Below are 72,089 nucleotides of genomic sequence, written 5' to 3' on the forward strand. Positions count from 1 at the left end.
TAGAGGCAACGGGTACGGGTGCGAAGCAAAGGAGCTAGGCAACGGCACACAGAGAGAGCAGGGGGGCAGCGGGTGCAAGTGCAGAGCAGGGCCACGAGCGAGAGAGAGTGGGCGCGCAAGGGCAACGGGTGCGGGTGCAGACTAGGGCAACGAGCGAGAGAGAACGGGAGAGCGGGGGGCAACAGGTGCGGGTGCAAAGCAGGGCAACAAGAGAGGGCAGAGAGAGAGAGAGAGAGAGAGAGAGAGAGAGACGTTGATCTTACATTGTTTGGCATCAAGCTTGCACGTTTGCTAATAAAGACTATTGTGCTCTGACTCTATATTAGAATAATTTTACCATCAAAATGTGGCAACTAATGTTATGAAACATTGCATTTAAAGCGTGCATGGTTTACAATTGTTAATTCATTTTTGTAAATTTTTACAAAGAAGTGGTTTATAGGGATGGATTTTGGAAAATGGCCCTCATTCCAAGCCTTCAATTATTTTTTTTAGAAATTGTGGTTTGATTTGTTCTTTTAATGCACTCGTGGTTGATCATGGTACATTAACTCGTTATCAAATTGAAGAGAGCACAAAGCAGAAGTGACTGCCACCACTCTACCTCCAATGACAATGTGATCTCACACTTCTGCTCAATATTATTTCAATATTAGCTAGAGGAAAACTAAAAGCAGCAAGTTAGAATTCCCTAATAAACTTCAAAAGGCCTCCAATAGTACAGGAGTAGATCCTTTCAAGCTATGTGAAAGGGAGCAATCAACTTTGAATACAAGCGGGTGAAAGCATGAATGGGTGGTACACGCTCAAGGGTGGGAAGCTGTTTTTCACTAGCTATTTTCTCAAAAGTGGCATTCAAGCCGCAAGCGTATGCAATAGGGTTTGACATTATGTGTGCAAGCTCCATTTCCTTGAAGAAGTTGACAGCTCTCTAGAGCATTGAGACCATCCATAGCATAACTTGCTACAGGGCCATTTCAGGGTAAATCACCTTGAATGATTATACAAATTGAGAACATGCCGATAGCCTTGCATTCGAGTTGCATGTGCTTGCAACCTTTCAATACTTCCCTACTATGACATTGTTCCACATGTCCCATAGACCGGTTAAGTCCCATAGAGCGGTTAAGTCCACAGCAACACATAGGGTAACGCCAAGTTGTCTAGCTGTGGCTACAAACCCAAAGTTTGTGTGTATTTCAACCAAGGCACTGGCAGCGAGCAGCTCAAAATGTTATCATGTCTCTTCATGAATGACTTGCCCCACATCCATTGCACCTATGCCAACAAGCTTTTTAGCCTGCATCCATAAGCAACAAAGCTTGTCCAAAATACCTGCGAGGTGCATTTCCTTGAAATAGTTGAAAGCCCTCATACCAAGATCATTCATCACATAAGTCGATATGAGAGTACCCCAGGGTATAATTTTCGCTCACAACGCCAGTAATGCACTGCCCAGGGCAGTGCCAACAAATCGAAGTTCCTGATTTTTTCTTTTAAAATCTAAAACATAAAAAAAAACACTTTTTACTCATTAAAAATGTCTTAAATACAAAGGTAGATTAGCCGCTTTATAACATGCCAATTCATAGGCTACTGCTGTAAGTCTTAAGGTCAGTTTATAGAGGCCCAAATTGAGTTCTTAGAGGCCTATTCAAGAATTTGTGTTCCCTCTATGACAACAAAGATGCTGAGCTGTGTGCAGTTTCTAAATCCATAAACCGCTACTCACATAGATCCTTTGAGAGAGACTTGAGACAAATTACTGAAGCAACAAACATGTAGCCCATTCTGTTCCTTTCTAGAATAGGCAGCAAACTATTTTACAACCAGCCCTTGTATGATTGCTCACCTCCAATCAGTTGGCTTCTCTCTATGAAATCACCAAGAATCCTAGTGATAAGATAGCACACGACGGCAATAGAAAGAGGCAGAACAAAAAACTCCCTAAAGGCTTGCCTTGGTGGTGAAATCCATAAGCTCCTTAACCTTATCATTGGTCGCCCACTTCATAACATCTGCTGCAGCAGCTTCAAGCTTCTTTGGATCCTCTGGCGATTCCGCAAAAGGAGCGTTTAGGTCAACTAGCATGTCCGTAATCGACCTTTTCAGTACCCCATGATCTTGAATAACATGGAGTTGAAACTCATTGCCTGTGACAATTACCATCTTTGCAGCTTCAAGCTTCTTAGGATCCTCCGCTGATTCCGCGAGGGCATCCACTTGCATGCTGTCAATTTGATCCCCTTGACCCTCAACCACCCTGCTAAGCCACTCAATCAGAGCAGCTTTGGCGCCACCAACAGAAAGACCCCTTAAATCGAGAACCCACTCTGACCCTGTCACTTCAGGTTTAGTACTCTGCGCATACACCTCCCTCGCAGAGCTTAATAACCTTGTAGCCAGCGTCTTAAAGCCTCTTCTCCAGAAGCACTCCATGAAAGCATTATACACAGCCCTTGCATGCTCAATATCCTCTAACTTCTTCAAGTATGGAAGCACATTCTCTTCAAATGTCGATTCCACGCTGCTGATATTATCTGAATGCGCAAGAAACAATGATGTAAGAAGCTTGCAGATTTCCAGATTGCTCTTTTCTATAGCCTTGGATAAAGGAGTCGGCTTGTCTCCAAGAATGCTGAAGGACCGAATCAACGCAGCACAAGACTCTGCATCTAAGGGAAGTTCTCCTGCTTCCATCTCGGCAAGTATAAGAGCTGCACGATGATACCAATGCCCGTCCACAAAGAGTCTTAAGATGGGCCCCCATGCCTCTGGTGTCATCTCATGATATTTCCGCATTTGGTTCACTATCTGCAAGTCACATAGGGTCAGTTGACGAGTCATATCAGTAATAAGACCAGAGCAATGATGCATATTGACTTTACCTTGCGCCCTTCCCTTGTCCAGTCAGCCTTTGCATAGCCACGAATCAAAGTTACATATATGTGCAATTTTGTCTTCACACCTTGCCTACCCATCATTCTGTAAAGCTGTGCTGCTTTAGTAAGCTGCCCTGCGTTGACCAAGGCAGCGATGATTGAGCTGTAGCTAACAGCATCAGGTCTGTAGTTATTGCTTTGAATGTCTTCAAAAGCTTGCATTGCTTCTTCATGACAGCCTTGCTTTCCATAACCATGTATAAGATTGTTGAAAGCCACTAACGTCGGCCTTTCCTTACCAAGTTTCTGCTAGAGTAACAACAAAATCACTCCATTCCCTTGTCACAAACGGCCTAATGTATCTAGGAGTCACTTTTGCAAGCAAGGTATTCAACTAACATGTTTGCTAAGGATTTATATAAAAAATTATAGCATATCAACCTGGATTTCTACGGCACGTGTTTGGGATCTTGTCGATGTAATCTGCTAAAGATTTCTGTAATATATTATGACATGTCAACCCAGCCTTTTATTGATTGTATTTGTGGCACCTTACTCGTTGATCTAAAGATGCAATTTATATTAAAGTGAGTAAATGTCATTAATGTATGCTTGATAACCAGTTCTAACTAAGTAAGATGAGCTAATTTCTTCATTTTAAAAAAACAAGAGAGCATATGTATTGTAGCATAGAGAAATTTTAAACTGTTGGCCTTTACGGTCTTATATCCAAATCTATAGGAGAAAGTCTGCAGTAACTTTTAGCAGTTCTGACTATCAATCATGAGGAGAACACTTTTAATTGCATCCATTAAATTGTAAATGGAAGAGTTGTAGATAGCCTATTGAGGTTATAACTGTTGTACATAAGATGTGTGATGATCAGCTCATTCTCTCAAGTTTAGGGTGTTATCTCAATCCTTATGACTTTTATACATCGGTGATTCACTAGTACTTGATGTCAGTTTTTGACAAGCTTAGACGTGAGTTCTCTACAGTTGCTCTGTGCACAATATATGCAACCGATGATTGCACATCACCTCTAATTTGGTACGTGCGATGTGGTATTGCTGACATGAAAGTGCTGATATGGCATTACCACATGGCAACCAGCATGCACAAACAGCTAGACAGCACCAAAAGACAAAGATCACAGATAGAAAGGTAAAAAACTGTCATTAAAATGGAGATGACAAGTGAAAAATCAAATTTTGATTGGTGCCTGCGATCGTCAACAGAGACACGATCCTCAAGCTTTTTGAGCCTATATAAAGAGATCCTCAAGCTTTTTGAGCCTATATAAAGACGTCCAGTGCCTCGGTCGTAAACAGTTTCTAAGAGTCTCTGTCATGGCAGGCACTGCAGTCAAAATTGTGCTTGCACTTGCACACTTCTTGTGCTTGTGGAGACAATAGGTAAATACAGCAAGGGGCATTGGTTTCTACTCTCAGTGTATATGCATGAAAAAGTACACATATGCATGTGGTGTGTGTGCATGCGATTTTGGATCTATTCTTTGCATGTGCAGAAGAGCCGGAGTGGGTTGAGGGGGGGGCAGGGGGGGGAAGGGGTTGTTATATAGTGAGTTTGATGTTGGGAAAGGCCCAAAAACAAAAAAAAACAACTAAAAGCGTGAGCGTTACCGTAGTGTATAATGAGAGACACTCCTTTGCTTTATCCATCAAGCCTGCTTTGCAGTAAGCATAGATCAGCTCATCATAGACATTCATATTAGGTGACAAGCCCAAGTTCGCCATCATTTCTATGAGTTCGAGAATTCTCTCATAGTTACCAGCCAGCTTCTGGCAGTTCATCACTTTGAATATAGCCTGAGGGACACAAACATGGCAGACAATACATTCACATTATTAGTCTTACGATCCTGTATACAAAAATCAGAGATATATAGATCCGTTTGTTCAAATATTTAAACAACTAACATTATTTGGGGGGGGGGAGGGGGGAGAGATTGTGAGGTCTCTGACCCCGACCAAAAAGAGCACCATTGTACCATGGACTAAACATAATGGAAAAAGTTACTATTTTTAGCAGTTTTCCAAATTCTGTCAGTGCCATGATGTTTAGAATGTTTTAAAGCTTCGAAATGTGAATTAAAATAATTTTTGTAAAAAAATTCCAAATATAGTAAGTTTTTGGTCACCCGACCCGTCCAATTTTGACCGTCTCGAAAAACTGCACCAGTACCCCAAATTTGAAAAAATGCATTTTCGGACCCCAGGGGCTGCTAAATATGGCAGGTACTCGGACCAATACGCCTTAGTTAGAGCTTAGTATAGCAATTTACGGCATTAAATTCCGACTCGTATGGGCCGTCAGTTACACTAGCTAACTGGACACTTGGTAGGCATGTAACTGGACTTGCCATGCATAAGTGGAGTAGCTCTCAGATGCAAATAGCAAGCCAAATCGATTTTCAACTTGGAGGAGCCTATTTAAAGGTGTGCTCACACACACACATGCTCACACACACCTTGGGGAGGTGCTGCAGGCACACAGTTTTTGAAGGAGAAGCAAGGAGGGAGGTGCTGCCGAATTCTCGTCTTGAGAACTCATTTGGATCAGAAAATCGATAGGATTTTCAACCCCTAATCACGGTAATCATGATTTGATTTATGCTCTTCTGTAATTCTCTCATTATTCTCTTAATTCCTTGTCTACTATGCTTAATCCTAGCTATAATTTCTAATAGCTGCTCTCTAAATCTCCATAGCTATACTCCATTATATAATCATCATCCAATTAGCTAATTTATGCAGCCATTCATCACTCTTAATCAATGATTAATACATGATTAAGAGAGGTTTCTCTCTCTAAGCAGCATAGTAATTAATTGACAAGCCGGTAATGATGTAGATTTGATGAAATTTATTCTTTTACCACACAATATTGTTGTAACTAAGTTAGATTCATTTTTTCTCATACATTAAGATGTGATTAAGGCAAAATTAATCCATCATTAAGCCACTAAGAAGAGAATTTTCTATCACCTATGCATGCAGTAACTCTGCATCTTTCTATTGCACTAGGAAAGTGATTGAGCTTGCTTAATTCATCTCTCTTGTAATTAAATTAGTAAAATTCTGAAATTCTTAATCATCTAAGCCAAGTGATTAACTTTAGAGCCGGTTCCCATAGGACAAGTAAAGTATTACCTATAAAATTACTAGGTCTCGAAGGAAAAATCTAACCCTCTTGCATAAGGAGGATTGTTCAATGATTTCAGTCTGCCATTTGGATTGTTATGATGCTCTCGGACTTTAGCTCTTTCCTTCAAGTTTATCATTTGAAGTAGTGAGTATAAAATGGCCCCGGTTAAGAGAACTCGCTTCGGTGGTGCCCACGACCATGAGGCGGAAACGAGCAACGTGAATGGGAAAGGAAAAGCTCCCATGGACGAACAAGCACCGGCCATCTCACGGGCCATTGACGAAGAAATGGAAGAGGTAGATCACAATTTTATTCGGGTTGTTTAAATTAACATTGCATACGTTTAGCTAAGAAAGAACATATCCCCAAACATGTTGGAGAAATCCGACAGAAACCTCGGCATTTGAATTCATTTGTACATTAAAGTCTAAAGTAGGAAAGAAATGATTGATGCATATACTATTTACAATAGGAAAAAATGTCTGCTAGGAAAAATTTAGATCGACATGTTCATTCTATTTCCAATGTTGAATTAGTCATGAACCCCCTCCTGATCACAGGGGGCAGAGTTCCTGGTTAAGGGCTCTCGAATCCACGTCTGCTAGTTAAGCGGTGGATACCCACGTCTGTTGGTTAAGCGGTGGGAATGTCCATGTCGTGCTTTCTATGCAGTGGACATACCTAGTTGTATGGGCAGCTAGGTGACAACGGGAGGAGTAAACTCTTGCTGAAGGGGGGGATGTTGTACCTCCAGAACATTGGAATTTTAATGAATAAGTTCTAGTAGAATTTTTACTAGAATACTGTCTTGGTGCCGCTTTGCAATACTGGTTGAAGGGCTGTCTTAACGAACATTGTGATTCGGAATCTAATCAAGGAATGTTTATGTTGAACAATTATTGTGATAGTAATTAGGACACACAAGGAAGTGTGAGTGTGGGGGTGGAAAGTGGGGGCTTGGCTCAGGTTGCCAATGCCTATGAGAAGAGTGGTCCCGATTGGTCGGGAACTCTCTGTCCCCGTAGTGTTTAAATCGAAACTAGTAATACTCATTGCCCCTAGAGCGGCGAAGTCTCAAGTGTACGTGCCTCTGAAACATGGGGAAAAAGGCACTTGAGGTTTCTCTCCTCTTGGAAGGTGGGTCTTAGGATCACTAGATAGGTTAAGCACGCTTTCTTTGCGAGGTGGAGCTAGATCTCATTGCTAGTAGGCTCGAACTCAACTCACTTTGTGATGAGAGATCGTCCGCTAGTTGAACCCTGAACCACTTTGTTTGCTTCCGCTATAGATCTAATGGCCACCGGTTCACCATCAGATCCGCCGTCTGATACGGCGAGGTGGGGACCTCACAGAGATGAAATGAAATGAACATACTATTAAGAGCTACAAAAGGCCAACATGAGTTGTGAGATGAAACTTTCAACAATCCTAAGTGAGATACAACTGTCTAGGACAAAAGAATAAAAGCTAACCTAAAAACTCGGAAAATGAAATGTATGATATGGGTGTGACAATGGGAATCAAACCCTAACAGTAGGTTTCAATACAAGAGATCAAACTGTAAAGGGGTAAAGAGGGTACATTACAAGGAAAGGGTAAGGGAGGGATCATCCCATGAACTGTTGCATGTGTCTCTACAAGATGGTATCTATCTCCTCACTAGTAAAGAAGCAAGGGGCCTCACCCAGTAACTGCTTATGATATCCTGAATCCTCCTCTGTAAGCAGCATCGGTTTAGTGTTCTCCCTAGGAGCCTCTTCCGTCTCGAGCATTGTAGACAAATGGCTCTATCCACGAGGATGTCCTATGTGGGAGCCCAAATTGTATCCTGCATGTCTTCCTCGGTCATGAAGAAATATACCATCTATCTCTGTAAAATCCCCAGTGCACAGGTGTAATCTATCCGAGTCTGCAAATCTCTAGCAAGTGTAAACCAAGGCACAATGTTGAAAACTTGACAATATGCCACCTTAACTTCACTGCTTGTCTAAACAGTTTCGGAGTCAGAGAGAAAGCTCTAGCCCCACTTTCCAATATTTGTGCTTGTAAACAAAAGACGCCCCATTCAAAGAGATTACTCTTTTGTGGGCTGGGGGAGGAAGTAGCAGCCATCTTCAATACTATTGTGGCAACAAAAATCTACCTTTCAGATTATGCGTGTGAATCAATGCTTAGAAATGTTACAGCGTTTTCAAAGCAAGGTCTTCTCTCTTTCTCCATGATATGGACGACACTTAGCAAGAAGACCAACATGGCAAACCAAGCTGAGGGAAATGCCTTCTTAAAGCTCTTGCAGAGATGCAAGCGACTCTTGCTTTGCTAAAAGTGCAAGAATTGCTCAGTTACATTGCCAAACACAAAAGGCTAAAACCCCTCAGCTCCCTTATGACCCTCCAACTGAAAATCCGGGAGGCCCAAGTGCTCCATTCGTACCTCTTCAAAAAAGTTTGAGAAGATACTCTGCAAAAGAAAAATAGTGAAATCCCTCCACGTCCTCACAGCAACAGAAACATTCTTCCGTTCTACTCTTCTCTTTGGTTTTCTGCTACCAACAGGAAGAGGAACTCTTAAGTACCAAAAAAGAACGCTTGGCAATACCATAAGAAGAAGAAGAAGACCTTTAAGGCCGGAAAAAAGGACGTAAACTTTGTTTACTTCGATGACAAAAACAAACAACAAAGCATTTGCTTTCATTCGTCAATTTGAAGTAGCCTTTGCAAAAAGGACTTCTTTAAGAGATCAAAGCTTCACCATGTTGGGACGCATCTTTAAGATACTGCTTGCAACTAGTGGCTTACTTTGATTTTGGAAAGACAAAAGCCAAAGCACCTCAAAGAGACTTTCTACTATGAACTGATTCTCTTTACCTCTCCTATGTTAAGCTACGAGCTCATAGCTTAACATAGGAGAGGTAAAGAGAATTCATATATATATATATATATATATATGTTGTCTTTCACCACCTGGTTAGTTAGCACCAACCAGCTCTAGTCATATGAGAGCCCATATGATTTCTCTTCCAAGCCAATCCCATCTAGATTGGACAACAATTTTAAGCGGCTATGGAAACCTCCAAGGACATCAACAACTATCAAGAGCACGAAAATGAAGAATTTGAGGAAGAGATCAAGATTGAAGCTACTTACCAAGAAGACACCAATGGCCTAGATGAGCCTCCTAACAGTGGAGATTGTTGGGTTAAAGGCCTAAATAACCCCTTTTTGTACATTTTTATACTTTGTCAACGTGGACACATATTTTTAAAGTCACTTATAATAAAAGTGGGAAAACCCAAAACTCAATTATTGAGTTTTTCCCAAAAAACGTGAGCTCTCTCTCTCTCCCCCTGATTCGATCTCTAGTGCTAGCTCTCTGCTGCTCTGTGCCTCCTGCTTCTTGCCCCAATGTTGCACTACATTGCGACGTGCACCTACCGATACCTTCTGCTTCGCGCTTTCAACTGGTATTAGAGCCTTAGGGTTTCAAAACAGCCCTGCGCAGTCTGCTCGACAGCAAGTTAAAATTGCTCTCACGCGATCAATTTTGCTTCCATCGCGAAGCCCCTTCCTTCTTAGGTCGAAAAGGTCACCAAAACATGTTGTTTTAAGGTCAAAGCAGATGACTTACAGGTTATAACAGGTCAAAAACAGCAATACGCAGTTGTACCAAAGTTGTGGGATCACATGTATTGATGTTTGTCGCGACAAATTGAGTGAAAAGCTGAGTACACTCAGTACACGTGCTTGAAATTGTACATTTCAGCTGAAATTTCAGATTTGGATAGTTTCATGTAAAGAAATTGTGGTCTATCGTATGCAAAGTCTTTTGTTTGCTCCTATTTGCTGAAATTTTCAACCTATTGCATCTCTCTTGTATACACACTTGTGGTTGAATTAAGATGGCTTCTTCCTCTTCCGTATCTGACACTACAAGTTTGATGGAAATCAAACGGTTCGATGGTCAAGGCTTCGATCTTTGGCAAGAACGCATGCAAGGTATCCTTTTCTTAAAGGATTGTAAAGATGCATTGGAACAGAATAAGCCACCAGGTTTGTCTGATGAAGAGTGGGCCAGGTTATATAAAAAGTCTATAGCCTACATCAAAATGGCTATCAATGATGACATTTTGACGGACATCAAGCGTTTGGACTCTGCTTATGCAATATGGCAAAAGCTAAAGTCCAATTATGAAAACACTACGCCTGTGAACCAGGTGCATTTGCGAAAGTTGGTGAATGTGCAGCCTAATGACTCGAAGTCAGCTTCTGAGCATTTGAGTGCTTTTACAGGTGTGTTGAGTCAGTTGCAGGTGGGCTTCAACAATTCAATGATAAGCTGAAAGCTATTTTCTTGCTTATGACATTGCCAGATACTTGGGAAACATTGATTGTCTCCTTGAGCAACAGTCCCACCCTCACGTATGACGGTGTGAGAGGGTCTATTCTCAATGAAGAGAATAGACGCAAGTCTAGTGGGGAAGGTGGCAGTTCTGCCTACAATGCAAGAGGTAGAAATAAAAGGCGTGATGCTTGCAACAAGACTCAAAATAGAAGTAAGAGCAAGACAAAGGATAAGGATATCACTTGTTATCGATGTGGCAGAAAGGGTCACAAGAAACCGGATTGCAGGTATTTCAAGAAAGAGCAGGAAAGGAAGAAGGAAACGCAAGAAAAGAAGAAGAAAGATGAGAAGAAAGGGGAAGAATCAGCAGGTGATTCCTCCCCGGATGCTGAAAATGAAAATGTATCCTCTAGTGTGGTCATTGAGGAGTTGTCAGACGTTGAGGAAAGCTTGGTTGCGGCTTCATGCCCGTCAGATTTGGTAATAGCTAATGCAGAAGACATGCTTGTATTGAAGAAAGATGTCTTGATGCATTGCTCAGTGCTAATGATGGCCTATCCCAGTCATGGATAGTGGATTCTGGTGCTTCATTCCATGTGACTCCATCTTTGGAGTGTTTTGCTACATATGCTGCAGGCAATTATGGCAAGGTGTACCTTGGTGATAATTTTTCTTGCAATATTGAGGGAATGGGTACTATGCGTTTGGCTCTTAACAATGGTCAAGAGCTTGTGTTGAATGATGTCAGGTTTGTACCAAGCATTAAGAAAAGTCTGCTATCCGTTGGCCAATTGGATGCACATGGTTATACGACCATTTTCACTAGGGGTTCATGGAAGTTGCGTAAGGGCTCTATGCTTGTTGCAAAAGGATCTATAAGAGGTACTTTGTACTATCTTCGATGCAAAGCTTTGCCTGGCAAGTTTCTTGCTGTTGCTGAAGTTGCTTCACACACGAAATTGTGGCATAAGAGAGTGTGACATGAAACATTTCGAGGTTTCGTGCGTTTCGGGGTTTCGAGGTTTCTGAAACGTTTCATTTCGGAGCTCAAAGAAAGCGCAACACAGGTTTCGTTTTATATGTATGTTTGTATAATTATACATTGATTATACCTAAAAATTCATTTGTAAAGACATGAAATACTAAAATCTATATGTGAGACTTGAGTCACGAGTGAACAAGGTAAGTAGGCAGCCAGCTGCAACAACATAGAGGTAAAGACGAGGGGGCCATGCTGACGTGTAAGGTTGAGAGAGAGAGAGAGAGAGAGAGAGAGAGAGAGAGACATTATTTGATGTGCGTGAGGGTCAAACAATCTATCAATTTTTTGAGGCGGCCTTTGTGCATACCTTAAAAAATCCCCGAACGGGTGGTTTGAGGTTAATTGGTCAAAAGGGGGCAAAAAAGAAAAAATCAACTCGTTTCGTACGTTTCGCCGAAATATTTCGGCCGTTTCGCCGTTTCGCCGTTTCAGAGGGCTGAAACGGGTTTTTATGTCACTATGTAAGAGACTTGGCCATATGAGCCAAAAGGGTATTGATGTGCTTTCCTCTCTGAAGAGGGTTGATGTAAAAAGCAAAAACTTAGATTTTTGTAGCGATTGTCTTTATGGAAAGCAAAAGAAATCTTCTTATTAATCTGGTGTCTCTCGCAAAGCTAATCCTCTTGATCTGATTCACTCCGATGTATGCACTATGCCTTTTAAGTCTTTTGGTGGTGCATTGTATTTTGTTGCATTCATTGATGACTGTACTAGGAAAGGATGGGTGCATTTGTTGAAAAATAAGACTGAGACTTTTAATGCTTTTAAGAAGTTTCATGCTTTTGTCACTATGCAAAAGAGTACTAAGCTTAAATGTCTCAGATCTCATAATGGAGGAGAGTATGTATCTACTGAATTTCAACGCTTTTGTGATGAAAATGGGATTAAAAGGGAGTTGATAGCCCCTTATAATCCGTCTTCTAATGGTGTGGCTGAGAGGTATAGTCGTACTTTAGGCGAGAGAGTGCGTTGCATTTTGTCCACCGCTAATCTTTCCCAAGAGTTTTGGGGGGAGGCGTTGAAAACTGCAGTTCATATTTGCAATCGCTCTCCTAATAGTACGCTGAAAAATGACATTCCAGAGGAGGTTTGGTCTGGCAAACCTGCCTCTTATGATCATTTGAGAGTGTTTTCAAATGTACGCAATGACTTGAGAACAAAGCTTGATATGAAGTCCATTAAGGAAGTCTTCCTAGGTTATGGGGAAGAAGGTGAAATGGGCTATAGAGTGTGGTTACCACAGTTTCGAAAGGTAATACGCAGCCGAGATGTATTCTTCAATGAGGCAAAATTGCTTAAGAATGCTACAAAATCTGATGCTGACAAGAAAACACTCGGATTTCAGCCTTTCGTGCCACCCATTGATGTTGAAAAAGAGCCTCATGATGCATTACCGCAAGCTGAAATTGATAATCAACCGGTTAACCTTGAGCCAGAAGAGGTAGGACATGATATTGATGCTCCTAATGAGGATGGACGGCCACCTAGATTGGCTGAAAATGATTTTCAGCAGCATGATAGAGCTGAAAATGAGTTGCCTTGTGATGTAGAACCGTTACCTGAGAATGTAATTCATTGGGTGCGCAGGTCAACTCGTTTGAAAAGGCAACCGCAGAGCTCTTTGCATCATGTAATGTTGACAGATGAGGGTGAACCTCTTACTTATAAAGAGGCTAAGTCATGTGAGTCGAGCAGTAAGTGGGAGCTTGCAATGCAAGAGGTAATGAAATCCTTGTATGCAAATGATACTTGGGATCTTGTGCACAGTGCCATTGCCTAAAAGGAGAAAGGCTCTTCCTAACAAATGGGTGTACAAGATTAAGATTGTGGATAAACAACCAAAGTGCAAAGCAAGATTGGTTGCAAAAGGATATGCACAGAAAGAAGAAATTGATTTTCAAGAAATCTTTTCCCCTGTTGTAAAGCTTACAACTTAATGTGTCCTTTTTGCTCTCGTTGCAGTGCTTGATTTGGAATTGAATCAAATGGATGTAAAGATAGCGTTTTTGCATGGTGACATTGAAGAGGACATATACATGAAACAACCTGAAGGCTTTGTAGTTCCTACACCTGAGGATCTTGTATGCAAACTCGAAAGGGCTCTTTACGGTTTGAGACAATCATCACGGCACTGGTATAAGAAGTTTGACACTTTTATGTTGTCTCAAGGCTTTAAGCACAGCCATGCAGATCATTGTTTGTATACAAAAAGGGATGACGATGGTAGTCCCATCATACTTGTTCTCTATGTTGATGACATGCTGCTTGCCGGGAAACATAAGACTAGTTTTGATGCTCTGAAACGTAAGCTAAATTCAGCATTTGCTATGAAGGATTTGGGTGATGCAGAGCATATTTTGGGCATGCGTATTAAAAGAGATAGAAAGCTGAAATTATTGTTTTTATCTCAAGAAAGGTACATTGCAAAAGTACTTGACAGATTTAATATGGCTGATGCTAAGCCTCTTGGAGTACATTTACCTCCATACACTAAGCTTAGCAAAGCAGATTGCCCAAAGGATGAGGTGGCATTGAAAGCAATGAAGGGAATCCCTTATGCATCAGCTTGTGGTTTTCTTATGTATACTATGGTTTGCCACTCGTCCCGACATTGCTTATGCAGTGGGAGTTGTTAGTCGATACATGTCGAATCCCGCCAAAGCGCATTGGGAAGCTGTCAAATGCATTCTGAGATATTTGAAAGGTACACAATCAAAGTGTATTTGTTATGGCAAAAGTGACTTAAAGTTGAAGGGATATTGTGATGCAGACATGGCAGGTGACATGGATACAGGAAATCTACCAGTGGATATGTATTTGCCATTGCTGGTGGTGCAGTCTCTTGGTGTTCTAGGTTGAAGAAAATTGTGGCATTGAGTACTACTGAGGCTGAATATATTTCAGCCACGGAGGCTTCAAAGGAGGCCATTTGGTTGGGCAGACTTGTAAAAGAACTTGGCATGCCTGCTCATATATCCGTGTTGGGTTGTGATAGCTAGAGTGTTGTCTATTTAGCCAAAAATGCCATGTTTCATGCGCGTACCAAACACATAGATGTGTGGTACCACTTCATACGACAGGTATTGGAGGATGGCCTAGTCACCTTGACTAAGGTCCATACACAGGATAACCCTACACATGTTCTCACCAAGAGTCTTGCTAAGGCTCAACATGAGCATTGCATCCAGCTGGTGGAAGTTGGTTAACTTAAAGGCGTCATTTATGCCTTAAGTGGGAGGTTGTTGGGCTAAAGGCCTAAATAACCCCTTTTTGTACATTTTTATACTTTGTCCAGGTTCACATTGAACCTTTTCCCCAAAAACGTGAGCTCTCTCTCTCTCCATGCTTCGATCTCTAGCGCTAGCTCTCTGCTGCTCTGTGCCTCCTGCTTCTTGCCCCAATCCTGCACTACATCGCGACGCGCACCTATCGGTACCTTCTGCTTCGGGCTTTCAGAGATGAGAAGCGGACTGCAATAGTCAACTTGTTGGATCACTTTCTTCAGTTTTCCATGCATCTCCAATATCTTAAGCACAAAGAGGAGAAGGCCATGAAGAATCTTCAAACAATGGAAGGATTTGGTGTGACCTTTGAGCCCTCAAATCAAAGCCACGCTCAAGAAGGCAAAGATTCCTAAAGAACCTGAATATCTTGGGAGTCAGCACCACATGGGAGTGAACACCAACTTTCTCGGATTCATGGGGGGAGTACCTACCTTCATTGGGATGGCGGGTCAAGGAAATCCATGCATGATGGGCATGCTATAGCCTATGGAAACACCTTATGACATAGAGAGACCATTTCTGCAGAGCTAAGAGGGAAGGATGTCGAGGAATGATTTGGTCTTGTATGCGAGACACCAAGTCAAGCACAAATTTCATGGGCAACGTGCAAAGTAGCTTCCATGAGTTGGTTGCCATACGCTCACAGGTGTGAGTGTGTCAAAGGCGCAAGCCAAGGGTAGATGCATCAAGATCTTGTTAAAGGTTCATGCAATTTACAATTCTAGAGCAGATCAAGGACTGATCTAGATGAGGAAAAATGGACACACAAGAACTCTTTTAGACAAAGAAGCTAAAATTGGTAAAAACAAAAGACGAATGATATTGGAGGCAAAGAAGGATCATGGCAGATCCAACTATTGGTCTTCAAAGACTTTATCAAATGGTTTCATAGAAGGAACCCGACAAATCATGGCTAATATTTGGAAGGGATAAGCACCTCCCCTTGTGAGGCCCTCTGGTGTGTCAAAAAAAAAAAAATCTTGTTACTAGGATTCAAATATTGAGTGGTGCATGTCACAAGACGAGCACCACGTGCCAATAGAAAAGAACAGACTAAACAGACTTTTAGCACTACAATAACAACCCAATTGAGAGAGAGAGAGAGAGAGAGAGAGAGAGAGAGACGGGGAGTGGCGAAGTTCCACCTCAAGAGAGCACTGGCCCCAAACGCTGACGTCCCTTTCGGTATTTCTTTATCATTACTAATTCGCAAAGTACAATAGCACCTCCTCTGCAATCTGCGCACTAAAGAGTGCCAGAGAGGGCCCCCAAGGCTCATATTTAAAGGCCCAAAGCCTAAAAGCATCAAATATAAAAAGCTGACCCCAAAAAAACACTTTCCTAAAATTTCAGGATTTTCCTAAAAATCCGCCGCCATGAGAATGAGAGTGTGTGTGAGTGTGTGAGAGAGGGTACATGGTCAAGAACACCCCCTCCTCGCTTGGGTCAACCCCTCCTTGTAGCTCATGCTTGAAGCTCATTGGCTCATGTCAAGCCTAGCAAATCACAAGCCTAGGTCATTTCAAGCAATAGGGGTAGCCTTTGGACAAGTGTCCTCCTTTCCCCTTTTAGAGAGAGTGCTTTAATAATGCTTAAACAATTAATTAAACAAACTAAATTCTCATTGGACCCCTTTAGAGGCTAACCAATAGGCTTTAAGCACCTTATGAGGGCAACATGGGGAGGAGCTTGACATGTGTACTTACTACCTCTTTTGTCTTAGGCTTGCCTTGAGTGAGTGTGTGTGTGTTCTCTCTCATGCACCTACTTGTAGGGATCGCTCCCCCTTATGTAGGGATCGAGGTTGACTTTGTAACACCTCACCCCTTAAGCACCTTAGTCATGAAGCCCCTCAAGCACCTTATTTGTAAATCATGATAAGCACCTCAAGCACCTTAGTCATAAAGCATGACAAGCACCTCAAGCACCTTAGTCAGGTTAAGCATGACAAGCACCTCAAGAACATGCCTAGCTTGTCTAAGGTCTAAAATACCATAAGGTCCTAGGTCTAAGGACTTTTAACACTAACCTTTGGAGGTATTTAATGAAGTTAACTCTAAGGTCTTTGAAGCTCCATTATCTGGTCATTACTCTTTGATAGACCATCTTCCTTTTGGACATGTTTCCTTCTCTCCCTTTCGTCCCATGCTGAGCTAGATCTAAAAGCACATGTCTATATTCTAACTCTTGTTCCCATTTACTTTTCCACATTAAATGATCAGTTCAATGTGAGAAAATCATTTGGGTTAGTTAGATATTAGATTTTATGACATCGTGGTTCTATTTTTGGTAGTTCATGGTTGTCTTTTATCATCGATGACTTAGTAGTTTTTGGTAGTTTTGGAAGTTTTTGATACTAGCTGGTAGTATAATGCCTTCAGGACTGCCTGCTATGTTTTGAGTACTAATTTGTGACTGCTTGTATTGTTGCTAGTTGGTAGGAGGCTGAGGGAATTACAAAACATACGTACAAATGCCACGTCATCATAAATTGTTGTGCAAAGTCTTCCGAGTATGTTCTGCTTTATTTTTAATGCCTTTATGTCACTTGGGCCCCATCGGACGAGGTTTCGTAAGTTGGTGGGAACTCTTCTTTAAACATAGGCCACTCATCAAGTCTTCTTAAGTCTGTAAAACTTCTTCTTCTTCTTCTTTTGTTGCTTCTTCTTAGGGTTTTGGCCCCTTGGCCGGGATCTGAAGGTTGGCTCCGTTATTCACTGACTTGACATGTCAGCAGTTTGTGACATCCCCCCTTCTTGAAAGAAAGTAATAGTCCACGATTACAACATATCTGCAGAACAACTCAAGTTAGCTCAATAATTTCCGAGGGTCATTCCGAGGGACAATCAGTTTGCTCTTTTTTTTGTTAAGGAGTTGGCTTCTCCTTTCGGCTCTATTGTTAAGGAGATGGCTTCTCCTTTCATCCCAATCGGATCTCTTGATATTCCAGCGTAGTAAAGTTAGCCACCACACCCAGACCGCACTGGTCTTCCACGGGTGTCTTGATGCATTAAAATTACATACCCAGGCAATCTCATCCAATTAGGAATATTCAGTAGTTGGCACATCACAATGCAACACAAATGCTCACATATGCACGTGACATAGAAACATAAAGTCGCCAATGAACACTCCTCCCATATAACCTAACAAGGTCCGGGCCGAGAGATATTCAACGACTCCCTCATCACTCCTCCCGCATAACCTAAAAAGGCCCAGGCCGGGAGATAGAGGCCTTTTACAACCAAACGTCTCCCAGACCACAGCCTCCGTCCTTTGGAGGTGCTCAGAGTAACCACTGCTCAGACTTCTTAATACTCCTCCCACATAACCATCAGGTCCGGGCCGGTGTCGATTTTACTCCTCTAACAGCTGATATTGTGGTCTGGTCGATTTTAGCAACCCCTTCCCCCGCGCACCCCGCGATAGCGTACAAAGATACATCAGAATTAGTGGACTTCCCCTAAGCTGGAAAGATCACATTTAATAGCAGACATATTAAAAGAACAACAACAATATTTTTTTTCAAGCATTCAATACTCCTCTTGCAAATAACCACAAATCGGCACCAAGACAGGTTCAAAACAGATCTATCCATTTCAAATCAATTCTAAACAAGATCACCAAATAAGTTCTCAAACAGAATTCAAATTTAAAAAGCAATCTCGACATCAGTCGAGCTCGCAAAGTCGACTGACTTTCCATCCTGAAACCTGCACCAAAAATTAGGGTTAGGTATAGGTTCCTTCCATGAGGTCATAGCCGCCGAAAGATATGCCAATCACACTGGACCTCCAAGGTTATCAGCTTGTGAAGAGACACCTGGTGAGAGATGTCCAAAAATCTCAAGTCGTAATCTGCTAGGGTTTCCGTGGCAAGCATTTCAGGATACCCCACTCTGTATAAGCTGCCAGAAACCATATAACTTCGCGCAAAAAATTTCCTTAAGAGTAAGCGGCTTGGTAGCTATAGACATCCATCACTGCATCTGAGAAAAACAACAGCTCGAAACAAATCTTGATCCTTCTATTGCAAGTTATCTTAATGGCTTATGCCCTGTAAGACATGAGCGGTGAAGACGGGAGCGCGCCCAATGCGCAATGAAGTAAGGGTGGGAGTGGCTAATAACTCCGAGGTCGGGACCCAAAGATACTTCAAATAAGATTCCAAAGACTTTGGAAGCGCCGGTTTTCTCTGTCTGCTCTTTTGTAGGACCGGTATGCTTTCAGAAAAGCACACGCTTGATGCTCTAATACCACACGAGCACCACATGCCGATAGAAAAGAACAGACTAAACAGACTTTTAGCACTTCAATAACAACCGAACTAAGAGAGAGCACGACACGAGACGGGGAGTGGCGAAGTTCCACCCCAAGGGAGCACTGGCCCCAAACGCTGGCGCCCCTTTCGATATTTCTTATTATTACTGATTCACAAAGTACAATAGCCGAGGAGCACCTCCTCTGCAATCTGCGCACTAAAGAGTGCCAGAGAGGGCCCCCAAGGCTCATATTTAAAGGCCCAAAGCCTAAAAGCATCAAATATGAAAGTTGACCCCAAAAAAACACTCGCACCTCCTCTGCAATCTGCGCACTAAAGAGTGCCAGAGAGGGCCCCCAAGGCTCATATTTAAAGGCACAAAGCCTAAAAGCATCAAATACGAAAGCTGAACCCAAAAAAACACTCGTCGTGAATTGTGGAACGTCCATACAAGTGCCACGTCGTCATAATTTGTTGTGCAAAGTCTTCTGAGTATGTTCTACTTTATTTTTAATGCCTTTATGTCACTTGGGCCCCATCAGACGGGGTCCTATCAGTTGGTGGGAACTGTTGTTTAAAATTAGGCCACTCGTCAAGACTTTGTAAGTTTGTAAAACTTTTTCTTCTTTTGCTGCTGCTTCTTCTTAGGGTTTTGGCCCCTTGACCGGGATCTAAAGGTTGGCTCTGTTCCTCAGTGGCTTGACACGTCAGCAATTTGTGACAGTGCACACAGTGATGTCTACAAGTACAGAGAAAGGTAAAAGGGTGGACATTTCTAAATTATTTGCAAAATTGTTTGCCCATTGCGATAAAGTACGCATCCTCATTAACCAAAACCACAAGAACACCGTGAGGAGCTGATCCAAGACTTGTTCAAGAGCTTGAATGATCCTGTTAAGGGTCAACAGGTTGCAGGAATGATCAGGCACGCTTTTTGTTCTCTAGCGATGGCCCATTGTTAACTAGATGATCATCTGATTCTTAGTTAAAGTTCCGCATTTAAACAATTTTGTGCAAAGGACTAAGATAATTCATAGTCACAGGGGACGCCCATTTTTGGGCTTCCCGTCCCCACTTGCCGTCCCGCCCTCTTTTTTACACTAAAAATCCATTTGAGTCCCGTCCCCCATTCCCCGTCGAGGTCCCTTGTGACTATGGAATCTGAGTCAGATTCCCCTAACCCTGTTGTGGGTGACACCCCTTTAGCAACTCGTAATGGTGGAGCTACTACTCAGCATGGACAGCCCGGCACTCCTATCCACCAAATCGACACATGTTACCCGTATCTATTTTTAAAGACATGGACATACAACAGCTAGGTGTGATTGTAGACATTGTAACCATCGCAGAGATGCAAATGGTGATGGTTCATCTGGGACTGGGACAGCTTTTACCCTTGCTCCTCCCACTGCCTTGGCCGAGTTATGAACAGCCGACATTGCCTTTAGCCACTTCATTTGCCCCTTTGCCCTACTCCTATGTCAGTTCCTTTGGACTTCGAGTGTTGCCACTTTCTTCTCAACCTAGGTACCCTTTCTCCTTTCATCTTTTTTTTTTTTTTTTTTTTTTTTTTTTAAAGGGGGGGGGGGGGGTGGGTTCACTTCTCAACCTATCTCCGCCTACTTCACCCTCAATCGATGGGTTATGATACACTCATCTTTGCAATGTCACCACGAAACGGTTTAGGGCCTAAACATTTCTGCTTCCCTCTTTCACGGCTTGTCTCATTTTTTGGCCAATATTTTCAACTTCCATGTTGACTTGATCAATGCACCCTCCACTATGATTATCTTCACTTGGAGTTTGACAACTCCTCATTTCTTGGCTTGGCACTCATTTAGGTCGTCCAGCTTTTGTTAGGACTTTGTTAGAACTGGCATTTTCATCCACAGCTTCTCAGCATCTGTTGTTGAGAGGGGGTCACTTGCACACAAGCCCTTGGTCGTCCTTTCACCCTCATGGTAGGAATTCTAGGCACATATAGGGTTTGAACAAGGCCTTTTTCCCATTTTATTATTTATTTCTAGTTTTGAGGATTTTCAGTATTGAATATTTCTAGAGGTCTTCCCCAACTCAAGCTTGGAAGACTAAATGAGCGCTGCCATGGTCCACTCTCTGGTCATCTTGTATCATTTTGCCTCCAAAATTTTGAGTTGTCGGCTTCATCTGTTTCTCGTGTTCTTGCGTTCGTGTTTGTGTTACTCTTCCGTTGCACGCTCTCACAATACACACCACTTAAAATGTAATTTCTATTTTTAAACATTCACTATATTCCTCATGTCATAGATTTTGAAGTCAATATGTGAGACAACTACCTATTAAAATTCGTATCAATATGATCTCTCACAAGCACAAAACAGACATGAGCTTTGTGTAAAGGGCTACATCATGGCTCCAAAAGCAAGGCATAATTGCCATTATGACGTTAACGAGGCATGACACGTTTGTAAGATAGAAAGGTGTTACACTATTAACTAGTCATAAATAGGAAGGTAGTTGATAAAGGATGACACACCTTTAAAGATAGGAAGGTGTTATGGGGCAAAATTCCACAATCTGAAGTCTGAGTGTTTGATAACGTAGCATTTCTAGCTAGATATATCCAAAAATTTCCCGAATTCACCTATAAATCACAGTCCTAAAGAAGCCTCATACCAAACCAACACATTAGGTAGGAAAAACCGATACAGCCTATGCACTAATAAGTTCAATCTTTACGATCCTGCAAGAATAATGTGCTCAATCAACAATTGCGAGTTGGAAATCAAGATGCATTTCAAAACTTTTGATCTTTATCCATAGCCCTAAACCACAAGCAGCCTTGAGGCATGACCTAATGGGCAAAGCTCTTCAAGCAGCAATCAACCTGAGCATCAATCAAAGAGCGCAATGAAGCAATCACTTCTACCAATCAAGCGGCATCAGGAATACAATCCTTAAATCACTGAGAGTCATCTAGTGGTCCATGGGCTCTTTGCAAGATGTCACTGTTTTAGCTGATCTGAACCTTCAGACTCGGTCCCTTCATACATCCAATGATGTGCAAATTTCTGCATAAGAGCCAGGTTGCAGTCAAGCGAGCCTTCCATGGAGCAGTTTTTCACTTGTTCTTAAAAGAAGAACAGAGCAACCAATTGGCATACCTATGGAGTGAAGGCGGGGCTAAATCTTTTTTAGGGTGAAAGCCCACAAATAAGACACCAAGGGCAAACGCCTGTATGTATCGATAGTAACAACATCAACTCAAGTGCCTTTTGTCCCCATCATTCTTGAGGGGCTAATAATGTGTCAAAATTCACCAAAAAACATCTAGAATTTGTCTTGTATGGATCTTTTCTTTGATAATTAACAGGGAGCAATGATAATTGAAAGATCACATTAACATCACAGCAGAAGAAACGTTCAACCCAACCAAAATAAAAGGAAACAAATTTCTACAAAATCAGCAGCAGACAAAACCCAGTAAATTCAGATCAATGATATCTAACATTAATCCACAATCATGCAAGCCTATACAAGGCTTCCTGCCTCGAACAGACAACAAAGGTTTCAAATCAAGAATGTAAAACACTCACATGAGAAGGAATAAGTTAGCATGCCTTCTGATCTGGGGTATGGCCTGTGGCCTGCATGGCTCGAAAAACCTCTTCCACACCATCAATGTCCTTGCTTTTCCAATAAGCTTTCAGCAGGTTTTTGAAAAAGCTTTCGCTCACGGGCAATCCCTTTTGCATCAAATCTCTCATAATATTGGTGGGCATAGTTAAATCAAGAGGGTCCTTCTTCATATACATAAATGCTATCTGTCATGTCAAACATGGAAACTCTCTCTCTCTCTCTCTCTCTCTCTCTCTCTCTCTCTCTCTCTGGCACCAAGGTGGTCTCCTACTGTGTAAAAGAGACCTCTTAAGGACCCATTTCTCAAAGGATGTACAAGACAAAGAGTACAGCGTGAGTGCTTGCCACTACTATGTGAATATCAAGGTGGCATGTATGAAGAGTGTAAAATAAACCATAGGGAGGTGTGTAGTGCCATGTGATATGCCCATGGTCCAGACTGAAAAGGATTGAAGATCTCGTCCTAAAACTGAGGAAAGAGTATCTAGGTCTCTCCGTTGTCCTAGAGGAGCTCGCTGAAGTATCCCACTAGCTATGGAGTATGTAGCACCTCAGCCCAAATAGTTGTCAAAGGAATCGATGTTGTCCCAGGGGAGCCTCTCTCTGCCAAGTCGTCGTGGAAGACATCATCTAGAAGGAACTTCATCCGAGACCATCTCACGGGGACGGGCACCACGTACCATCAAAAAAGAAAAAACTTAACAACTTTAAGCACTTCAAATAACAATTGAACTGAAAAAGATTGTCACAATTGTGAGTCAGAGTGACTATGTTGCAGTATTAAATCTACTCCTAGTTGCAGATACGCAAAGTGCCATGCCAAGGACAACCCCTACGCTTGGATGGTCACGACCCTTTGCTCAAGAGACATGCCTCTTCGCCAAAAGCCACACTCCTTCGACACTGGTCACACCCTTTCGCTCTACGGTTGCAACTCTTCGTCCAATGGTTGAAGCTCTTCGCTGAAAGGATGTGTCTTTCGTCTAAAGTCATGTCTCTTTACCATGAGACGTGTCTTTTCATTTATGTCTCTTCGTCTCCTATATAGGAGCCTATTGTACTCAGTTTTCAAGCATTCATTCAATCAATCAAACACACATTCAGTCTCTTGAGTCTCAATTTGATCTTAAGTATGAAGTTTTAAGTCTTAATTATAGGATTCGCACCACTAATCCTCACAATGGTATCAGAGCAAATTTTTTTCTCGGGACCCGAAGGTTGTGAGCCTCTCACCCTCGCCGCTACACTCTATCCCCTTCCCGGAGTTGCATGGAAGCAGAAGAAGATGGTACATACAACCATATGAGGTAACTTGAATTTTATCATTCCAATTTTATATGCAAGACATAAGAGAGGCGTGTGTGTGCGGCATACCCGGAACCCCGCGTACAGCTATGCGTGCTGTGATTCTTGGTGTGGGCGTACTGGAGTTCCTATGACTTCTGGTGAGGTCTTTCACTAGGAGTGCCTCTTCATAGGTGCCCTTCGCATAACACGGGAGTGAACCCGCAGGCCGACACCCCCTTCCCGAGGTTCGCACCCCTTCATCTCTCCATGCGTTGCACCTCTTCATCTCCCCATACGCTGGCAATTCTTGCTGAAGCGCTGGCTGAATTCAAACGCTGGCTGCCCTTCGTAGAAAACCATGCGCTGGCTGATTGTGATGCTTCTTGGATTTTTTTTAACGTAAAGCACAATACACAGCAGCGTATGCATTATTGTACGCTAAGTGCATGCCCTTAAATTTACAAGTGGCCGCCCAACCCCAAAAAAATTTAAGTGCCATGTGAACTTACCCCTTCAACTTCAACTTACGTACAAAATGCCTGCACACCAGCGAATTCAGCATTTGAATGCTGGCTCTCTACGCGAGAGCCATATGGCCGTCTCATATATAGATGTAAGGTGCAACGGAAGTGAATGTTGAACTTTGATCAAGATGAGTGCTCCGAACTGTGCTCAAGGTTCCTTTTTCTTAGGGAAGGAAGAGCCTTCCTTAAGAAAAAGAAAGTGCAAGTGATCACAAACAAAGTGGATAAACATTGTGAATGAAGGTGCTTAGACTGAGAGATAAAGAGAGAAGAGAATACGACACCAGAATGTTGTCAAACCCTCCTCTGAAGGCCCCACTGTCTATGGCGAGAGCGGTCTACTTATGATTGCACAAATCTCTACAATGCTTGGACTTGCCGACGACGAGACGGGCTGAAATCTGAAAATGCTAATGGCTGAAATCTACAAATCTTTATCTGCTGAATTCTGACTCTATGTCGATGACGATGTCGATGGCGACGACGACGCGTTGAAAATGCAAAAGCTGAAATCTGCGTTTTCCGGACTGAAACTGCAAACTTCGCTAGATCTAACCGTGCGGCGAGGATCTGCTGTGGGAAGGTGAAATCTGCGATGTTCGGGACTTCTTCTGCGGGTTCTAACTGCTGAAAACTGAAAACGCTGGTCTAGGGGCTGATTCTGTCGCCAAGTTCTGCAAAGACGCTGAGGGTGTCAGGCAAAACGCTGGGCTGAATTCTGTCTTCTGTTGCTGCCGGTTGTCTTGCAATGCAAAACGCTAGGCTGATCTGTTGTTCTAATGTCGTCGGGAATCTGCAAGTGCAAAAACGCCAAGGCTGGTCTGTGGATGCGAAAACGCTAGGGTCTCTTGCTAATGCAGAAAACGCTAGGCCTGTTGGGGGTCCTGCTGAGAAGGTGCCTGTTGAACTGAGTTCCTGCTGCCTCTTCTGCCAGAAAGTACTAGTGCTAGGTTTCTTATATACAAACTAAAGAAATTTGCCTACCTAGTTCCCAACAAAACTCACTTAAAAATAATAAGTGAAAAATGTCAAAAATAGGAAAAATAGGTCTATGCACTGTAAAAATGCTACTGATGGTTTCTGACTAGAATCTGCTGGTCATGCTGTGTGCAACCAGAGGATATGCACGGTCTGCGAACAGACTCACAAAAGTGCCAGATCACTTCCTATTCTAGACTGACTTGATTGAACTGAACCCTTGTCATGTTGTAGCTTGTCCACGGACACATAGGGTTGGATGTGTCACGTGACAATAGACGAGATTTCGGACGTTGTTCTCTCGAAAATTCCTACTACACCGAAGTCGTAATTATTCTGGATACTTAAAAACCATTATTAAGATCCCGATTTGCCAAAGCCGGAACCCGCTCCCGAAGCCTTCCTGCTCTTGCCGTACTCGTTCCAAAACTTGTACGAGTTCCTATTTCCTTCGCTGTTCTCTTTGAGGCAAACATGCCGACTTCTCAGGACGGAGAAGGTCAATCTAAAGACGCCCTTCCTCTTATAAATGAGCAGATGGCCACACTTTCCACAAGCCTGCATCACTTCACACTCGCTTGGATCAAATACAGACGCAAAACACTTCTAGGAGTCGTCCTACTGCTTCTCGGACCTCTAATGCAGCTTCTCCACCACCTTCTTTCGAAGCTTCAGTGGACGAACCAAACGAACCAGATCCAATTGATGAGGTAGACAATCGCGAACTTCAATTACTTTATAAAAATTTTAACGCTGCACAAAAGAAGAAACTCGATGTTAAACTGCCTGAGCCTTATAACGGTCGCCACGACAAGCGCGTGTTGGACCAATGGTTATTCAAAAATAGAGGTCTACTTGTCCAACACGGACTTAGTAGAGAGTAAAAAAGTTGCACTTGCTAGTTCTCTACTCAAGGACAGAACATTTCTTTGGTGGCAACGACGGGTTGTTGACGGTAAACACACAGCTTCTTGGGATAAATTCTGGCGCGCTATTCGCAAGGCGTTCGAACCTGCCAATGCGGATTTTCATGCCCGGTCCTCTCTTCGCCGCCTGAGCCAAACAAGTTCCTTGGCCATGTATATCACAAAGTTCCAAAGACTAGCTCTAGAGATAGAGACCCTTAGTCCCTCTGATAAACTTCAGAGCTTTATCGACGGACTCAAACCTAACCTGAAGGACGATGTGCACAAATACAACCCTACCACCTTAGATGTTGCAATCGCCTATGTGGAGCATCTTGGCAATAATCAGTGCCCTACACGGAATTTTCTCCCTGGTGACAGATCTTCAAATAGCACTCGCTTTTCACAGAGCGATCGCAGAGACAACTATAGCCAAAGTCAGCAGCATCAGTCTCAATTCAGATAGCAAGCTACAGTACCTTATTCAACTTCAAGGTTCTATTCTCAAGATCCACGATCTCAAAGCAGATCTTCTTCAAATGTTCCTCCACTTGATCGTGATAAAGAACGTGATTTTTCTCAACGTCGGCATTCCATACTCGGCAAGGCTCTTCGTCAAATGCTTCTTCAACTTCAAAGAAGGATGGATCATGTACAATTTGCAGTGGTGACCATAGATAGCATCAATGTCCAAAGAGACCAAATCCATCTAATTTCAAAAGAAATTCCAACGCGGAAACATCATCGAATTTTGAACAACCAGCTTATGCTCAAGATAAAGGAAAATCTGTGGTCAATACAATTCATGTCTCAAAAGATACGACTATTCTTATGAAGCATGCTCAGTGCAATTCTTCAATTTTAAAGCATCTCTCAAAGCAAGTTCTAAGCCTTCTTGGAACTCTCAATGGTTGTTCCATCAACATTTTGGTGGACAGCGGATGCTCGAATAATTTCGTTAGCACTCAAATAGTTCAACAGCTTGGCTTGCCAACTCAGAAGACATCTCACTTATATGATGTGGAATTAGCAGATGGATCAATTTTAACTTGTGATGAGACAGTTCCACAGTTGTAGTTCGGTATTCAAAATTATGCAGATCAACTGGATTTCGAAGTCATGCCTTTATCTTACAACGACATGATTCTTGGTCAACATTGGTTATTTCAATATGATCCAGCCATTAGTGTAAGGTGCAGCGGAAGTGAATGTTCAACTTTGCTTAGGATGAGTACTTAGAACTGTGCTCAAGGGTTCCTTTTACTCACGGAAGGGAGAGCCTTCCGTTCCTTTAGTGAGAGAGTACAATGGACACAAACAAAGTGGTAAACACTGTGAATGAAGGTGTTGAGACTGAGAGATAGAGAAAGAAGAATAGGACACCAGAATGTTCTCAAACCCTCCTCCGAAGGCCCCATTCCCTATGGCGAGAGCGGTCTACTATTGATTGCACAAATCTCTACAATGCTTGGACTTGCCGGCGATGAGGACGACGACGAGACGGGCTGAAATTTGAAAATGCTAAGGCTGAAATCTGCAAATCTTTATCTGCTGAATTCTGACTCTATGTCAATGACGACGATGCAACGATGACATGCTGAAAACGCAGATGCTGAAATCTCTGTTTTCCGGGTTGAATTTGCAAACTGCACTAGATCTGACCGTGCGGCGAGGATCTGCTGTGGGGAGGTGAGATCTGCGAGGTTCGGGACTTCTTCTGCGGGATCTGACTGCTGAAAACTGAAAACGCTCGTGTTCTTGTTGGTTCTGTCGCGAAGATCTGCAAAAATGCTGAGGTGCCAGGCTGATGCAAAAACGCTAGGGCTGAATTGGGATCCTGCTGTGGAATTCTGCTAACGCTAGGGCTGATCTGCTGGTGCAAACTACTAACACTAGGACTGATCTTTCTTCTGCTGCTGCCGGCTGATCTGCGATGCAAAAACACCAGAGACTGATCTTGTCCAAAAACGCTAGGGTCTCTATTGGGGGTCAAGGTGCCTGTTGAACACACTGGTTCCTGCTGCCTCTTCTGCCCATAAGTGCTAGCGCTAGGTTTCTTGATATACTTGCTTAGTGAATTTGCCCTACCTAGTTTCCAACAAAAGTCACTTGAAAATAATAAGTGAAAAATGTCAAAAATAGAAAAAATAGGTCTATGCACTGTACAAATGCTCTTGATGAGTTCTGATGGAAATCTGATGGTGAGTTGTGTGCAACCAAAGGATATGTAAGTGTGTGGACATGCACGGTCTGCGAACAAACTCACCAAAGTGCCAGATCACTTCCTAAGCTAATTGAATTGAACCTATGTCATGAAGTAGCTTGTCCACATACACATAGGGTTAGATGTGCCAAGACAATTAGCTTTCGAGGACATACTATCAATTTCTTCAAAGATGGATGTGAACTGGTTTTACACGGGCTTTATCATGCGGAATGAGTGATTCAAGCCTCACGTGTACAAGTCAAACAGCATGATACGGTGTATTATGAAGAGAATATGATCTCCGATGCGGCTGCAGAAATTATAATTGATGAATTTTTGAATTCATTAACTTCTCCTAAATCAATTGAGGAAGACAAATATGGTTTCAAGGAAGAAGTTTCTCAAAGTGATACTTCGTTACCAAACAAAGATATGGACATAGTTGCAAATTCTGAGTCAGACGATGATTATGCTTTCTTTGATTCTTTGTTGGATGATGATATGCCAATTGCAAGTCATGAACTGACAGTTTCTGAAGACGATTCTGAAGACTTTTGAAATTTATTATTGGAAGATGATTACTCTCAATCCAAATTCCTCTCCAGTTGAGAAGATTTCCTCTTCACCAAATGTTTCGCAGTTATCAGAAGATCTTAAACCAAAAATCTTACATTTGTTACAGTCAACCTGATTATGCCAGATTCCTCTAAAATGTCTTTGAATAATGCAATGACATGAGATTTAGCAATCAAAGCAAAAAGGTTTCGCAAGCAACAAAAGTTCAAGACAAAGATTTCAAATAACTCAAAGACTGAAGATTTTCGAAGATTCAATGCTTTTCCAGATTTCTATCAACATCAGAAGTCATTTCTTTGGCACGGACTCTCATTTTAAATGGGAGGGAATGTCAGGATTGTGATAATGTTGCAGTATTACATCTACTCCTAGTTGCAGATACGCAAAGTGCCATGCCAAGGACAACCCCTACGCTTGGATGGTCACGACCCTTTGCTCAAGAGACATGCCTCTTCGCCAAAAGCCACACTCCTTCGACAACTGGTCACACCCCTTCCCTCTACAGTTACGACTCTTCGTCCAATGGTTGCAGCTCTTCGCCGAAAGGATGTGTCTTTGCGTCTAAAGTCATGTCTCTTTACCATGAGACGTGTCTTTTCTTTTATGTCACTTCGTCTCTTATATAAGGAGCCTATTGTACTCAATTTTCAAGCATTCATTCGATCAATCAAACACACATTCAGTCTCTTGACTCTCAGCTTGATCTTAAGTATAAAGTTTTAAGTATTAATTATAGGATTAGCACCACTAATCCTCATAAAGATGCACGACACACAAGACGGGGAGTGGCGGAATTTCACCCCAAGAGAGCACTAGTCCTAAAGCTTGGCGCCTTTTTCGGTGTTTCTTTATATTGCTTGAACTCAGTAGGACGCCGGTACTCCAGACTCTACACCTCCATGCGGGAGCGTGCCATAGAATGAGCCCTTGGCTCATATTCAAAGGCCCTTGGCCATGAAAAGCAGTTACTGTAACAGACTTGGATACTCCAAGTCAAGAATCAATCGCCACAGCACCAAATAACCACTTCAAAACAATTCACAGATCACAATAGATTTGCACTAGCCCGACGGAATTCCGTGCCTAGAGATATTGGCCCCAAAGACTGGCGCCCCTTTCGGTATTTCTTTATGTATTAAATCAATGTCAAAGTACAAAGAGCGGTTAGGGTTTCACTCTCAGACTCTACGTCCAGATGCTCTGAGAAGTGAGCCCTAAACCATGAATATAAAGATTACAAGGGATGCCCAAAAGCAGAGCCCCAAAAGCTTTCAGTCAAAAGCAGTTTCTCTCTCTCTATTTCAAGAGAGGGCAAAATAAAGCAAGTTCTCTCTTTCTCTCAAAGCGTAGCCATTAAAAAAGCCCAAAAGCTGCAATTTGCGTCGCCCAGTCAGCTTTGTTTCAGCTCCTCAATTTCCGAGATTCCGTACCTGCTGCCACGTGGCACTGGCGCCAGATTTTAGGGTTTCCAACCACTTAGGGTTTCAACCAGCAGTTGGGGTTAGGGTTTCCAGAAATTAGGGTTTTTGCAAAATAGGGTTTTTGGCAGAAATTAGGGTTTGCAGGATTTTTAGGGTTTTTGGCAAAAATTAGGGTTTCTGCTGTCGGTAGCCACGTCATCACTTTGTGACATACCACCCTCTTGAAAGCATTGTAATCGACCGCGATTACGTCTGCAAAACCGATAGAAGCCATAAACCGTCTTAGCAGACATCGACTGTTAGTACCTACGTACTAGGAACACACATCTAGCACATGTACCAAATCGACAATCACATCACAGGACATCACTAGACATCACATGACATTCAACATTCATTCGGATCTTAGACCATGATTTATCGGCAATGTAGCTAGCAATCGCATCTAGATCCAATTGGGACCTCATCAATGTCCGATTGACTAACCCCTATTGCAACCATGTCTATTCAAGATCAATCAGACCAAAATGCTGCAGTCATTTCGTCTATCACTTCCTGCACTTAAGAGAAGTCAAGAAAAAATCAGTATCATAATGAGGAATTCCATTTCATTAAAGTCATACAGCAGAATAATGTCAGCTTTCAGTATCCCTGAAGCTCAAAGAGGCATCAGTGACTCTAGTATCTAAATCAAGGCATCTGTTGACAAAGGAGCGGAGCGACTCCCCTCTTGTGCATCCCACTGTACCAGATCTCCAACCAAGCTGAATTCTGGGTTCCATTTGGAATAGACTATGCTAAACCAAAAGCATCGAGGTAAAGTTTCACAATCTGAGGAGTATCTGCTAGGTCCTCCTCCTCCATCCACTTCGCATCCAATGCAGGATAGTTCTTGAACTTAACCAAGAACCGCCTTCGGACTTTACCTTTAGTCTTCGTATCTTTATGTGCCAAAATTTGTTCAGGAACAAGGATCTCCTCGTTTTCTTCCACTTCAGGTTGCTCATCAGGCTCCCCATCATCAGGCACATCACCCTTAAAAGGTTTCAAGAGACTCACATGAAATGCATTGTGAATCCTCGAAGTATCTGGCAGTTTCAATCTAAAGGAGACATCATTTATCTTTTCAGTGATCTGGAAAGGTCCGTAGTATCGCATACTAAGCTTTGGAAAAAGCCTCTCCTTTCCCTTTTTCTTTCTTAGGCGTGCCTTCTCAAAACGTAAGAGCCCCCATTCATTCTCTTTCAATTTCAAATCGCGAGGATGGCGATCCGCTGCCTTTTTCTGTCGTTCTTGAGACTTCTGCAAAGTCTCGCGAACCTTGGCAAAAGTCGTATCCATCTCGCGCATATTCATCCGCTTCAAAGATCTTATCTTTCGTGCTTAGGAAGGGTGGAACCTTCGCAGCACCTTCAACAATCTCAAATGGCGCCTTCCCCGTCGAAAAGTGTATCGTGTTATTGTAGGCAAATTCCACCAAAGGTAAGTACTTTTCTCATTGAGTCTTCTGATCAGAGATATAAGACTTCAATAAATCTAGAACCACTGAATTTGCAATCTCAGATTGCCCATCAGTCTGCAAGTGGAACGATGACGAGAACTGCAACCGCGTGCCAATGTTCTCCCGCATTGCCTTCCAAAACAAACTCGTAAATCTGGGGTCTCTGTCGGAGACAATCCTCTCAGGCATGCCATGTAATCTAAAGATCTCGGCCACAAACAGTCTCGCTAAGTGATCCGACTTGACAGTTTTCTTTACTGGAATGAAATGAGCCTGTTTGCTAAATCTGTCAATAACAGTCCAGATACCATCGTGACCACTCTGTTCTCGGGAGATCAAAAATGAAATCCATCGCAATACTTTCCCAGGGGCGAGTGGGTATGGGTAAAGGCTGTAACAATCCCTGTGCCTTATGCCTGTCAAACTTGACCTTCTGGCATACTAAGCAACTGCGCACAAACTCTTCTACATCCCTTTTGAGTCTAGGCCAAAAGAAGTATCTCTCTACCCCCTTCATGGTGGTAGCAATGCCGCGGTGACTCATAAAAGGTGGACAATGGCATTCAGTCATAACCTTTTCCCTCAACGGCTGTGTAACGCACAACAGAGTCTTTCTCATCAAGTAGCCTTCCCGAAGGAAGTATCCAGCTATTGTCTCCCCATCCCGTATTCGTGTGAATATATCTGCAAAATCTGTATATGTGGCATACTGATCGACCATATCCTCGAAGCTCCTATGATGTATCGCGGAAATAGCCAGAACCAACGCCTTCCAAGACAAAGCATCTGCCACCACATTCTTCTGTCCCTGAACATGGACAATCTGGAAGTGAAACTGTGACAAGATGTTCGCCCACCGCATCTACTTTTCCGAAAGCTGCTTCTGTGACGAGAAGTAGCGCAAACTTTGATGGTCTGTAAAGACAGTAAAATCCGCTCCGAGTAGGTAAGCTGCCACTGAGTAAGAGCATCGATAACCGCCAAAAGCTCTTTCTCATATCTGTGCTGTCATCTCCGGCCTAGAGAACAATTGGCTCTCGTAGGCAATGACATGGCCTTCTTGCATCAAGACCGAACCCAAACTACGACCACAAGCATCACAATATACTTTAAATGACTTCTGCAAGTCTGGCAAAGTCAAAACTGGTCCCGTAGTCAATTTCTCTTTCAATGTCCGAAAGGCAGTCACCTCTGTGATCCCCACAAGAAAGGGACTCCTTTCTGTGTCAAGATATGCAAAGGGGAAGCAACCTCAGCAAACTTTCGTATGAACCGCCTGTAGTACGAACACAGTCCCAAGAAGCTTCTAACTTCATGGACATTCTTCAAATCGGGCTAATCACGGATAGTCTCTATCTTGGCCGGGTCCATTTGCACTCCAACTGCTAAGACAATGTGTCCCAAAAAGTGTATCTTTGGTAGGAAAAATTCACTTTTCTTTGCATTAATCACTAACTTGTGATCTCGTAATGCCTGAAAGACCTGAAGCAGATGATCTCTCTGTTCTGCCTCATTCTTGGAGAAAACAATGATGTCGTCAAAGAAAGTGCCAACAAATAGCATGTACTCTCGAAAACTCCTGTCCATCATCCAGTTAAATGTCGAAGAAGCATAGGTTAAGCCAAAAGGCATCACCAAAAACTCAAATAACCCAAAAGTAGTCCGAAAGGCTGTCTTGTAGACGTCTCCAGGCGCAATTCGGATCTGATGATATCCACTCTTCAAGTCAATCCTGCTAAAGCACGAGGATCCCTGTAACCTGTCAAGTATATCATCGATCCTAGGAATCGGAAATCTGTTCTTGATGGTGATTTTGTTGAGAGCTCTATAATCGATGCACATCCTCCAAGATCCGTCTTTCTTCAAAACCAACAACACTGGAGAGCAATACAGGAAAGACACATCTTGGAGAATGTGCATTGATAAAATCATTATCAAAAACAGATTTTCGATTCCAAGAATCAACGATATTCTTGATCGACTTCAGGGATCCTCTTGTTTTAGCAGGGATTGATTTGAAAAGCGGATATCATCATATCAGAATCGCTCCGGGAGATGTCTACAAGACAGCCTTTCAGACAAGTTTCGGTTTATATGAATTTTTGGTGATGCCTTTTGGCCTTACCAATGCTCCAGCGACTTTCAACCGAATGATGGATAGAATTTTCCAAGAGTATAGAACATTTGTCGGCACTTTCTTTGATGACATTATAGTCTTCTCCAATGATGAAGCAGAACATAGACACCATCTGCTACAGGTCTTTTAGGCATTGCGAGATCACAAGTTAGTTATCAATGCCAAAAAGAGTGAATTTTTCTTGCCGGAGATACACTTTTCACATCGTCTGGGCAGCAGGAATACAGATGGAACCGGCCAAAATTGAGACTATACGTGATTGGCCAGATTTGAAGAATGTTCACGAAGTTAGAAGCTTCTTGGGCTTGTGTTCTTACTACCAGCAGTTCATTCGAAAGTTTGCAGAAGTAGCTTCCCCTTTGCACATATTGACACAGAAAGGAGTCCCTTTCTCGTGGGGAACGACAGAGGTGAGTGCCTTTCAAACACTTAAGAAAAACTGACTACTGGACCAGACTTGACATTGCCGGACGTGCAAAAGTCATTGAAGCATATTGTGATGCTTGTGATCGTAGTCTGGGAGCGGTCTTAATGCAAGAAGGCCATGTCATTGCCTATGAAAGCCGATTGTTTTCAAGGCGAGAATTGACAGCACAGATTTATGAGAGAGCTATTGGCAGTGATCCATACTCTTACTCAATGGCGGCATTACCTACTCGGAGGCGATTTCACGGTCTAGTAACAGTTTCACTTCCAGATTGTCCATGTTCAAGGACAAAAAACCTTGGTGGTAGATGCATTGTCTCGGAAGCCCCTAGTCTTGACTATTTCCGCGATTCATCATAGAAGCTTCGAGGATATGGTTGATCAGTACGCCACCGATCCAGATTTTTCCGATGTATTCACTCGAATATAGAATGGGGAGGTAGTACCGGGATATTCCATACGGGATGGCTATTTGATGAAGAAAACGATGTTGTGCGTCACACAACCGTTGAGGGAAAAGGTTTTGATTGAGTGCCATTTGTCCACCTTTTACGGGTCACCGCGGCATCGACACCACCTTGAAAGGTGTGGAGCGTTATTTCTTTTGTCCTAGACTCAAGAAACATGTGGACGACTTTGTTCGCAGTTGTTTAGTATGCCAGAAGGTCAAGTTTGACAGGCATAAGGCACACGGATTACTACATAGCCTTTTAACCATTCCCACCCGCCACTGGGGAAGTATTGCAATGGATTTCTTTTTTATCTCCCAAAGACACAAAGTGGGCATGATGGCATTTGGACTGTCATCGACAAGCAAGCTCACTTCATTCCAGTGAAGAAAACAGTCAAGCCGGATCATTTAGCAAGATTGTTCATTGCACAGAGTTTCCGACTACATGGCATGCTTGAGACAACAGTCTTCGACAAAGATCCCCGATTCACGAGTTTGTTTTGGAGGGCTATTTGAGAGAACATTGGCACACGGTTGCAATTCTCATCATCATTCCACCCGCAAACAGATGAGCAATCTAAGATTGCAAATTCAGTTGTTCTAGATTTATTGAAGTCTTACATCTCTGATTAGAAGACTCAATGGGAAAAGTATTTGCCTTTGGTGGAATTTGCCTACAATAACACGGTCCACTCTGCGACCAGGAAGGCGCCTACAATAACACGATCCACTCTTCGACGAGGAAGGATGGTTCGTCTCGTTTGTATGTTGATTACAGGGCTTTGAACAAGATGACTATCAAGAACAAGTTTTCAATGCCTCACATTGAGTAAATCCTTGATAGGCTCAATGGGGCAAAGGTTTCCAGTAAGGTCGATCTCAAAGTGGATACCATCAGGTAAGGGTATTCAAAAGCGACATCTACAAGACCGCCTTTCGCACAAAGCGAGGGCAATGGTAGTATGTGGTTATGCCTTTTGGATTGACAGGTGCCATAGGTACATTTAACCATCTCATGGTAGGCCGTTTTGGCGATATGATTGGCGTGTGTGTGTTTATCTTTCTTGATGATATTCTCATTTTTTCTGTACCGTGGGAACAACATGAAAAGAATGTAGAAAGGATTTTAGCCCGTTTGGATGAGTGTCAGCTGTACATTACAGTTGAGAAATCTAAGTTTTTTCTCACTGAAGTTACTTATCTGGGTTATATTAGTTTTGCAGAAGTTGTCAAGCTCGATCCCGCGAAGGTAGAACAAGTTCGTAATTGGGATTTGCCCAAACTACATATGATGTGCGTTCTTTTCTTGGTTTATGTCAAGCATATAATTCGCACATAGAGAATTTTGCACACATTGCCGCACCCATGATAGATGTTTTGGAAAGGGTGAAAACTTGCCGACAACACATGGTTTTGCCCGAGACAGCCATTTTATGCTTTCGCAGCTCTCAAGGTTGCGATGACAGAAGCGTCGTGTCTCATCCTTGCCTCTTGGGACGACCCCTTTGAGGTATGGACGGATGCAAGCAATGTCGCCATAGGTGCTGTGCTTCAGCAGCATGGCTGTCCAGTTGCATTTCTCAATCGGAAATTAAATAGTGCCGAAAAGAATTATTCAGTTTATAACAAAGAACTTAAGTCAGTTATTCACTCTCTCAAGCATTGGAAGCATTTTCTGTATGGTAGAGAGTTCACAGTTTGCATAGATCATAAAGCCCTCAAGTGGCTCCAGTCTATGCCTAGTGCACATTGGAGTGATCGCCAAGCACGGTGGTCACAATTTTTTGAGCAATTTGGTATGGTTTGATTGAGTATGTGCCTGGTAAAGCTAACCCTGTTGCAGATGCGTTAAGTCGCAAAGGATAGATCTTGGCTCTTAAGTCAAGATCCACAATTTCTATTCAGGGTGTCTCTTTCGACAGCATGAAGAACCAATATACCAATTCCAAGTTTGGTAAGCAATGGTTGCACGCTCTTGCTTCCCAAGGGCCAAGCAACTATCTCATTCGTGAAGGTTTGTTGTATTTTCGTCACCGTCTAAGTGTATTGCCCTCTCTCAGGATAGCCATAAGCACGATGCTCATGACTCTCTCACAGGTGGGCACAAGAGAATAAACACCACTTTGGAAAAAATAGAAAGATTCTTTTATTGGCATAAAATGCCAAAAGATGTGTTTCGTTATGTCACACAATGCACCATTTGCCAAAAGGTAAAAGCTCCTCGGGGTAACCAACAAGGCCTCTTGCTACCGCTGCCTATTCCCGAAGGGCCATTTCAAGACATTTCTATGGATTTTGTGGCTAACCTTCCACCTAGTTTGCATTCAAGGAACACTCAATGTTTGACAATTGTTGACCGTTTCAGTAAATTTTGCATGTTGATTCCTTGTAAGACCACAGTTACTGTGTAATAAACTTGGGTAGTCCAAGTTTAGATTCTGTCATGACACCAGAGAGAATCAGTTACAATACTTCACAACTTTAAAAACACAGTTCAATTTGGTAGACACGGCCTGGCGTAGTTCCGTGTCAAGAGAGATTGGCCCTAAAGACTAGCGCCTCTTTCGGTATTTCTTTTATATTAATCTTTGAGCAAAGTACAACTCCCGCAGGGTCCTCTGCTCTCAGACTCTACGTCCAAATACTCTGAAAAGTAAGGCCCTTAGGGCTCTTTCATTCTTACAAGGGATGCCAAAAGCAGAGCCCCAAGAGCTTCAAAACTCAAAAGAAACAATCCCAAAAGCTTCTGACTCCAAAACTATCCAAAAAGCAATCAGCGCAATTTACGAAAATCCGTATTGCTGCCGTACAGTCTGCCACGTCATCATCTGTCAGCATAAAATCCAGAATTCCGTACAACTTCCACATCATCATCTGTGCAATTCTTTGTGTGTGTTTGTCCGGGTGGCTCTACCACGTCACCAGTTTGTGACATACCCCCCTCTTGAAAGAATTGTAATCGCCCTCGATTATGCCTACAAAAACAGACAGAGGCCATAAACTATCTTAGTAGACACTGACTGTTAGTGCCGACGCACTAGACACAACACATCTAGCACTTGTACAAATCGAGAGTCACATCAAGGACATCACTTCACATCACAGGACATCAAATCACATTCAAATTTGTTCCAAATTTCAGACCATGGTTAATCGCCAACGTAGTTAGTAATCGCATCTAGATCCCTTTCGCACCTCACGGATGCCCGATTAACTAATCCTTATTGCAATCATGTCTATAGAGATTTTTTTGACTCAAGCACTGTCATGTGCGAGAATCATTCGCCTCAAGTACTGTCGTGTGCGAGAATTCTTTTCCGGGGATTCCAATCCATCACTATATTCATACTGAACAGAGTGGTCCAATCATTCATTCCAGTCGTGATTCATGATTCATTATCAAGTTCATTCGAAAGTTGTCACTGCTCCAAAATCACCATCATCTCATTCTTAATCCTATTATCTGTTCACAAATAGCAGGTTCCATTAGTTTCATTCAAAATCTCATTCTTAATCCTGTTATCTGTTCACAAATAGCAGGTTCCATTAGTTTCATTGAAAATTCATGATACTTATCGGATTCATTCTGGAGCCGTCATTGTTCCCCATTTGCATTCATCATCATCAATTTTACCTGTTATCTACACACATCTAGCAAGTTCTTCCAGAGACCATTAATGTCATACATAAATCAAATTCATCTTCGAAAATTCCTATTTCAAAGTTCTTCATTCACACACTTAGTTCATATTGAACACAGTGTTTCAATCATCTAGTCATCTCATCCGTCCAGATGTCTTGATGCACCTAGATCCCTGTGTAGCCATCTCATCCTGCAGGAACTCTTGATGCTCTCACCACAGCATCTAGTCATCTCATTCATATGGGAATCTTGACACACTAGAATTATTCAACATGCCTCATCATTCATTCATTCAAATTCATCATTCTTATCTCGAATTGAAAGGATATCCGATTCACTCCTAAACAGTCGGCGCTCTCGATCTCACCATCTTATCCTTCATTTCACCTGCAAAATAGGAGAAGGCTCACCTCGTTGCAAAAGAGTCGATGTCCAGCTCCATGCTTTCGAATCGATACAGATGCGAGTTCCTCGAGCCTATTTCCGTTTATCTGTTACAGACAACCAGATTGTCAGTTCATCAATATCCCTTTCAATGTCCTTTCCAATATTTGGTTTATCTTTCGGTCGACGGTTCTAATCGAGCTCTTCCTGCGAGTAAAGCTTTTGCTTTTCTGCACTCGTCTGTCCTTTCAGCTTTCATCTCGTCCTGAGAGGGGAATCAATGGCCTCATGCCATCTTGAGTGAATTTCATCAATCGGGTAATTCTTAAAGTGTTTCGCAAATCTCGGGTCTCTAGAGTACTTCATCAATCTTTTCACACATGTGTCAACCTGCAGTTGACACTTGTTTTCTGCTCTTGCAAACTTGTCCACCAAAAGAATTCACCCACTTTTCTGCAGTTGCCATGCTGGATTTCAACTTTTCTTTGCCTTCCCGTTGAGAGGTGTTCTCCATCAGATTCTTCACGAGAACCCATGTGTAATCTGGGATTCTTTATGGCTTTATGCCCTGTAAGATAGAGCGATGAAGACGGGAGCGCGCTCGATGCGCGATGTATGAAGGGTGGGAGTGGGTAATAAGTCCGGGGTTGGGGCCTGAAGATACCTCAAATAACAATTTCCAAAAGTGCCCTGTCTGCAATTTGATAGGACCGGTATGCTTTGAGAAAAGCACACGCCTGATGCTTTGATACCACTATAACAAACTTGGGCACCCCAAGTCTAGATTTTGTCGCGACACCAAAGAGAATCATTCACAACTTTTAAATCACACTTCAATTTGGTCGACACCGCCCGGTCTAGTTCCGTGCCAAGAGAGATTGGCCCAAAAGACTAGCGCCCCTTTCGGTATTTCTTTTATATTAATCTTTGAGCAGAGTACAACTCCCGTAGGGTCCTCCGCTCTCAGACTCTGCGTCCAGATGCTCTAAAGAGTGAGGCCCTTAGGGCTCTTTTATTCTTACAAGGGATGCCAAAAGCAGAGCCCTAAAAGCTTCAAAACTCAAAAGAAAACAATCCCAAAAGCTTCTAACTCCAAAACTGCCCAAAAAGCAGTCAGCGCAATTTACGAAAATCCGTATTGCTATCGTACAGTCTGCCACGTCATCATCTGTTAGCGTAAAATCCAAAATTCCATACAGCTGCCACGTCATCATCTGTGCAAGGGTGAAAGCGTGGTTTGGTGGTACAAAAAAAGAACCTATTTTACTTCTATTAATGAAAAAGTGGGGACTGGTAAATCTTTTGTAGTTTAGGTCAAAACTTTTCGAACCTTGTGTTTTCAGATTCTTCTTTTGAAGATCTATCCACTGATATATAGTATGATGGGTAGTTTTTCATGTGACATGTAGAAATTGTAACTCAAAGATTTGTCAACGGTGTTGTCAAGGACGGTCCTTTTTGTACCACCAAAGCATGCTTTTAGCCGCAAGTCTTTGTGTGTATTTGTCCAGGTGCCTTTTGCCACGTCACCAGTTTGTGACACACTGCACAAGATGTGGCACAGTTGTTCATTAAGCATTGATACCCCCTCTGTGGTTTGCCAAAGTCAATCGTTTCAGATAGGGATGTTAAGTTCACGTACAATTTTTGGCACGCTCTCTTTGAAAATTTTGGCACAAAGTTAACTTTCATCCGCTTTTCATCCTTAGTCAGATGGTCAAACAGAAATTTACAATCCATTGGGAGCTCTATCTCCCATTGGTCCAAGCAATTTTGAATGACTCTTATTCCTTTGCCATTGGTAAAACTCCATATGAGGCAGCTTTTGGCCGTCCGTTCCAGTCACTTTTAACTCACTCGGTCAGTCAAATGCCTGATGCCAATGTTGAAAGTCGGTCGTTAGATGAGATTTCCGAGAGTGTGAAGCTTCAGCTAAGCAAGGCTCATGAATCTTACTCATGACACGCTAACAAGCATCGTCAGAATGTTTCTATCAAGGAAGGGGATTGGGTTTATTTGAGAATCATGAAGCAACATCTTAAGCAAGTGGGAAAGAAGTGTCCTTAGTTGTCTTTCAGAATGTATGGTTCATTTCCTACCATTAAAAAGATCAATGAGGTTTCTATGAAATTACAATTGCCTAACTCATGGTCAATGCACAACGTTTTCCATGTTTCGTGGTTGAAAGTGTTTCAAGGTACACCTCCAAAGAACATTTCCAAAGAAGAAGAGCACGAGATCATCGACGAAGCTGAAGTCACGGAACCCGAGTAGATCTTGTTGCATCGGTTTCGCCATGGCTCAAAGAAGCAAGTGCGACAGTACTTTTTGAAGTTCAAGGATCGAGGAACCTACGAGGAAGTGTGGGTCGATGAAGAATTTTTCAGAGATAATCCAAAGTTGTTGGTCGACTACAAGGAAGCCATGTAGCTCGGTACCACTACCTCACTTTAAAAAGGAGGGGATATTACGTGCACATGTAACCCTACATGCATGTGGACAAGCTATCTCAAGTCTAGGATTCAGGTCAGCCTAGGAAGTGTTCTAGCACCTTTGTGAGCCTGTGAGCAAGCCATGCATGTCCAGGCACTTAGAGTAGTTGCATATCCTCTGATTGCACACCCAATACCACCCCGCACATGCATTGTCCAAGCAGAAGGTCCAAATCCCGGCCAGTTTTGGGACATAACATTCTACAGAGAAATTGGCATATTTATTATTTAATTTTACCATTTTCCAGGGTCGTGGGGCTGTAGGGATGACTGCTCGACCCAGTTTTTAGCAGGTATATAAGCAGATAGGGGGCGCTCATTCCCAGCAGAAGAGGCAGCAGAAGAAGCTCAGGCTTTCAGCTCTCTTGTCCGCAAGCCCTCATAACAGGGCCCTTCCCACTCACAGCCCTCATGACTAATCTCCATCTTGACATTCACAAGATATGGAAGGAAATGGCACACTGTATGAACAACCCCGTAAGCTCCCTAGTGGCTTCTGCAATGGCTTGCTTTTGAAAGCTTGCTTGGACACTAACTTTCTGCAATGATCCTCTAGGTGCCCTGGCATTGATGAGTGAGACTATGATCCAGACCTTACGCCTGTGTGAGTCTCCAAAGCTCCTATACTCCTCTTTGATGGCCCTCCTGCTGCTGAACCACATCATACCTCCTTCGGCATGATGGCAACTTGCAAGAGCTGCAATCTGCAGATTTTGAAACCCTAAAAAGGTTGCCCTGGCCCCTCAAAAAATTCTGAAATTTGTGCTGGCCCTCAAAATTCAACTTCCCCCAATCCCTCTTTGTGTGTGTCCGTGCGTGTGCGCGCAGGGGGCGGGGGGGAGTCGCTATGCAGAAAAAACGAATTCAGGAATCGGCAGCAAAAATAACCCACGCACATTTTGCTCAAGAAAAGGCCCCAAAAAATTACGTGCCCCAAAACATGTTTCAGAAAAGCAGAAACGCTAGGAAATTTTTAGCCGTTTCCGACCTCTTGCCATGTCCATCTATCATTTTCCCTTGGACGATACCAAGTTACTGACCAACTTACCGCATTGAGGTTCGTATAGTCCCTGTAGAATTCTCTACTAACATTAGACTATTTGCTTAGTAGATCTAATCTGTGAGATTTCTTTTCCTGAACTTATGTCTGTATCCCCTCATAAAGGACTCATGGTCACACAGAAACTCAGATGGAGACACAAAACAGACAACATGAGCTCCAAAAGATGAAACTAAGATAACATTGAAAAAACCACCTTTTCATAGGTAAATGGTGAAGGGTAAATTCCTGCTTTCTCCATCTCCAACACAAGATCTGAAATCTTCTCCGTTAGATTCTCTGCTATATAGAAGTTCAATACTACATTGTAAAAAGATGGAAATAGTTGGATGCCTTCTGCCTTTATCTGCTTGTGCAACTGGTCCATTTCCAGGACCTTCCTGCTCCTGGACACAGCTTTGGCGAGACATATGTAAAGCCTATTAACGGGAGAGCTTTTCTTAAGTGTCAACAAAGTAACAGCTTTGTCATCGGAGTCTTTCACTGCTGCCGAAGAACCTGGGAAGGACTCCCCTTCATCTGGAACCCCCTGTTCATTGGCATCAGCTTCCATTGTCTCTGTTGATTGTGGCCATATCACAGAAACATCCAGCACAGGAGCCTTCTGTTTAAAGTAAGAAACAAGTCGATATGCAATGGCCCAGTCCTTACTGCCGACATAAAGAACGAGAGCCTCCCAATCGTAAAAGGATAGCTTGGCAAGCCATGGCTCCACAGCAGATGGTAAATGCGCACCTTCAGAGAGGTCGCTGATCAAAGGGATGAGATGAGAATGGCGTGCAGGGACCTCGGCTGTAGTAAATGAGGTTTCGCTCGTCACGGATGTTTCTACGGTTTCACTCACAGAGGCGACTTGTGCCTTCAAATTCAAACACAACCTCCAACTGCTGTTGGGGGCAGCTTCGCTGAGCTTGAGAAAAGGCATTCTCTGAGGAGGATAGAAAGAATTCCGGCTTCCATACTGCTGGGAGCATGCAGGTGTTGGCGAGCGACAGAAAATGGAAGCTCCGAACATACTCGCCATCGCTGCTATGGATAGAATTTGCTCGTCTGCCCCCACGCAAGGTAGCTAACCTTAGAGACCTTTAAATAATTAGTAGTATTAGGTGTAAGGATAAGGAGGTTAAACACTTAATAGTCTCACTTAAAAGTGATTGAACACGCACTGTTGGCTGATCATATGCATCAATGTTTTTTGCCTACCCAAAGGGCAAAGGGTTAAAGTTGTTTTGTCTTTCTTTGGACATGTACTGCAAGTAGTCACACACACATACAGCCACCTTTTTTGTAAGAAGAAGTTAAATTGTTACAATAGAAATGTCTCTGATAACATCAAAAACTATACGTGTATTGTAATTTATACAAGCACTGTAAACTATAGAATCCTTACGTTGAAAATGTGATTATCCGAAGAGTGCTTAGTCCACTTACTAGGCGAGAATTTCATTGAATGAAATGAAAGTCTCTTTAGAACAATGTCTAGTTCATGCGAAGGCTTGTTGAATTGGAACTCAGTTCAGTATGTTTTTTTATTTGTATTTTTACTTGAAATATAAATGTCCATGTGGGTTTTACGTTTAAACTATATAATAATTTATGTTTTAGGCGTGTTTCTTGTTCTCTTCTTTTGTTAGAAAATTCAATTCACATGATTTTCTTGTTATTATAAATGGTTATGGTTTGAAGGTAGCCATCAACTCCATTCTTAAGTCTGTCATTTATGTCATAGTTTCATGCATATAGTTCAACTAGCATAAGAGGTTTGATCTTTAGAACTCTTGTAAACCAACTGGTTTATTTGCATAATTTAAAATTAAATCTGATGTAATTGGGGGATCATCAATTTCTTTCAATATGTACATTGGTTCTTTCATGGTTTCAAAAACATTGCTATTGTACTTAGCTGTATTTATATGAGTATAGAATAGATGAGGTGTGCGTGTATCACAAAAGTTTTCTTTTAAGCAGTCATTATTCAATGTTTGAATATCATTCCTGTTTGTTTATTCCTAATGGCTTCAAAAAAATTAAAAGGTCTTCTTAATTCAAAGATTCTCTCAACAACAACAAAGACGATGTGCTAGTCTATAGCACGTAGTAACGAGCAATGAAGAAGCACGTAGATTTGCAACAGTATTAGCTAAGAAAAACAGATACAACATTGAGAGAGAGAGAGAGAGAGGACACTTTAAAGAGAAAAATACGTTATAAAAAAAAAATAAAAGAGAAGAGAAACACCTCTTTATATAGACACAAAAGGTCTTTTGACTTTCCACCTCCATATGTCTTTTGACTTTCCACTTTCATTTGTCTTTTCATCTCCTAAACTTGCCCTTCACTTATGCACGTAATTAGTTTTGAAAGAATTCTTATTTTTTCGAGATTAGAGAGACCTAATTGTTTCTAATTCTGTTTAGTGTGTCAACAAAATTGAGAACATTTTGGCGTATTACTTGTGTTAGTTCATACTACTTAAAGTATGTTTGCCAAGTGTTTTTATTAAGAGAACCAGAATTTACGAAAATCCACTTATCCCTTACTAGAGGTACTTGATAAAGATCTCCCAAACATAATGTATGTAAACCTCCAAATGGTAGATGATGGCTTGCAATCGTTTTTCAATGTGTAAAAACATGCGTGCTCCTACTAAGGATGTCTCATCTACAATGACCACTTTCAGCTCATTGTACATTTTATATAAAACTTGCGTATCTGAAATTTGCAATAATATTTTTTGATTTATTGGTAAATGAAAAGCTGAATGTATTCTTGTTCCATTGATATTATATGCTACTTTTTCAGTGTAAGCTAGCTTCAAGATCTTTGGTTTTAGTGGATCACACAATTTGTCAGAGTTGTAGTATCTAACAAGTTGTTCTGTAATAGCTTTCAAGAGAACTGTTTTACCAACTTCAACTTGAAAGCAAAGAGTTGTACTTGTGGTTCATACTATATTTTGTGTAGAACGTCATCAAAGAAATCTCGTTGTTGCATGTCCAAGTTCCTTATTTGTTTGTAGCATTCATTTGTTTCTAAAATATGTTAGATTTTGAAATATATTGGAACTACCGAGTGTTGACGGGTCTTTCATGTGCAATATCAAAGTCCATGTTGTATGGATCAATTTCAGCTGCATCTATGACATTGACATAGTTCTTGTTAATTGCATCATTATTGTCTAAATTGCCTTCAGATACATCATAATCTAGTTGGTCAATGTTATACCATTGTTCACTAATTGTGTCATTTTTTTGTATGGACTTAAATTACCCTTTCTTCTACTAAGCTTTTGTTGCTTTCAGCTTTGCAAAGTATTTTACACAATTATATTTTGTAGCAATGTTAGCTAGTGTACAATTTTCTAAATGTGTAGACCTTCTTTTATACTTTTCTATAATTGGTTCTCTCATAATGTCCACAGAATCGTTTGGTAGAGCTTCTAATTCATACTTATGCTTTAAGATGAATACACGATCTTGCGCAGGTGAGGTATTGACGAATTGAAATTTCCGTAAAGCATGAAAGAGAGATAGATAAAGTATCAAATATATTACTTATTGAGCATACATTTGTTGTTGGTGTAATAACGTCAATCCTCATCATTTGTTATGAGAAACTCTTCTTGAGTTGCATAGTTTTGTATGTTTGAGAATTTATTGGAGTGTTTTTGTTAAGTTGTTGGAAACTTTTATTAGATAACATGTACAATATACCGCTGCTACATAAGGCTCTAAAATAAATTGGGAGTCAATATTTGTGTAACATTTAATGGTCTAAAAACTTATGTGTAGCGGAAATTAGCATGAACATAGTGGGCATTTCATTAGAATAGATTCCTAATGAGAATTACAAGAGTGCTTGGGTGGAGAGAGCAACAAAAAGCATAACCCCTAGTTAGATAGCATCAACAATACTTTTAAAAGAGAGAGAAATTAAGCTATTGACAACAGTTGAGGACCGGATTTGCATGGAGCCGGTCCCCCCTCCAAAAGGCTTTGTATTATGGTTTCTCCCATCAAGAGAGACATTGTACAATACAATTCTTTGTGTTCCTTCAAGGCTAGCTAGTGCAATGAAGATGAAAGCTTCATGCACTAAGCAAAACACTTAGCAAACACAACTTTAATTATCCCCGTTCTCAGACCCAAGACCTCACACACCTTCGAAGATGGTGAGAGCTAGCAGGGTATGAGAGTAGATTGAGAGGAAGAATGAGTATCTTACGAGAAAGATGTACATATCCTCACATAATCACTCATATTAGCATAGATTAGCTTAGTAATTATCTTGGTAGAGGAGATGAGCATGCATTGAAGCTTGGCTCTTGGTTGGATTTGCATCCACATGCCAAGAGTGTGTTGATGTAGGCTTCTATCTCACAAGCTTGGAGTAGGTGATGAGTTCTCCATTAAATCTTGGGAAGAGATAGTCTTCTCTTTCTTTACACATGAGATTGTGTGAGTGTGTGTGTGTGATAATGCCTTGCAAAAATCAGCCCCCTCTCTCTCTCTTGGGCGAGCCCTCTTGCTAAATGCTCTTGCTCTCATCCCATTGGACCTCCCCAAGGCTAGCCTATCACAATTAAGCATCATAAGTGATAGCCTTTTGACATGTGTCCCCCTTTCCCCTTTTGTGAGAGCTTTAGGTAATTTAATAATTAAACTAAACTCTCATTGGACCCCTTTGCCTCCTGGCCAATAGGAATCAGGCAAGCCATTGGGCTGCTGAATGCTCTTTGGACCCCTTGGGAGACTGTCCAATAGTCATCTAGGAGACTTAATTCTCATTGGTTCTTTTATTAAGTGTTTTTAAATTAATTAAACTAGATTTACTCTAGCCTAATCCTCATTGGTCCACCTCCAAGGCCATCCAATAGGAATTGGGCACACCTTGTGGGCATCTGGGCTAGGGAGCTGACATGTGTCCCTAATTCCCTTTGTGTAAAGGGAGCCTGTGTGTGTGTGTGTGTGACTTTCTCTCTCATCCCCTAGAAGAAGGGCTTGCCTCCCCCCCCAAGTAGGGATATGCAAAGACTTTTTAGTTACACACAAAGCATCCAATTTCCCCTAGGGTTGACCTTTGGACACAACCTTTGAATTTTGGAACCTTAGCATTTTGGAAGTCTTAATGGGTTGAACCTTAGGGTCTTTTTAGCCCATTGTTGCACATGGCTCTTTTGCAGATGGCCCCCCTTTTGGATCCCTATTTTCCCTCCTTTGGATCCCTAATGTGGCCGGTCTGCTAGCTTAACCAATATTCTAGCTTTTTCTCCCCTAGCACTTCCCCATATTAAATGATCAGTTTAACATGAGAAAATCATTTAGGAGAATTAGATATTGATTATTATGACATTACCTCTCTCTTGAAATCATAGTCGTCCTCAACTATGGTGTAGAGAAGATAAAGCATATTCATGAGTCCTTTTCTTAGCGGGTAGAGGATCCCTATGTTACCCTACGACATCATTCCACAATGGATGACTAGTCCATTTGGCGCTTGAGAGCCTGAGGCTGCCGCAAGCATGTCTGCACATTAGTCCTATCAATCTTCCATAGTAGAGTGACAAGCTCTACTTGGTGTTTGGGAGACGTCGTCTCCGCAAACTTGATCTAAGCATGCATACTACTTTATTTTTGTGCACAATAAAGAAAAAGAGAGTCTTATAAGACAAAAACTTTGTTCATTTCTAACATTTTGTACATTTTCTTACTCTTGGGAAGCATTTAAGCATTGACAAGGTTTAGGTTATCCTTTAATTGTATGCCTTGCATCCATCTAGCATCTTCAAAAGGATAATTCTTAAACTTAATAAGATATCGTCGGATAGTCTTACCGCCTCTTAGTACCTTGTCTTCATGTCGGAGAATGGACTCGGGCTGCAGCACCTCCTCTTGATCCTCGATCTCCGGTGGGTCTTCAATAGTTGGTTCTTGAGGTGGCTCTCCTTTGTAAGGCTTTAATAGGCTCACATGGAAAGCATTGTGTATGACCCAATGATTGGGAAACTTGAGTTGATAGGCCATCTCATTGATTGGTCTAAGAATCTGAAAGGGACCATAGTACCTTTTTGCTAGTTTAGCATAGTACTTTTGGTGGCCCGTAGGATTCTTGCCCGTCGTGTGCCTTAATCGAGCCTTGGGAAACTTTAATAAGACCTAATCATTTTCCTTAAAGGCTTGGGCTCTTCTGTGCTTGTCAGTAGCAGCCTTTGGCCTTTGCTGTGAGATAGAGATAGCATCCTTAATCTTTTGAAAAGATTCTTGTAGGTCTCGGCTATACTCATCTGCAGCGAAGATCTTCCCATGTACCTTAAGTAGCAAGGGAATTTTTGATCTTCCCTCAATTACCTCGAAAGGTGCTTTTCTCGTGGAAGTATGTACAGTGTTATTGTAAGCATACTCCACTAAGGGTAAGTACTTCTCCCATTGGGATCTTTGATCTACTTCCGTTACATAGGCTTTTAGTAGATCGAGAATGGTTAGGTTAGCTATTTCACTTTGGCCATCCGTTTGTGGATGATAGGCTGAAGAGAAGTTTAGCCTTGTCCCTAAATTATCAAAGAGACCCTTCCAGAAATTACTGGACATTCTAGGATCTCTATCCGACACTATGGACATTGGCAAGCCATGGTACTTGAAAATTTGTGAAATGAAGAGGGTTGCCATTTGATGGGCTTTGATAGTCATTTTGACAGGTATAAAATGAGCTTGTTTACTGAACCTATCTACTATCGTCCATATTCCCGTATTCCCATGGATGGACTTAGGCAATCCAAAGATAAAATCCATGGATATGCTCTCCCATGGTGAATTAGGGATTGGCAAGGGTTGAAGCAATCCAAGTTGCTTCCCTCTATCAAATTTTGTCTTTTGGCATACCACACATTTAGAAACATACTCTTGTATGTTCACTTTCATGGTAGGCCAATAGAAATATGTTTCAATTCCCTTTAAGGTAGACTGAATCCCTCTATGCCCCGCATAAGGTGGAGCATGAGATTCATACATTACTTTCTCACGTAGTGAGTTAGTAACACATAGTCTATTGCCATAGAGAAGATAACGATCTTGTAAAGTAAATGGTTCTTCTTTCTTCCCTAATGCAAGGGCTGAAATCACATCTCTAAAATCCGGATCAATAGCATACTCATCTATCATTGAAGATAGATCATTGTGAGTTGCTATGGAAACCCCATTCACTCTCGCATTCACTCTCGGCCGTCTTGAGAGTGCATCAGCTACTTGATTATGCTTGCCAGCAATGTGAGCAATATGAAAATGAAATTGCGAAAGGAAATTTGCCCACCTCATTTGTTTGTCGGAGAGCTTGGTCTGCGTCATGAAGTACTTAAGACTTTGGTGATCCGTTCGTAGAATGAAAGGAGTCCCCAATAAATAGTGCTTCCATGAGTCTAAGGCATGTAGAACTGCAAGGAGTTCCTTTTCATATATGCCTAGAGCTTGCTCAACAGGGTCGAGCCTTCGACTCTCATAGCCTATGGCGTGCCCTTCTTGGAGCAAAACAGCTCCAAGACAATCACCACAAGCATCACATTGGACCTCAAATGGTTTTGAGAGATCCGGTAGTGTAAGCACAGGTTGAGAGATAAGCTTTTCTTTAAGCTTTTCGAAAGCATTGTTCTCCTTAGCAGACCATGTATACCTAATGCTTTTCTTTGTTAGGTCATGTAATGGTCCCGCAATTTGTGAGAACTTTTCTATGAAGCGTCTATAGTATGCACACATACCTATAAAGCTTCTTAGTTCATGAAGATTCCTTGGTTTAGGCCATCCTTTTATTACCTCTAACTTTGATGGATCCATTTGGATGCCATTTTGAGAGATAATGTGACCTAAATAATGAATCTCTTGCAAGAAAAATTCACTTTTCTTTCGATTAACATAAAGTTTATTCTCTCTTAAAACTTGAAATATTACCTGGAGGTGTTGCTTGTGTTCGTCTAATGAATTAGAGTAGATGATAATATCATCAAAGAACACTCCAGTGAAGGTTCGATGAGGCCTGAACGGTTTCTCCATCAAGCGGTTGAATGTGGCTGGTGCATTGGTCAAGCCAAAAGGCATGACAATGTATTCGTAAAGACCAAATGTGGTGCGAAATGCGGTCTTTACAATGTCTTGATCAACTATCCTTATTTGATGATAGCCACTTTTTAGGTCAATCCTACTGAAGTAGGTCGATCCGTGTAGCTCATCAAATAGGTCTTCTACCCGTGGAATGGGAAACCTATTTTTGATAGTGATCCTATTTAGTGCTCTATAGTCGACACACATACGATATGTGCCGTCTTTCTTTTGCACTAATAGCACTGGTGAGCAAAATGGATATGAGCTAGGCCTAACCATGCCCTTCTCAACTAACTCATGCACTTGCCGCATAATCTCCTCTTGTTGAGCTTGAGAAACTCTATAAGGAGGTTTGTTAGGCGGTGAACTTCCTGGAAGAAGTTCAATTGCATGGTCATCATTACCTCGTTTAGGAGGTAGCTCACAAGGGATGTCGTCAATAAAAACATCTTGAAACCCCTTGAGAAAATTGTATAACTCTAATTCCTTTTGGTTGCTTTTATTTTCTTTTGCTAAAACATTAGGTTCATTTTGAGAATCTTTAACAAAAATCATGTACACGGAAATAGAGCTCTTTATTGACTTGTTGAAAGCTGGTGTATGTACAATGGGGATAGTGTTACCCATTTCCTTAGCATCTATATACATGTCTTTTTCCATGAACTTAAAGGAGATTCTCCTTTCATGAAATTTAACATCGGCAGCCATGCGGTCAAACCATGGTGCCCCTAGGATTACATCCTCATGCTTGAGAGGAGAGATAAAGAAGTCCTCTTTGTCCCACATAGCCTTGGACATGAAGCCTCAATTTCCCGATTAAGGGAGTGATTGAATCTTCTTGCCCCTTGAAGGCACTGTCTACGGGTAGGACATCTCCCATCTCGTAGGATTGTATGAATAGCTATAGATATAAAATTGTGAGTAAAATTGTCAAAGAGAATAAAAGCATCATGTTCTCTCACCTTTCCCCAAGCATGGCATAGAGGAGATCCTTTGTGATGAGTTTGGTGAGTCTCCTCCTCTTGGATTTCAACCAAGGAAGCTCTAGGAGGATCTTGGCGGTTGTTCTTTTGGGGACAAGCGCGGTACGCATGCCCTTGTTCGCCGCACTTGAAACACCGGTTATCCTTGCGATAACGCTCAAGCTCTTCAGGAGAGAGTTTGTTCTTACCTTTGTAAACTCCCTTCTCTTTAGCTTTGTTGGAGTTGCCCTTAGGAGACTTTTGGACATTGTCCTTCCCCTTAGGCTCATTGGAACCCTTGTTTTCCGGGGGCTTATTATTTCTTTTAGCCCCCGTTTGAAAATTAATTCGTGAGGCCACCATAGGATGGTGTATTACCGCCGATATGGTACGTGGCCTTTGGGAGTTGACATACTCCGCCATTTCTTCAGTTAAACCCGCACAAAATTGTTGCTTTTGCTCTCCAAAATCCAACTTTTTGAAGACAGTGGCTTTGAGTTGTAGGTCCCAAAACTTGTCTACATATTTGTGGATGGATTCATTGGGAGAGAGCTTTAAGCTTTGCCATTAGGTGAGTACTTTGTCTTTGGCATCGGTGGCCAAAAATTGCTTCATAATGGAAGCTCTTAAAGCTTTCCATGTTCGTGGAGCTTCACCGTTGGCTCGTAGGCTAGACCACCATTGCTTGGAGGACTTTTGAAAGTGCATAGCTACATGGCGTAGCTTAGAGGACTCCGTGAAGCCCTCATCTCCAAACGCCGCATCGAACTGTTGGATAAAGGCCAAGACTTTGTCCGTAGCACTAAAGGTACCATCATAGGTAAGGAAAGAGATGCTCTTCCCTCCCTCCTTGAACTTCTTTAGCTTGGATGACCTCTTCCATGCGACATAGGATTTCCTATGGCCTCTTCTTTTTGATGGTTCAAAGGTTGCACCATCACTTTCTTCAGAAGGTGAAGAATTTGAAGAAGGTGGAGAAGAGGATGACCTCTTTCTCGCCTTTTTCTTGTCTTGATCTTCGTTGTCTTCACCATCACTTTCATAAGAGGAAGAGGATGAAGAAGATGGAGAAGAGGGTGTCCTCTTTCTCGCCTTTTTCTTCTCTTGCTTTTTATAATCCCTCTTTGAATTATGGCGTGGAGAAGAGTGTGATAGTCTTCTCCGCTTTGGTGGTGATGGAGAGCGTTTAGCCCGCCGTCTTCGTGGAGCCATCTCTGCCGAGGTGGCGGGAGACTCGCTTCTTTCTCGTTCCTTTGGTGGAGGCTCTTGAGTTCTCCTTTGGGAAGGAGATGCATCATCAAGAAGTAAATTCTTGAGCCCTTTGTACGGATTCTCTTCTTCTTCCCGAATCGGAGAGAGACCTCTTTTGGGAGTCTCACAAGGAGGCTTCCTAGGTGTTCTCTCGTCATGGTGATGAGCTTGGAGAATCCCATGAGCACGGAGCTGCCGTTGCACTTCGCTTTGGAGAGATGGATTGCCCATGGCTTGTTGAAGCCTAGAAACAAGATAGTTAACAAGCATTGAAGCATCATTAGTAGCTTGCTCATGAGCAAAATCAAAGTTATCAACATTAATTTCACTCTCTTTACTATTGTTAGCCATTCTAACAACTTTTAGGTGTAAACTTTTTAGGTGTACTTTGACACTTCAAGCCCTAGTTGCTACTCCTCTTTACCCCTTTAGAAAAAGCACTCAAGCTATTGTACCCGCGGCTCCAATACCATTAATTGCAAGGAATAGAAGAGAGGGTCTTTCAACACCAAAACAACACCGGCTCCTGTCAAGCTTCTAATAGCTCAATCGTGGTTAAGCCGTAGGCAAGCCCCGTAGGACTCCACTATTAAGACCATAGCTCTCGACGGTGATGCCCCGTTAACTGCACGAAGGCAGGCGCACTGCAAGGCTGACAAATCCCTATTCTACTTACTCACAGGCAATTAATAATACCAACCATTTATAGCTAGCTTGAGGACCTCCCTTCTTGAGCAAGAAAAGAGAAACCTTGTGCTCTGATACCAATGTAACATTTAATGGTCTAAAAACTTATGTGTAGCGGAAATTAGCATGAACATAGTGGGCATTTCATTAGAATAGATTCCTAATGAGAATTACAAGAGTGCTTGGGTGGAGAGAGCAACAAAAAGCATAACCCCTAGTTAGATAGCATCAACAATACTTTTAAAAGAGAGAGAAATTAAGCTATTGACAACAGTTGAGGACCGGATTTGCATGGAGCCGGTCCCCCCTCCAAAAGGCTTTGTATTATGGTTTCTCCCATCAAGAGAGACATTGTACAATACAATTCTTTGTGTTCCTTCAAGGCTAGCTAGTGCAATGAAGATGAAAGCTTCATGCACTAAGCAAAACACTTAGCAAACACAACTTTAATTATCCCCGTTCTCAGCCCCAAGACCTCACACACCTTCGAAGATGGTGAGAGCTAGCAGGGTATGAGAGTAGATTGAGAGGAAGAATGAGTATCTTACGAGAAAGATGTACATATCCTCACATAATCACTCATATTAGCATAGATTAGCTTAGTAATTATCTTGGTAGAGGAGATGAGCATGCATTGAAGCTTGGCTCTTGGTTGGATTTGCATCCACATGCCAAGAGTGTGTTGATGTAGGCTTCTATCTCACAAGCTTGGAGTAGGTGATGAGTTCTCCATTAAATCTTGGGAAGAGATAGTCTTCTCTTTCTTTACACATGAGATTGTGTGAGTGTGTGTGTGTGATAATGCCTTGCAAAAATCAGCCCCCTCTCTCTCTCTTGGGCGAGCCCTCTTGCTAAATGCTCTTGCTCTCATCCCATTGGACCTCCCCAAGGCTAGCCTATCACAATTAAGCATCATAAGTGATAGCCTTTTGACATGTGTCCCCCTTTCCCCTTTTGTGAGAGCTTTAGGTAATTTAATAATTAAACTAAACTCTCATTGGACCCCTTTGCCTCCTGGCCAATAGGAATCAGGCAAGCCATTGGGCTGCTGAATGCTCTTTGGACCCCTTGGGAGACTGTCCAATAGTCATCTAGGAGACTTAATTCTCATTGGTTCTTTTATTAAGTGTTTTTAAATTAATTAAACTAGATTTACTCTAGCCTAATCCTCATTGGTCCACCTCCAAGGCCATCCAATAGGAATTGGGCACACCTTGTGGGCATCTGGGCTAGGGAGCTGACATGTGTCCCTAATTCCCTTTGTGTAAAGGGAGCCTGTGTGTGTGTGTGTGTGACTTTCTCTCTCATCCCCTAGAAGAAGGGCTTGCCTCCCCCCCCAAGTAGGGATATGCAAAGACTTTTTAGTTACACACAAAGCATCCAATTTCCCCTAGGGTTGACCTTTGGACACAACCTTTGAATTTTGGAACCTTAGCATTTTGGAAGTCTTAATGGGTTGAACCTTAGGGTCTTTTTAGTCCATTGTTTCACATGGCTCTTTTGCAGATGGCCCCCCTTTTGGATCCCTATTTTCCCTCCTTTGGATCCCTAATGTGGCCGGTCTGCTAGCTTAACCAATATTCTAGCTTTTTCTCCCCTGGCACTTCCCCATATTAAATGATCTTTAACATGAGAAAATCATTTAGGAGAATCAGATATTGATTATTATGACAATTTGCTTCCCAAATATTGAAAATATGGTTCGCAAAAGCATTTATTCAAATATTTTGTAGATTTCTTTTGAGAAATATTGTTGCATGTTTGATGGTTGTTGCGATTGCTCTAGTATATGCTTCTTGTATGATGTGCAGGTTTCTGATAAAGTCTGCAAACCAAAGTGGTGCACCACTTTCTTCATATATCTCTAAAAAGTTTTTTTTTTTTGCATTCTCAATATCACTTGAAGTTGAATTTTCTAATGGCTCAAGGATTGTAGTCTCTTGATATAGTGGCTTTGCAAGCTTAAATCTGCATTTTTGTTTCTATTGTATTTTCTACATGCGTGTATGTGAAGATGTATTTGACTAGACTTCAAATGCTCGAGAATGTTTCTTTGTCACAAGATATGTAAGTATCAATAAAATTAGTAATTTCTTCTTTGTTTTGCCTATTGTTAAATAAGTGTGTCTTTTACCCAAAGCAGCCCATATTCATGTTCACTGCCATGTGATTGGAACTTTTTGACAAAAAAGAAGTCCCTGAATATGATAATACATATGTGATGTTCAATTTAATAATTGTCTTAAGCATGATGTTCTATGCTTATAGTACCTAGCACATGTAACAAGATCTCCTCTTATAAGGTCATATAAATTAAATGGTTTGTCTTCCTCTACAAGTTTGGTTGTAGACAAGCTTTTGAGTACCTCTTGTAGTGGTTTCCAATTGTGCTCACCACTCGTGAATATGACAAAAATGGTAGGCAGACCGAGTTGTTGGATCATTGCGAAGAGTTTTTTCGAAGGCACTCAAAATAGTGCGGAGAAGTCCTCAATCGCTCTATCAATTTGCAAAATATTCTCAATGTATTCTCTCATCTTTACATCTTGTGTGCAACTAAGTATGTTATTTAGTGTAGCTTTTTGCAAGCGTACCCATGCTAAAGTGTAGATTTGATGGATCATTACTTTTATTACATTAAAAGAAATGTTGGTAATGTGACTTGCAAATCTTCGGTCACTATTCATGAGTTCCCATTGACAAATTTCTTGGTTGAGTAGCAATATAAGCTAGATGTATTTTGTTTTTGGTTCCCATAGAATAAGGTAGGAAAGTTCAACTCTTCACAATGATAATCTATGAAAAGTCCAAGTGGCTGCTTTTCTTCACATGGCGCAAGAGTTTAAACTTTCAAAAAACCATAAAAAAGGTCATTTGAAATCATAAAATTGTGTAGAAGTGTATGTGTATGCGTTCAATTGCTTCTTCATGTAGATCATTGTTTTTTTAATTGCTCGTGTGGTTTCTCTCAAGTCAATTGTTTTTAGTGGTGTATCTTCGAGCGCTAAATATTTTCTATTGTTTTTCCTTCAATATTTTTAATAGTTTGAGTATTCATTGTGTTATTGATCTCTATTTTATATTTTTTGTATAGAGATGGTTTAACCAACTCGCATAGCGCATCAATGGTGAGCTGAGGTTGAATTTGTCCAATCTTATGTATAGATTTATACTCTAGTTTTCTCCTCATTGTAAAATCCTATTTTTGTGTGTTTGGAAGCTAATCGTAGCAAGATCCTTTTTATTGTGTCTGTTATGACTAGAATATTAACTATGCTTCTTTTTAGTAAATGTTGACCATGGTGTAAGTATTGATGTATTTGTAAAAATGTGTTTCTCGGTGCAACTAGTCATTCTTAAGAGCGATTTTTTTTTTTTTTAATGGTTTCATTGATATGTATCAAAAAAGGTGACAACGACTTTGGGATTTTTTTTTTCTTGCACGGGCTTATACAACTTTGTACATTTTGATTGGTCCTTTTTTATCACTTATACTAATTGTAGTGGAAGTTTCATTCTCAATAAAGTGTAACTTGAATGAACACCTGGCAATAAGTTGCTCTTTAAAAAACATGTGTCTACATCAAACAAAAATTGAAGGTAACTATTGTGCACATTTGTAAAAGTGTTTTACTATTTGTGTTACCTCAATATCATTGTCTTCAACTGCTAGATCACTATTTTGTGTTTGCTGTTTTTTCTCTATTAGATAAGGCATATGAAGGTTTATTTGTTTGGAACAATCTTGTGGAGGGTTAAAGAGTTTTATAAAGTGGGATCAAACTTGTTCATGCATGTTGTATATGTTTTCTTTTAAGTAAGTCCAGCAAGGAGTTATCCATGTGTGTATTCTAAGAAAGAAAGTAGTTTTTTGTGACTTTTCTTTACAAATTGGACATTCGTACTCCAATTCTTTGTCAATGTTGTAGTGTTTCAAAATGTTTGAAAGCTTATTTACAATAGTTGGTACTGAAGCCCAGATTATAGTATTTGGTACTGAAGCTTGAATTTTTGGATTTTGTCGCAAAAATAGTTCTGAAACTTGTATTTAGAGAGTTTTTTGTGTGCACAAAATAGAGCTACAAGCTTGTTCTCTAAACTTGTGGTCCACTAAGTATATGCTCTTTTTTTGGCCCTCTTCTTTCCTATCTTTTCAATTAAGTTCATAGTTGTATTTTTTCTAAACTCTTATTGGCTCGACTCATTTGTTTCCACTATACCAATAAGGGATTCATAGTGTCCATCTTTTCCACATTCATTATGAAAAAGTAAATTCAATTCTTTTGTGTTGTTTGTAAAATTTACATTGAAAATAATTAGTTTATAAGTTAAAATCCAAACGTTGATATTTAATTGTAAGGCTTGTGTTAACCAGTATAAAATGTTTGCATCTCCCCACACTCATGCTGCTCTTGTTGGTAATTGCATTAACTGGATAAAGCTATTGATATTATGAGTTTCACGCACAAGTAAGATGCGTTCACGTGTATCTCTACTGTTTCTTTTGCGATTATGTCATGAAGACTCAAATTTTTAAGTAGTTGAAAGTAGCCTAGTTGTCTTAAGTTGTGACTAAAAGTCTATTATCTAGTAGATATAGTATACTATCAATTAAGTAATCACCGACATTGTAGTCAAATGCTATTAGAGGTTGAAAATGTTCAATTTTTTACAGTACTTAAGTTCTTTTGTAGAATGTTAGAAGTACTTGGAGTTAAATCTTCTTTGTCACAGATGCTCAAGAAAAAGTTTTATTAAGCTTAGAAGGTTCTGGATGATTTTAGAAGATTGAAGAAATTTCTAGAAGCTTTTAGAAGATCGCTTACATCATCAACTGTATCATCGCTTATGTCACCACACCTGCATCTTTTCTTGAGCTCCTACAAGAAGAAGGTTCTGGATGATTTTATAAGATTGAAGAAAGTTCTAGAAGCTTCTAGAAGATCGCTTACATCATTGCTTATATCATCAATTGTATCATCGCTTATGTCACCACACCTGCATCTTTGCGTATGTCATTGCCTACACCATCACCACAACTCCTTAGAAGGAAGAATCAAGAAAGATCTTAACCTCCTTAGCCCATTGTATATATAGAGGTCTTGGGCTACAAGCCCTCCAGTCTTGCCAACACCAATTGTGAGGCTTCTGCAAGGTAAGTTCTCTTCTATCAAGATCTTGTAATCAAGATTATGTTTATAATTAAGTCTCGAGATCTTGTTAATTGTGAGCGTTCACGTTCTCTCCTAGCTTGAGACACGCTCATAACAGTTTGGCAAGATCTCCGTCTCTTAATCTTGCCTAGTCATGATGGAGTTCATAATAGAAGGTATTGTTGCTTCTTTACAAAGTATCTAGAAATAAATCCAAGAGATTCAAGAAAGTAATGCAAAGCTACAAGCAGGGAAACCATAAGCTTTGGGCCTAGCTATGCAAGACTTGCAATGCCAAATTTAAGAAATTCAAGTGTCAAGCCTACATCAAGCCAAAAGTCCATCATCTTCTGGCAATCTCCATTGGAAGGACCCCAAGATAAGTCTCAAGGTCAAAACTCAAAGGCTTTCCTCAACAAGTATGAGTGTTTATACACATGCAACCAAACCGATATCCAAATGATGCCTTCCAAGTCGGCCTCATAGAAACTCTTCTCTCAGGAACTACTCTCTGCTGGTTTGCCCCCTTGCTTGAGAAAGAATATCCATTGGAACATAAATTTGAGGCCTTTGTACGAGAATTCTTTGCCACATTTGGGAAAATAGACAAAGCAAGAGTAGATGAAACAAAGATTAGGAATCTACGCCAAGGTTTCAAACTTGCTTCCATGTATCCATAAGAATTTCAACAAGTGATCTAACATGGAATGAGGATTATTCTATAATCCAATTGTTACCATATATGTGGTAGTGATGTGTGTGAACACACTAGGACCGCCGGGGCATTTTTTTCCTCTTTAGGAGGTTTTTTCCCCCGTGCATTGTATATACGCCCATCACTCTAGGGCTATCCATTTTTTTCCATTGCACACTAAGTAACACACTCTCTATTGTGTGCCTTGAGTTTCCTTCGTCTTCTCCAAGCTGTGTGTGTTTCTCTGCAACCCTAATTCCAACAATTGGTATCAGAGTAGGTCACGTCCTCCCGGGCTTAGTCGCCAGCTGCTCCAGCACACGCCTGCTCACTTTCTTCGATTTCAGTGAGCTTTGGCAAGTGTTCGCAATTCGACAAATATTTTGAGCAAGCTGGAAGAGCTTGGTCTACTCAGAATTTTGATTTGGGCTCATTTCGACCTCCGTTTCCACTACAGGCAGTACTGCACAGGCTATTTCGTCATTTTGTGCAAAATTTTTGTCAGTGCTGTTTTCTGCATAACAGGTGCCTGATAGTCTTCTACGGTTTGTGCTATATAGCACAGGTTGTTCCCGCTCCGTTTCTCCTATTTTCGGGCAGTTTCCACATCAGGTGCAACATTTACCATGGCTGACAACAACAACACAGATGTGTTCAAGATGTTTGCTGCTAAGGACAGGTTGGATGGGGACAACTACCCTATGTGGGCTTATATGATGCAACATGTTCTTGTGTCAAAGGGTTTCTGGAACATTGTGCAAGGCATTGATGTACGTCCTGGTTCTGAGGATGTAGGTGATGTTGAGGATGTTGCAGGTCTTGCTGCAAGGATTGCAGTTGTTAGAGTTGTTTTGCCTACGACAGAACAAGCTCGTTGGGATGTTAAGGATGCGCAAGCTCATGCATTGATTGCGTTGTCTGTGACACGCACCATTGTTCCTCACATCCGTTCAGCAAAATCTGCAAAACAGGCTTGGGATATTCTAGCAGGTCTTTATGCAAGCCGCAATGAGGCTAAAATTGCTTTGCTGCGTAAAGAGCTGGAGTCGAAGATTATGCATGAGGAAGGTGATATGGACACTTTCCTTGCTAGTGTCAAGGATATCAATGAGCAACTTATTTCTGCAGGTGAAGTTATTTCAGACAGTTCCCTTGTGCAGACTGTTCTTGATGCCTTACCAGATTCCTACCAGACTTTCGCTAGTACTTGGAGACTGATGACCCAAGGAAATCCTAAAGTTGTCAAGTTTGATGCATTATGCACATTGCTGTTGCAAGAGTCACTTTCCAGAAAAAACAGGACTAGACAGCGTGCAGTTGAACAGGCTTTTATTGCTTCTCAAAGAAAGGGTGGTAACATCAATGCAGCCACTTCTTACGGTTCTGCTGCGAGCGGCAAAAATACTGTTCCTAATGATTCTGCTGGCAGCACTTCGTCTGGCAATTCTGGTGACAAGGGCAAAAAGAAGATGCGTTGCCATTATTGTAAAGCTAATGATCACTTGATCAAGTCGTGTCCTAAGTTGAAGGCCAAAGAGGCTAAGAAGAAAGAGGATGGTTCCTCTACAAATGCTGGTTCCACTACAAATGATAGACTTGCTAGACTTAGACTTGTAGTCAAATTTGTATCCGCACTTGCTAGACTTGGAATTGTAGTCAAATTTGTGGATGACAGATGTACAGTTCATGATCTCAGTTTTGGTGATGAAATTGTTGCATCTGGCCTTTTGTGCCATGGGCTGTATAAGCTCACTTTGTATGACAAGTGTGGACAAAATTTTGCAAATGCTGTTGCAGATTCAAGGGCTATTGCAGATGCAAAACTTTGGCATGCATGTTTTGGTCATCTGAATTTTGCCAGTTTGCTGCGTTTGCAGAAATCTGATATGGTTGCTTCTTTGCTGCCTCTTGAAGCACTCGTCAAACATGTTTGTGAAGGCTATATTTTGGGTAAGATGCAACGTTCTAAGTTTCCAAAGGATGGTTCAATTTATGACACTTTGTTGCCTCTTTTCAGTGGTGGAAATACGAATGTAAGTTCCAATGAGGCAAATGTACTGAAAATGTTTTAGATCAGCCTATTACTGATGCAGATGTACATGATGTACTTGATGAGGAAAGGGCTGAAAATGAGCAGGCTAGAGGTATGCCAAAATGGCTGGTGCACACTTTGCATGACAGTAAATTGGATGCACCTTTGTCTAGTCGTACTCGTTCAGGCTCTCGCCATGCATCTTATGCATCAGATTTTTATGCTTTGGCTGTGTCTAGTTTACATGATGTTGAGGAGCCTCTGACTTTTGATGAAGCAAAGAATTCAGAAAATTGGATGGCTGCCATGCAATCATAATATGATGCACTTATAGAAAATGACACATGGACTTTATGTGATTTGCCTCCTGGCAAAAAGGTCCTTGGTACGAAGTGGGTTTACAAGTTGAAACGCAAGCCGGATGGTGAGATCGATCGCCATAAGGCTTGAATTGTTGCAAAAGGTTATGCACAGCAAAAAGGCATAGATTATGAAGAGACTTTTGCTCCCACTTGTCGTTTGACTACTGTGCGTTTTCTATGTGCATTGGCAGCTCATTTTGGTTGGGATGTACATCAATCAGACATTGTTACTGCTTTCTTGAATGGTGACATATTTGAGGAAGTTTATGTAACGCAACCTCGCGGTTTTGTCATAAAAGGACAAGAGGACAAAGTGTGCAGATGTAAGAAGGCTTTGTATGGGTTGACGCAATCTCCTCGTGCTTGGTATGAGAAAGCTGACACTCATTTGGTTAAACGAGGCTTTCGTAATAGTCCAACAGAAAGCACATTGTATGTAAAGCGTGAGGATGATGTATTTCTCATTGTGGTTCTTTATGTTGATGATTTGCTGATCACTGGACCAAATGAGAGACACATTGCTGAATTTAAGGCTGATTTGAATGCTACTTTCAAGATAAAAGATTTGGGACTGTTGCATCATTACTTGGGTATACAATTTAAGCAGTGTGATGGTGGTATTGCCTTGTGTCAGAAAAGTTACATAGAGACATTGCTATGTAAGTTTGGACTTGATGATTGCAAACCTATTGCCACTTCCATGGAAACAGGTTTGAAGTTGAGTCTACATGATGCTGGCGATCCTGCTGATGTCACTCTTTACCAAACTGCTGTTGGCTGCCTTATTTATGTATGCAACACGAGGCCAGATATTCAGTTTGCAGTCTCACAGGTCAGTAGATTTATGCATAGCCCAGGGTCTAAGCATTGGCAAGCTGTCAAGAGGATTTTCCGCTACCTTAGTGGCACTTTACATCTTGGCTTGTTTTATCCCAAGGGGGATCATTGCCGCCAGACTTACATGCTTTTTCGGACTCAGATTGGGCTGGTTGTTTTGACACGCAAGTGTCCACAAGTGGTTTTTGTTTCATGCTTGGCAGTTCATGTATATCATGGTTGAGCAAGAAGCAACCTACTGTGGCCACTTCGAGTTGTGAGGCTTAGTACAAGGCAGTCTTCACAGCTACGGTTGAGTGTGTATGGCTCAGACGCCTTATGGCTGATTTGGCTGTTGGACAGGACACTGCCAACACTATCTACACTGACAGTCAGAGCGCATTGGCAGTTGCGAGGAACCCAGTTTTTCATGCTCGCTCAAAGCACATTGAGGTGCATTACCTCTATGTCAGGGAGAGGCTCTCAGCAAGAGAGATCAGCTTGGCTTATGTGCCAACATAGGACAACCTTGCAGATCTTTTCACAAAGGCATTTTCTCGTGAGAAGCTTAAAGCTTTCCGCAAAGCTTTGGACTTACTCCCCTTTGTGGACTGATCGTGTCCTCAGGGCATGGCACTTCCCTTTACTCATGTGCCAGCTCTCGTTAACCCTCTAACAGTGCCAAGCTCATGAGGTAGAACCTATGCAAATTGACGTGACACGGTTCAAGCCATTAACGACTCAAGAAAAGCAAAGATGTTGCATCAATGGATTTGCATGTATTCTGGCCAATCAGGGCACATAGTTAGATATTGTCCTAACAAGGGAAGGGTGAGAATTCACAACACTGCTACACCAACTATGTTGGGAAACAATGACGTCCAACCCCAGTAGAAACCATGCGGTTGGGCAAAGCTTCAACAAGCTGACTCTCTCTATCCACAGATGTAATGTCTAGCTTCATGCTACCAATACAAATTCACATGGAGGGAAGACACATAGATAGGCTAGCTTTGTTAGACTTGGGAGCCACAACATGTTTCACAGATGAAGATTTTGCAATCAACATGGTACATATCGTATAAAGAAGTCAATGCCATTATGTGCGAAAGTAATTGATGGTCAACCTCTTGCTATAGGAGACACCCATGTCGATGAGAGATGTCCAATGATTCTTAGGATTTGCAAATTTCTATCGTATCTTTATCAAGGACTACTCCAAGATTGTCACTCCATTGACAAGATTAAAAGGGAAGGGCAAGTTTGCTTGGGATTCAGAGGCTGAAAAAGCTTTTCAAACTCTCAAGATAGCTTTCACAATTGCACTAAATCCGATTCATGTAGATCCTACAAAGCATTTTATCATGGAGATAGACGCTTTAGATTTTGCCCTTGGAGCCATTCTATCCCAAGTAGGTAATGATGGTGGAGTACATCCAATGGCGTTCCATTCTCAAATGTTCTTACCTACAAAAATCAATAATGAAATCCATGACAAAGAGCTCCTGGCAATTATTGACTCTTCTGAAATCTGGCGTCATCTACTTGAAGGAGCTCCTCATAAAATCATAGTCTGTACAGATTACAAGAATTTGCAGTACTTCATTGTTAGCAGCAAGCTAACTCGGATAACATTTTTTGGAGCTTTCATTGTGAAAACACTTATTATTTTGATGAATCGGGATTGTTATAACTCTTACTTTTCAGATAAATAGTGTAATTGATGAGCCGGGGCTACAAGCTTCCAGATCGTATCAACCTGTCTTAGTTAGAGCCCAAGATTATTAGTTTTGACCACAAAAACCTTGGCTAAGGTATAAATACCAATTTTTGTAAGTATTTTATAAGTTTTTGGATAATAAAAACACAGAGTGAGCTAACGGCGCTCATTTTGCTCCTTTTTGTGCTTCCTACTCCCTTCCAGATTGTCACATTGCAGTGCCGTCTGTTGCATTGCAATTGCAGGTAAGAGCTCTACGCATTGACGTAAGCATTTCAGGTAATCCATAGCTTTTGGCGTCGCCAAGACCCACAGCCTAATTTTATCATAAGTAGAAATTTAAGCTTCAAAATCATAAAATAAGTATAGGCGGGGTATTGGGGCATCATTGCTAAGCATTTAGATGCATTCTAGGTCGAAAACGACTAGGTTAAAAACTAGGTTAAAAACTCATTGCTGTTAGTAATCATGATTTTTGCACTTGACCTAAAGTGAGGTTTGAAACTATAAGCATGTGTGCTTAGGTCTTATAAACATGTCCTAGAAGTTTCGTAACGTTTGGATGTTGTTTGATGCTGTTACGGTTGTAATTTGTTTCCTGATGAGCGACTGCTTTTGGTGATTTCTGTCATTTGAGTGTAGCTTGAGATAGACGCGAGTTGTTTGTTGTTTTTCCAAGAGACTGACAACCTCTTGTAGCCTCTATGCACTGAGTCAGCTTCGTCCCATGGATTGACAATTATATTCGTGGTTCTTGCTACGTTTGCAATAAGATAGGAGTGAGGTTAGACACCAATCCCACATTTGGCGTCGCTGTCGGGGATCGAAGAGACCTAAACTAGGGAAAAACAGGAGCATCTTGTGAAGTTATCCTTTAAACTTCCTTTAGGATCACCTATAGTCAAAACTTTCTTAAAACCGTATAGCTTAAGATTGTTGTCTTTTACTGTGTAAAGGTAGCTTGGAAGTAGGTTGTACTTGCTAAGTACCTTTTAGAGCTGTAGGATTGTAGGATTAGATTAGGTTGAGAATGATTGATGGACGAGACAAGTCTTAAGATCAAGGCTCAAAAAACCGTAAAAAACAAGAAACGAGTGTCTGTGGACACTTTTCACATCTCATTGCAGTAGAACCTAAGAGTAGGGTAAGTAGAATCCGAGATGGGATCCCAGAACATTGCTCTATCCAAAAGAATCAATTGTGAGTTGTTTGTGTGAAGTTGTAGAATTTTAGGTCTACGGCTAGAAATAGCACCAAAAGACTGTTCACCATTAAATCCGACTGGAGATTATGCTCTAAAAGTTGTATGAACCAATGGGTAAGCTTAAGGACACATTGGAGGTAAAATTTCAAGAGTTTGCAAAAACTCAGATTATTTACTTTTTCTTGACATTTTAGGCCAAATTAAGTTTTGACTTGACTCAGAGGCTTAAAATAGCTCATAAAAAGACCGTCCATTGAAAAAACTGAAAAAAGTGCTCATTTTAGGCCAAAAGTAAATAATCGCGATTATTTACTTTCAGCTCAAAAGTGACCAAGGTTGATACCAGAGACTCTATGCATGTCAACAAACATCTTTTGTAAAGGCCCACAGAATTTGGATCACCTAACTGACCAAAAACTTGGTAAAAACTGAAGTCTGTACTGATTGACGAGAACTTGAGTGTAGATTGGGAAAATTTTGTTCAAACTCAGTGAAACTTGACTCATAGGCTTATATTGAAGTGTTAAACAAGTGTACATGCTCAATTGACCAAAAAGATGCAAAAATTTATCAGAAGTAAATAGTTACAATTATTTACTTGTTCCATTTTTCAATTTTTTAAACTAACCCAGCATACCACTAGTTTTAGCATGATATATTAAGCCCACAAATCATTTTGGTAAGAATTGGATCACTGGAGTAAAAATTGTGGCTAAATTTGTAAAGTCAATCTGTATACACAAAACTGTTGACCATTTGAACAGGGATTATCCAAACTTGATGAAATTTAGCTAGGGAGCTTAAGTTGAGCTGCTTAACCATTTTGTGTCAACATTGTGGCAAAAACTTGCATGAAAATACTAGAAGTAAATAATCACGATTATTTACATCTGCTACAAAATTGGATATTTTTGCACATTTGAGTATACCACAAGGTCAAGCATATCAAGTAGACCACATAAATCAAATTTGGTGAAATTTGGATCACAAAAGTGAGACTTAAGCTACATTCTTGAAAACCGAGTCTGCGGATACGAAACATTTGATAACTTGGACAAATTTTGTTCAAACTCAGTGAAACTTGTCCAGAGACCTTAACAAGTTGAGTACTTGGCAAAACAAGCCAAAAAGGGTAGAAAATTGAGAAAAGTAAATAATTGCAATTAATTACTTTTGATACATAGAGACACCATTTTGGACTTTTGAGCTTGTATAGTGTTAGACCAACATAATACAAGGTTATCGGTCAATTTTGGTTTCAATCGGATCCAAATTGGTACATATGTGTTCACTCAGTTTCTAGGTTACTGATTAGTCCTTTGGCTTTTTATAAAAGTAGATTGGTAGGTTGGTAGATGTGTTGAACCAACCTACCAGTTAACGCCCATGAAGATCATCTATATCTTCAAAATCAAAGATAAGGGTTCAACACACCCACAGTCAGACTGCCTGTCCTCTGCCCAAGAAAGCGAGCAGCACCAAAATCAACCGTGCTCCCGCAAAATTTTTGGCAGAGTTCCCTTCGTTTTAACATAAACTCTTCAAAAAAAAACATATGTACACGCCACCTACATGATATCCATGTAGGATCTCACATGAGATTTAAGGCAAATGAAAGAAATGAAACGAACTTTGTGCAAAACCATAACCATAACGAACTTCATTCATAATGAACTTTGTGCAAAACCATAACCATAACGAACTTCATTCATAATGAACTTTGTGCAAAACCATAACCAAATTAAAACCATAACCATAACCATAACCATAACCATATTGATCAAAACCATAATGATAACCATAACCATAAACAAAACAATAACCATAACCATAACCATAACCATAACCATAACCATGTCTGAACAATAACCATAACCATGTCTATACAAAAAAGAGACACAGAGATGTGTCTCTGTCTCACAAAACATATATAGAAATCCACTGATGACTCCGCGTCACAACCTGCACATAAAAGGACAAGTCATAAAATTAGTATTGATATTACTTCACATATATTTATTTAATTAAATCAACTCACACATATTAACATCTCAGCTCAATCGATCAACGAGACTCTAAGGCCTCCCAGTCTACAAGCTCTCCTGTGGCAGCAAGATCATTCAATACTTCATAAATGCCTCTCCGATATCCATTTGTCTCCTCCAGCCGTGCCTCGAGCTCGATGCACTGCAAGATTCTGTGTTTATACAAAAACCAAAGTAATTAAGAATACACGATTCATCGCGTTTAAAAAAAAACGCCATAGCTAGGATTGGATTGGAAACTCACAAACTCATAGTGTCGAAGCCTCCGTTGCCAAGATGAGATGTACCCCTGGTCATCTGTCGTACCTCCACGGCCTGACGCTGCTGTCTGAACCGCGTGTCTGCTGTCTGCTCATCCTCCCTGATTTGCTGCCACGTCTCGTGTGAGATGCCCGAAGGCTTCGGTGAGCCGGTCCTGAAAGCCCGACGAGCTGCATCTCGACGATGTTTCACGGTGTCCCGTGAAACACCCTTGATCCACCTCCTCGGAAGCTCCACTGAACCCGGAGTAGGCTGATACTCTCTCATGATGGTCTCCACTATATAATTGATTTTGTTGCGATCCTGATCAGGCCAAGGCATCATAATGCTGGTCGAAAACTGCAGCTCCGTGAGCTGGCGAACCCGCTGTCTCATCTCAGTCCCGACTCTATCCATGTCAACAGAACCATCTGCCCGTACAGTATAGACCTTGGAGGCACTAGGATCGTGTGTCTCCCAAGGTGTCAGAGGTGTGTCGAGAGGTGTGCCTGGGTAGGACGGGGGTCGTGAGCAAGGAGGGGTCGAAGCATCTGTGGACCCTCCTCCACAACAACCACCACCTCCACTTGAAGATCACCGAGATCGGCGAGTGCGCCTGTGCTGCGGAGATGAGGACGTACCCGCCTCTGCTGTACCCCTAGGTGTCGAAGCGGCCGTGATGGGAGACCTCGTAGGCGTCGTACCCATAAGCGTCTCTCCCCCCCCCCCCCCCATAGGCGTCGGACCGTCGGGTGTGAAGCCCGGAGGCGTGATGCCCGTGCCTCTGACTACCCAATACTGAGATGCATCTGCCATCTGACTGGGCGTCATCCATGTGACGAAGCTCATAAATGCATCTGCACTCATAGAAGCGGGATCTAGATACTGGTATGCCATAGGAAAGTCCTGCACAAAGAAAGTAAAAGAAAGCGTCAGAACACCTTTGTTTAAATTAAGAAAGAGCTTAATTTTAAATCAACGTCTTCACACAAACACTTACAAGCCTCGACTAGTGAGGCATCATCGATAAGATCTTGCACCGTATCATCATCTATCTCTAATTGCAGACATAACTCTGTCCCAACTCATTCTGGCAGATTGTCTTCATCCATTGCATCTTCATCTACAAGTGTTATATCTACCTCGTCTACGTCATCCCTCGTATATCTGTCAGCTTCCTCTGCCATACCTTCGTCCATCTCATCTAATGTCACAGTAGTATCTGCGTCGTCTGGCCGACTTTCCTCCAAGAGCTCTTGCCCTTCAAATACTTGTTTATTTCTTGGAGCAACCTGAACCACAAACAACCATTGTCGCTCTCGAGGGTCCGGTACAAAGACCACTTGCTTGCAATGTTCGGGGAGAGAAAACGTGTCGCTCGCATCTGTCCAAACCTTTGAAGAATCTATCTGCACAAGCTTGTTTCCATCTCTGCGTACCGTTGCATTGTGACCTGAAGTAATCACCTTGAACCACTTCACATCCAACAAAAACATCTCAAACCGTCTGAAGCTGACTTTCAAGATATCTGACACCAGACCAAAGTAATCCAGGTTGCTAGTGCTCTCATTCGTGTCTCTGGCACTAGCCCTGCTCTTTTGCATGAAACTAACCATTACCCCACTGTCAAACGTGTTTCTTCTGCTGTTAATTTGTTGTGTTCTGAAATGCTTTCCATGCGACCACAGTGCCATGTAAGTATGATACCTCTAGTCACATCCAATAGCTATGTCTTCCTCTTCTGGAGATATGGGTTCTCCGATCTGTCGAGCTGCTCTCACTGTCTTGTCCAACCATGCCATTGTAGGGAATTCAGGTAGAGGAGCGAGATAGTCTGGCAAGGGTAAGCCTCTAGTCGTTCGGCTTCGCCTGAAATCGTGTCGCTCCCTATTGCATCTCTCTTTCTCTTCTTCGTACCTTTCGAGCTATTTTTGCATCGGCTCTAAATTTAGTATACAAAACTTCATGATCTTTTCTCTCATGGCGCCGTTCATTTTCTTCGGCACCCCTTGCCCCTGCGGCTCCTCTCCCACCAATCTTGCATCCTCCTCATCGCTCCATAGTCGAGGCATTTCTGGGTCAGAAACGGATAGAAATTCGATCGTCAAGACAAGAGACTCTTGCACCAGCCATCCTTCTGCCATGCTCCCCTCTGGACGCGCTTTTGGCGAACAAAACCCTTAAGTGTTTTCATGAACCGCTCTAGAAAGAACATCCAACGGCTGTGGACTGTACCTACCACTGCAACCTCATCTACTACATGGACGAGCAAGTGCATTTGGATAGTTAGGCAGCTCGTGGGTAGATACTTCTCAATCATGCAAACTGCCTCAATGGAGTTAGCCCTTGCGACTGCAATGGATTCCTCTCGTATCTCCTTGGAAGAGATCCACCGCACTAGCTCTGAAATCTTGTATATGCAGGACCATACTTCCTCCGTTAAACACCCCTTGATCGCAATCGGAAGACTAAATTGCAAGAACTTATGCCAGTCGTGCGATTTCATTCCTGACAGTTGATCGTCACGGGTGAATGCTGTCTTGAGACATCACATGCATCCTGTTGGTGTTATGAACTCTGAAATCACCCTTTTGACTTGTCGTTCCTCGCTTTTTAGCAATACCCATGGCTCTCTTGGAAGCTTTGTTTGGCCCGCTACATTGGTGAAAGGCCACATCTCTGGCATCTTTCCAACTGACTGCAAATCATCTCGTGAAGCTCGATTGTCTTTCATCCCCATGATTGTCTTCCAGAGGAGCTCTCCCACATTCTTGAATATATGCATTGGATCCAGCAAATGGTTAGTTAGTAGATCACCCCAATACGGCAACGTATGGAGAATGGACAAACATTTCATTCCAGGAACAGGTTGTCCCTCATGTTGCTCCCATCGGCGACGCCACTCTTGTACATGCATAGGACGACATTCGACGCGACCAAGCTGACCTTCGCGCAAGTGATGGCCATTTGGAAGATAACGATGGTGGCCTTGATAAATTGTCTTTCGAAGAGAGGTCGAATAGCACACATCCAAAGACGGCCTGCAAATTGGACATGCATTGTATCCCGAAGTTGTAAGCCCTGCATATATTAAAGCATGATTCAGTACTACACACAGTGCTTGCGAATAGTGAGAATTTGGTAAATCAAGAACCATTACCAGAAGCTTCACCGTATCCTGGCCAATCATGCATAGTCCACATAAGAAGTCCATGGATCCTTGCATGCTGTTGTCCTGCTGGTTCAACTGCATCTGCTATGTCGATCCCATGCCATAACTCCTGGAGCTCGTCAACTAGTGGTGCTAGATAAACATCCATGTTTCTTGCCTTGAACTTACCAGGTACAATCAAGCCTAATATCAAATGACCCTTCTTGATGGCAAGACACGATGGGAGGTTGTAATTGACAAGGCACACAGGCCAAGTGCTCCATGACGAGCTTCTCAAACCAAATGGATTGACTCCATCCATTGCCATGTCCAAATGCAAATTGCTTCGTTCACTCTTAAAATGTGGCCAGGTATCTTCAATGTGCCTCCAAGCCTTTGAATCAGCCAGCACCCTAAATGTTGCATCAATGGATTTATTCGTAGAATGCCACTGCATCAACTTTGCAATGGAACCACAACGAAACATGCTTTTTATCCTCGGAATAATAGGAAAATGCCGCAACACTTTAGCTGGCACTGACTCGCCAACCGGATCTTGTTTGTAGCGCATTGCTCCGCACTTAGGACATGACAGACAATTTGCGAATTCATTGCAAAAAAGAATGCAATCATTTGGACATGCATGAATCTTGTTGTAGTCCAAGCCGACTGAGGTCAATAGTCGCTTTGCGTCTGGCTTGGACGGGGGAATTTCATTACCAACCGGGAGATGTTGCTCCCGCAACAACCTGTTTAAGCCACATTAAATTAAAAGCTCCCCAAACACATCACCGTTGCAATCAGAAAATCTCTTCTGTAAGTTACGTACCTAAACAAAGCAGTGACGCTTGCATCTGACCACCCGTACATTGACTGCAGATTCAAAAATGTCAGACAAGTATGAACCACATATATTTTGTCACCTTCATAGATTGGTTGACGTGCCAACTTTCTCAACATGTCTTCAGGAGATAGGCGCACGGCTTCTGGTGCTGCTTCGTTAGCGTTCTCCTCACTTGTCTGGAAGAAGGCATCCAGCATCTCCTCCATGCCGTCGTCTTTTGTCTGTAAGCCCTTTTCTGCTTTCATCCTTGGCTCT

The 72,089-nt window shown here is 41.8% G+C and overlaps 2 protein-coding genes across 2 annotated transcripts; both read right to left on the reverse strand.

Moving 5' to 3' along the window:
• Nucleotides 1–1,511: 1,511 nt before the first annotated feature.
• On the reverse strand, nucleotides 1,512–43,666 carry LOC147433931 (uncharacterized). Its single transcript, XM_086490555.1, has 5 exons — nucleotides 42,783–43,666; nucleotides 22,577–22,780; nucleotides 4,526–4,711; nucleotides 2,889–3,188; nucleotides 1,512–2,814 (listed from the first exon to the last, which is right to left on the reverse strand). The coding sequence occupies exons 1-5, from the start codon at nucleotides 43,608–43,610 to the stop codon at nucleotides 1,948–1,950; spliced, it is 2,385 nt and encodes a 794-aa protein (XP_086346681.1). The 5' UTR covers nucleotides 43,611–43,666; the 3' UTR covers nucleotides 1,512–1,947.
• Nucleotides 43,667–68,231: 24,565 nt separating this feature from the next.
• Nucleotides 68,232–72,079, reverse strand: LOC147433932 (uncharacterized). The gene is made up of 5 exons (XM_086490107.1): nucleotides 71,820–72,079; nucleotides 71,595–71,739; nucleotides 71,000–71,126; nucleotides 70,868–70,920; nucleotides 68,232–68,270 (listed from the first exon to the last, which is right to left on the reverse strand). The coding sequence occupies exons 1-5, from the start codon at nucleotides 72,077–72,079 to the stop codon at nucleotides 68,232–68,234; spliced, it is 624 nt and encodes a 207-aa protein (XP_086346233.1).
• Nucleotides 72,080–72,089: the final 10 nt, after the last annotated feature.

This window comes from Adiantum capillus-veneris, chromosome 19, assembly GCF_014529385.1.
Source record: "Adiantum capillus-veneris isolate H3 chromosome 19, ASM1452938v2, whole genome shotgun sequence".
NCBI classification, from domain to species: Eukaryota; Viridiplantae; Streptophyta; class Polypodiopsida; order Polypodiales; family Pteridaceae; genus Adiantum; species Adiantum capillus-veneris.

Coding starts and splice junctions, on each gene's coding strand:
- LOC147433932 (XM_086490107.1), bottom strand. CDS start 72,079: ATGAAAGCAGAAAAGGGCTTACAGACAAAAGACGACGGCATGGAGGAG. Junction 71,740..71,819: donor AGCGTCACTGCTTTGTTTAG/GTACGTAACTTA, acceptor TGGCTTAAACAG/GTTGTTGCGGGAGCAACATC. Junction 71,127..71,594: donor TTCTTTTTTGCAATGAATTC/GCAAATTGTCTG, acceptor CTAGTTGACGAG/CTCCAGGAGTTATGGCATGG.
- LOC147433931 (XM_086490555.1), bottom strand. CDS start 43,610: ATGGCGAGTATGTTCGGAGCTTCCATTTTCTGTCGCTCGCCAACACCT. Junction 22,781..42,782: donor CACCATTTACCTATGAAAAG/GTGGTTTTTTCA, acceptor TTGACATGACAG/ATAGCATTTATGTATATGAA. Junction 4,712..22,576: donor GCCATACCCCAGATCAGAAG/GCATGCTAACTT, acceptor TGTGTCCCTCAG/GCTATATTCAAAGTGATGAA.